The sequence below is a fragment of the Ornithodoros turicata genome, chromosome 7 (assembly GCF_037126465.1).
Source record: "Ornithodoros turicata isolate Travis chromosome 7, ASM3712646v1, whole genome shotgun sequence".
NCBI lineage: Eukaryota > Metazoa > Arthropoda > Arachnida > Ixodida > Argasidae > Ornithodoros > Ornithodoros turicata.
Window position 1 is genome coordinate 166,684 of NC_088207.1, and position 72,089 is coordinate 238,772.

A 72,089-nucleotide genomic window follows, 5' to 3' on the forward strand; every position below is an offset into this window, starting at 1 on the left:
ACGCTGACTGTATGGCGAACTTCGGTTTCTGGAAATCGGACAAAAACGTCACACGCATATGTCCAACCAAGGAATGCCCTCTGGCGACCGGGAGGCAGGCGGACGTCTGCATGTCGCAGAGAGTCTGTGATCATGGGCCCTGTCTTCAACTTGCAGTTAGCGCGTTAAATCTGTGGCAGCCTAATCGTCATCGACGCTCCTTGTTGCGCCGCGCTCTTCGTGCGCCTGACCCGGCGCGCGAAATATACATTCTTATTGTTCTTTTTGCCTATGAAGGTTCCTGCCTCAGTTCCTTCATCTTGGTGACCCGAACTTTCGAACCGGATCAGCTCCTGCCTTCCTCCCACGGCTTAGGTCCCTGCACACAGCGCGCGTCCTCCTTCGCAAGCCGCCTGCCAAAGGATTCGTACGACGGATGTAGTTCTGCATCGGGACCATTAAGTTTTTGTAAAGAAAAATGAATAGAAAAACCCTTTTGCGTAAAAGAGGAACTACTTAGTAACGAAATTCACCATGACACTTGACCATCATCACTGGCTCTGAGGCAGAGATCGGGTGCTGGGCACTTCGGTGATACCTTCATCAAGGCATTGATTTCTTTAAGCACGTTCTGGTAGTGGTCCAGCATGACATTCTGAATGATAGATCAGGATAGCTTTCATTCACTCACAGTTTCAAACAAATTAACATACCATGCGTCGATCACAGTACGCAAACGGATTAAAGCTGAATGATTAATTCACTTCGGAGGTTCCTTTTTTCTTTTCTTTTTATTTAGAATGACTACAAATACGAACCTTGAGCTGAAGACCTCCAGCATTCTAGTTTTGTACGCACGCAGGAGATGGAAAGCACAGCTGCAGCACTAGGTCGTCCTGAGAAATTGTTATATTCCGTTTGATGTCAAATACACAATACATAGGATTCCACACTTTACTGAACCATACTTTCACCGAAACGGAGTCCATTATCCTAAAAGCAACGCATAAACCACAATGTATCACTGAAATCGAAACTATGCGATGCTGCGATACTAAGTTTCGAGAGAAGCCTTCTAGAACGGTGTCACTCATGTTGAAAAATGAGTAACGTTTATCAATGCGAGGACTACCACAAAAAGAAATAGCACTTAACACTCGATGAATCGCTTAAAAATGTTGGAATTCCTCGAAAGTTTCGGGAGCACGGCCGGATACATTCGTTAATCGAGAGCGACGGGGACTCCGACAGTGCAAACACGGCTGGATGATCCGTAATATCATTGGCCAGATTCGAAACTGTCGGTTACGTGATTGCATCACTCGGCGCCTGACAGTCTGGGAAGAGAAATCCGTTGCTGCACCCCGGTCATGAGACTGATTATCGTGAAGTGATCAGATCAGCATCGGGGAGCAATCCTATATTTTGGTCACATGACCATGGTCAGTCCAGAACGGGAAATGATCAGATCAGCGTCGGGGAGCGATCCTGTATTATTATTTACATGAACAAAAGGAGATCGGAGCGGGAAATGATCAGGGCACCGTCGGGGGACTACCTTATCTTCTCTTATGTTCTACCCCCTTGGTTCCCACACCGCTGGGAACCAGTCGGGCACTATCGCCCGTTCAGGAACAGAAGCCCCCCATTGCTTTCCCATTCTTTTCCCGAGGGTTTGTCCTGCCTGGGGTGTTATACTACACAAGTCACCAAATTCTACCATCGTCGTCGGTGCGCTTGGCCCGAACAAGGCTGCGGAGGTTCGTGACGTCATCACCGTCCCTCCGGTGCACAACCCGTAAGACGTCCTGAAAACTGCCCAGGTGAAAATCTGAACTGGAATCTGAAGTGGATCCATTTGCATGCCAAAGTGGTTTAAAGAGGAACAAATTGTTTCCGGTTTAGAGTGAAGTGGTTCCACTTGATTGCCAAGTGGTTTCCAACTGGCTTTACCCAGTCTCCAGTTGAACTGGATCTGCCTGCCATCTGGTTCCACTTGACTGCCAAATGGTTTCCAACTGGTATCATTCAGGCTCCAGCTGAACTGGATGTGCTTCCATCTGGTTCCACTTGACTGCCAAGTGGTTTCTAACTTGCCTGCCATCTAGTTCTAGAGTGCGAAGTGGATGTTGTATTCCACTTCGCTGGCAAGTGAACTTATCCCTGCTGGTCCACTGTAATTTTGACACCTGCCCTAGAAATATTTGCAAACCTTCATCGGGGTGAATTGAAGACGCTCTGCATTCCTTTCAGGTGCATACAGCAGATACGTGCACCGGGTCCATCGGGCGTGTTTGCAACATAAATGATAATCTCCATTTACATTCTATAATATATCAATTGTTTATGGCCCTACCGCAATTCGCCCGAGTTACTTTTTGTCGGTAAATATACCAGAAACATTCTCGCAGAGTACCGAAATCGAACTTTGGCGTAATTTTCACTTTAGTTTGAAACCGAAACTTTAACGGCCTCGTTGTCGACAAGTGGAGCAGACTGAGCGCCATCTACATCAGTACGTGTTTTGAAATGTCGCGAGCGGTAGATGGGTGGTAGCAGTTCCCGTCTTTCAACTCTTCAAGACGGGCAAAAAACGTGAATGTCTTTGAATCTCTACAGTCAAGTGCTGCATTTTGCATAGTTTCTTTGTCTCTACAAATTCTGCACCAGCTAAATCACGAAAAACTACGAGCGACGCATGCGACTGCAATTACGATGGTGAGTAGTTTATGATTTGATATTTATGCACGTTTATCTGAATGTGTAGATCTACTCACTGTTATATTTATACTGTTATTTAAAATAGCGCAAGTGCACGCTAGCTAGTGGGGGAACTCCAAGAGCCCCTGCGCATGCTTGTAACTGACTTTGTTATGTGTCTTGTCTTTTAGCTGGCAGTTCGTCATAAAAATGGAGGACGCTTGCAAGATACTATGAATCGTGCGGAATAAGGGCCAGCGCGACTGAAGTGAGAAACGCTGCGTGAGTGTTGCAGCAAAACATTTACAATTTTATGCATGGCATTAGGTGTACTTTTGCAACATGTTTTTCTACGGGTTTTTTCAATGAAACTGAATTGTTATTATTATTGTTGTTGTTGTCTTTATTTATACTCATGCAGAAATACATGAATACTGGGGGCCTGGCAAAAATCAGCAAAGCTGCTACACAGTTCCCACAGAATTCCCAGTTCACTCACAATTGGGTATGGACAGAAGCACTTTTTACTGGCTATCAGGCGGGTATAATGTTGTGAAGTGCACAAAATAGGATTGTAGATACTAAAGTAGGAATGTGGGGAACTTGGAGTTGACTATTCATCTCGGACAGAGGACACGGACGACAAGTGAAAAAGCAGCACTCCTATTCACTCATTGTTTCTGTCTTGTGTTGCAGCTTTGGGATGGACAGGATTGCTGACAGTTGGTGAGTCTAAGTCATCTTCAGGTGAAGTAGCATTGATATCTATTAGTACCAATTCGTGACATGTATTTCTTTGAGATGCCAAAAAATCGGTTCAGTGCAGTCTACAGAATGCAAAAAAGAACGCCGCCGAAGCCCATGGGGCACCAAGAACTGATGTAAATTCGTCCATATTTTATATGCTCACGGTATATTTACGTTTGTTCATTTTGCATCTAGGTGGGAAGAAAAAGACACCACGACAGCGAAGACTTCTCCGAGTCAGACGTTTCGGACTCTGAATGTACTGTGTCAGCTGCTGAAGTAAAGAAGGCTAATGAACAGGCCACATACTGGCAGCAGCTTTGTGAAAAGAAAGAGGAGGAAATATCACATCTTCCTTCCTGGCTTCTGTACATATTCCAGGCTAGCAGCACAGGCTGGCTCTCCTGCAGAGCCGCAACAGCAGTTCGGAATAGAAACTGATGCTGAAACCTGGCTCGGCTTCAATAAACTACTTGCAAGTGGGTTCCGAAGGAACCTCGGAATCGATTCCTGGTTCCATAACCGCCTTGCAAGTGGATCCATTTGAAAATGGAAACGTGTTTCCAGCTGGAAAGCAATTCCTAGCTGGAATTCATTCCTAGCTGGAAATACATTCCAAGCTAGCAATCAATTCCTGGTTCCATAACCGACTTGCAAGCGGATCCACTTAGGGAATTTTTTCACCTAGGTGTCCAGACCAGATCCACTACTGCGTCGGAACATGAGCGGTTCCGTCAGCTCCTTGACCGCTGAGGTCCTCTGCGACCATAAGCTCACATCTCCTCCGGAGTATGCAACAGCTATACTGGGCGAGCGTGCTATACTTCCCTCGACGAGTCAATACTCCTGGAATAGACATTTTCAGAAAAACAAGCGCCACCTGTGGCACGCAAGGGAACTTCGAGCGCCTGGAAGTTTTACGAGACGGTTCGAGGCGGAAGTACAGGAAGAACAACAACATTCCTGGTGTGCGCACAAGCAGTGTCGCCCGGGGTAAACAATTACCGAAGCACACGACAGAGCAGTGTCCCTCAATGTTCCCATGTTGCTTTCCGCCTCGCGCTTGGTAGCGCGCGCATCTTTTTAAAATCGTCTATTGTTCCCTTAACGCCTGCCCAGTGCGGTGCGCATGATACAGAACACGTCCACCAGGTTTCCCGTGAAGCCTTAGCTGAGACGGCAGACAAGATTACCGACGCAGACGTGTACCGAAGGGCGCGTAAGAGTCCTGCCATGAATAGCAATAACGAGGAATGCGAACAGGCAGCCTAAGACGTTGGAATCAGCACACAAAGCTGGACATCATAGATACATTTCCCATTGTGTACTTTGTTCTGTACTTTAAGTACTGTTGTCTAATACTTTCCCATCAAGTACTCAAGTACCTAACTGGAAGTCAAGAGAGAAAAATGGAAAATATCTCAGTTTTGTGTCTAGTGGCATTTTTGTACGAGAGGGCGGAGTTCTCTCCTCTTTTTTTCACAGTATACCGAGAGATGCAAGAAGAAATTAATCAGGAATAAAAATATGTTCCACTAGCACAGCTGGTTGCCTGGGCAAATGCATGTTAACGGAAATTGTGCAGTCTGTTACATTTAATACCCATGGGCAAGCAGTACCTAGATAGGCTTCGGAACTGGCATTTACAAAATAATGCTTACATTAGCCGTTGTAAGCAACATATTCACAAACACAAATTCGGAACACACACTCTTCCTTAGTCCAGTTGTTTGCAGGTACTCTGTACTTTCCTTTTACAACTTTGGGTACATTGCCCATCAATGCAGATAACACATACAAACACTAAAGGATTTGGCAAGGTGGAATTGTCACTCGCCAACACACTAACGTCGGTATTTTCAGGTACAGCCGAAATATTGCCCAATAATTATTTCGGAGCCATGATGGCAAACGTGTAGAAGCACAATACTGCAGCCGCGGTTACATGGACTTGACAAAAACGGGTCGAGTTGATTTATCGCATCTCCTCACATCAGTCCTCCCTAAGCGTGGTTGACACGGCTTCATGGGAGAGGATTTGGTGCGATAAACCAACTCGACCCGGTCCGATCAAGTTCATGTAAACGCGGCTAATATAGGCTTTAACCGCATCGACCAGTCAAATTCGCCGTTAGATATCCCATCAACCGTATAATGGAGCCGTGATGTATTTGTGAGATACCAGGGCGCTCTCTATCTTCCTCGACAGCACTCTACTCGATGAATCGTGAAACATGGTTACGCCTGTTTGAAGACGGTGGTGAGAAAACAGGCGTGTCTGGAACATGCTGCGCACACGAACACGTCAATTGACAACACCTGCGGAAAATATCTCCACTTGTGTCTTGGACAGCGTTAGAGCAGATTGCCTTTCACGTTTTCTCAGTAACGACGATCGGACAGTCTCGAGATGAAGTCTTTTGCATTCGTTACCTTTCTGGTGATCTTGCAAGTCATTCTCTCTCAAGAGCCATGGGAGAAGTTCACTACATCTGCCAGGTTCATCGACTACATGAACAAGCATTTCGGCGGCGACAGTCTCGGTATCTTAATGACTCCCAAATGTGCAGCTCAGCACAGCTGGGTCTTCTCGCGTCTCACGCAGTTCCTTCGTCACCAGATCGTCATCACTGTCCAGGACCACTTCAAGAGTGACGAGTTCCGGAACAATGTTTCGCGAGCACTAAAAGTGATTTGTAGCATAGACGATTTCAGGAGGCTAGAAAGACCTGATCAAACGATATTACCACGCACGCCGTCAATAGCTCTGTACGCGGACAACGTCGTATCGAGTGCATATTTTCACACTCCCACCTTCATAGGAACATTTTCGCACATATTTCTAATCAATAGTACAGCGTTCCTAGCACCGGATTTTAGTCCGTATTACTTTTGGAAGCTTCCTTTGTCACGGCTACCGAAGGCTGAGTTTGCCAGAAAATTTACCGAGCCTGCCTCATTAGAACTCAACGGAGGGACACTTAGAGTAGACTGCGTCCATGGTCCTGTATGTGGATACACAAACTCTATTACTCTCTTTGAACACCTCCGTCACAAGAACTGCAGCGTCGATCCACACGCAACCCTCTCAGAGACACGACTGAATCCAACCAACGACAACCAGACATTTATACCGGATTACTTGCAGTTTGATAATTTTCTGTTAAATGCAACGGACATGTTACTGAACCCGTACAACTACAATTACTGGACATTTAGCACCACTACCGCGTACTTTGGACCCTGTTATTTCGTACTCTTCGGAAAGCCTCGGACGCCACAGGCAAAAGAAGTGGTCATTCTCTTGCCATTTAGCTACAGAGTCTGGATGTGCGTATTTTGTGCGGTGCTGTTTTGTTCTACCATGACATTCCTCGTCTTCAAAACAGCTACTGGAAGATCACCCACCTTTTATAGATTATCGTGCTTCTACACAACGTCACTTTTTTCGACGGCCAGTCCGGGGCTGCTGCCATCTCATCACCAGGGATTGACGTCTATTCGAATTATCCTTGTGTCGTGGCTGTTTTTTGTGCTGACGCTGTCCACTGTCTACAAGGGATCTCTAACGTCTCTACTCCGAAATGTCCCACTAGAAGATGGAATTTATGACACGGCGTCGCTGTTTCGACACAGCGGTAACAACAGTGTGTGTATATGTATTTACCACACAGCCCACCATATCTGGAGAAAGTTTATTTTGAAGGGCGTAGATGTTGGCTATGTACCAAGATGTTTCTGTCCTCTTGCAAGACATTTAGTTTATCTGACAAAAGCTGACGACTTGAGCGAGTGGAGCAAGGTTGCTCCAAAAGACACTGTCCGCTTTGAAGAGGTCATTGACGGTGAGACGCCTTCTGGACCTGTCGTACAACGCAGGTCACCTTACAAGGCAGCCCTCAAGAAATTGATAACACAAGGATTCGAGGCAGGACTGTACGAGAGAGCAAGGTCTTTGGACGACTTCAAGAGTTCTTATAAAAGAAACAGCGAAACAACTAATCAAGATGATCAGGGGGTCACTCCCTTCACGGTGGGCGATTTGAGGCCCGCTTTCGTCGTACTCATTGGTGGATTACTCGTCAGTTTGCTAGCATACCTCGGTGAGAGACTGGTAGCTTGGCTTGCAAAGCACCAGAGCCTATGTAGAAAGAAGTGCAAGGAAGTGAAGAGCGTGTTGGATGAATAACCCCTGTCCGTCCGCGTCGTTCTTGCGTTGTTCGTCATGGAGAAAGAAATGCAGGATTCGAAAAATTGGTTCCTTGAACCCTTGAGGGAAGAAGTTAACCGTGCTGAGGTAAAATGTGTTAGTGTAAGAGTGCTAGTACCTTTTTCTTATTCAAGTAGCAGAAAGGTACCACTTGCTTTTCTATTATCGGTTCCTTTAAAGATAATTTCTGGACACGTTAGTAGTAAGTAAAGCCTCATTTAGAGACACTGAAAGCGGGGATTCGTACGGTTGCTAGGGCGGACAATGGAGAAGATGTGCTCTATATGTGTTATAGTAATAGTATAGTAATACTGCTTGAAGCTGTCTTTGTTACTGTCCCCTTGACCATAAACGGTCATTTGCGCCACTATCAATCAGTAGTTGCAATAATATATTTTCGATGGAAGCCTTTCTGAATATGTAGTCCATGCCATTCTGAATCTGTTTCCCATACGAATTCATGTGAATGCACTTGACGCAAAAGGCATCCAGAGCAACCCAAGAGTATATGCGGGTACACTCTGGCGGGTTCAGGTGTCTGTCCCGCACAGCGCTGGCAATTGTTACTGCGTCTAACTGTTTTGCGTAACCTGTTGAGTGTCTTCGGTGTTGTTTGTAGTTACTCTATTTGGCTGATGAATTTTGAAGAACCCTGTAGGCCTATAGTCAAATAAATAACCAAGAAACGACGTGTCAGCGTCTATTTACCATTACTTGAGTTCCGAGCTACCTCTTGGAAACACAGTAAAGCAGCATAAAGCTGTAATATAAGAAAATTTATCTGCTCGATATCCTGAGCCCTCATTACTCTAACGTCCCGATTTTCGTCCTAGCTGCGGTTATAGTTTTTTTTTAGAAAATTAAAAATGAAGACGTCGGACAACGCTGTGTCGCAGTCACCACCAACTGCGGTGTCGGTCGTCAACTACGGCGCAAAAACTACATTGGATGCGCGCAACACTGAGTCTAAAACAAACGAAGTCGGGTACGCAGTCATCACGAGCAGCAGAAGATAGTCGGGCAGATATGACACCGTTGCTTGACAGCTTAGGGATTATTTTCCAGCAGATGTCGTCCCGAGACATTTTACCGCGATTTTACTCGCAAATTAAATCTATTTAGCGTTCCCTGTCACATAAAGCTCGCATAGCTCGGTGTACAAGCAAGATTTTAAAGCAAGCAGTGCGACTCCGCCACAAAATCGTCACAAAGATGGTTGTATATGTGTAACCTCTCAGCAGTCAGGAACATGTACAAAATATCTCCCTCCAGGAAATTGCGCAGTCAGTCAAGTGGGAGTTCTTCAGGAACAAATAGTACACAGAGAGAGAGAGAGACAGACAGGCAGACAAAGGCTCAGACAGATACACAGACGATGATGAGATGGGGGCAATGCCGGCCAGCAGGCCGGGCGCTGCGTAGGGTAAAAGGGCGACGGACGTCTGCATGCATCCCGCGCTCCAAGATCTCGCGTTCCAACTGGTGGACGGGACAGTTCATAAGGAAGTAGCGGAGGTCAGCACGCACATTGCATGTCGCGGTAAGGTCGGACAGAACACGGCCGAGGCGCTGCCTAATAACTGCATGGGGTAAACGGAACGTTCAGCTGCACGCGGTGAAGAAGGGATGCGTAATGTCGCGGAAGGCCAGGTGGAAAGAACAGTGAGAGAGACGGGTCTAGGGCTCCACAATAACATACCACACTGCTCGTATTTTTTGTGTATATCTTATTGGGCATTTCATGGTAATTACCTCATTCTTCTTTGTGTGGCCCTCCATGAATGGTGTCGTCTAAGGTCAGGGGCCTCTGCTTTATATCTCTATTACTTGTTGTTACTTGGATACCAGGACGGCTACAATGGATATCACTGTGCGGAACTCAGTCGCTGGGTGCACACACGCACATGGCTTCAATAAGACGCACTTCCACTTCAGAAGCCATCTCTTCAGACACAATATAATTCAAGTGGGGTGAGATATTCTGTCTGTAGCCTAGTGAATAAACATTGATCCTCATGTAATGTAACCTCACGCATCCAAAACGAAATAAGCGAGTGCACCTTCCTAATGTACTTCCTGAACCTCTAGGATCTCTACATAGTAAATAGCCATAAAATACATATATAACTCGCGGATGATAAAATCAGTGGTTCCCCGTTTTTGTTATTTTACCAATCAATGAATCGATCAATAAGAGCATTCAGCGCGTGCTCAAACATCGGCCACTCGCATTCGTATTGCGCCTCTGCCCGTTTAGCGAGCCCCTTGAAGCTGAAACTGTTCTTTAAAGGGACTGCCACATCCGTTCAGGTTGAATCCGAAACTATAACGCCGTATTTTTTTGATTCCTCGACAGTAACGTGAAAAGTTCGACGCCAAAGAGCGTAGTAGTTTCCGTGCGATTTGATGCAATGCAAGAGCAGGCGTTGAGAATATGCTGACTTTGTGCTATCTGGACATCACACAAAAACGTCACACGCCAGGGCGGTAGGCAGAAAGTGTTTCGGGGAGGGGGGGGGGGGGTGTCTATGGGGACTTTACAAGGAGGATGAGGATTTCCCCCGTGTTTCCCTCTCCCAATTGCACAACGAAAGGTACAATTCCGGGGAGGGTTTGAACCCCCTAAACCACTCCCTGGCTAATCCTCGGGCTAATCTCTGGGGGCGCCCTCTGGCGACCGGCGGGCGGGAGGACGACTGCAAGTCCCGAAGACACTGTGATCATGTCATGAATGTCACTGCGCCGGACGTGCTAACACCATGGCAGAATTGATACTCATAAGCCATTGGCGGCATATTTATCGAGCACTTTTCACTGGGCGCACATTGCGGAATTGGGATTGCGGTGTGAACGTGAAGCAGGTGAACTCGGCGACCACGGAAGAAGGAAAACTAAGGAGGGAGCGCTGCCGTTTGTTTCCCAATCACGAACGTGTAGTAGAAGTGACGACATATAGTGCACGTCATGTGGAGCCGACGAATCTGCGGTGAGACGTCACTACACCTGGGAGTGCGGGACAAACCCGAAGGGTCACACGTAGAGCGGCATAATTACGAGATATTACCAGTGGCGTAGCCAGCCTTCCAAGGTAGGGGGGGGGGGGGCTCGATATGAAAACTCGCCCTATTACCCCCCCCCCCCCCCCGCTGATCCTGGGTGCGACAACACACACATACTTGTGCACAGCGCAAAATGCGGATGAAACAAACAAAAAATGTTCTTCGAACGTTCAGAATACGATTACATGTAGGCTGTCATGACCAATGAGGCGGTGACACAAGATTGGAAGTAGTTTGAAAAGCTCACACTTTGAAAACACTTTGCAAACTTTGCAAACACTTTGAGTGTTGCTTAGATACACGCGCCATGAACTGCAAGAACTTTCGCGATCGTCACACTGGTCCGCCCCCCCTCCATATAATATTTGCTTGTCGCATTTGCACGATTTGCGTGGGTCGGTCCGTGGCAAGTAGGGGGAGCACGAGCCCTCCTAGCCCCCCCCCCCCTTCCGTGGCTACGCCACTGGGTACTACCGACGGACAAGTGATGCGATAAATGTCGTAGCAGTGTCGCTGCACGCTATGAACTTTTAGGAGAAGCAATTAAGCTTCAGTTAAGCTACTATTAAAGTACACGATTAAGATCTTCGGCGAACTGCGGCTTATTTTCACTTCTTATTTTCTTTTCGTTCTGGTTGAGACAATCTTCTGCCCCGCGCCCCCACTGGTGTACCTGGCCTACGTCATCATGGTGTTACTGTCGGTGGGGCTTCATTAGCTGCAGAGAGTACAAAATTTTAAATCTGGTTTATTTAACATGAAAGCTGCTTTCCGAAGATAAATTTAGCCAGGTTCGACGACTTACACCGGTCGTCTACAGTGTTATCGCAGCATAAAACTCTGCCGAAATAGAAGGTAACAACATCATCATCCATTGGATCCCAGGGCACTGCAGTATCAGTGGAAATGAGAAGGTGGACCAGGTTGCTCGAATTGCTCACCATAAAAAAATTACGCATAAAATCTACTTCACGCAAACCTGATGCAAAGTACTTGCTTGCCTCCTTACGTTATCGCCTCTCTAATTCCATGTGGACAGGTGACGTCATGAATCAATCTTTCCTGCAAATACTGCCTTTCGCCGTTAGGGTATGTCACCCGTCGCCTGCTGCTCAACGTCCTGTACGCAGCAGCATTCCTTCATAAGATAGGTGTCGTTGGATCGTCGAACGTCGTGATGGTCACCTGCCGACGCATCTACTCTAGTCGACGAACACTGAAGAACGCCCTTGCGAAACTTGACAACCGACCGTTTAGTGATGAGAAGGTACTGGGGAGCTGGCAAAGGCAGCACCAGCAACCTGCGCTGTGTGCACTGACGAACTGCCTCAAGGACGTACGTCCTGAAATAATCTTTTGGATTATTCAGTGCTTGCTTTCACACGTTAAGCGTCCTGGAACAGCTGGTCGCACCAGTGCGCCATACGTTTCCATATTTTTTTTTTCTTTTCTACTTCTATTCTATTCTATTATCCAGGTAGACTATGAGGCTGTGTCAGATATTACCGTATCGGTCTCATATACACTTGTTTCCGGATGTGATGGTTTCTTTAACGGAGAGTCTTTCACCTCCACGATATGACGAAAAGAATAATGCAAAAAATGTCTCAGTAAATGACATCTCGATGAATTGCCATTTCTAGTCTAGGTGTAGCCCCAAGAAGCTTCGTACACTGAATGGAAATTGGCCCCTATATTACTTGATCGTTATCAACATCATTCGGGTTTCCTGAACGCCAGCTAACATCCACAGGATCTTAGGCATCTCGAGTACCTCTTGCAGTACTGACAATTTATTCGCCTATAAATCACTGTCAGAAAGCAGGAGTTACCCAAAGCGACACTCGTTTTCATAGTACAGAACACTACGTGACAAGGTGATGAGGAGCAAACTTTCCACATCATGATAGCGTTATTACTTCTGATTTGTGGAAAGTGCAGTGAACGCACCCTTTTGTGACATTTAGCAGAAGTGCGTGAGTGTCACAAAACGGCGTACGCGCCTCCCGTTTTCGACAAATCAAGAGGGAGAACTTTGTCACTGCGGTTATGAGATGTAATCCAGCACGTTGTCGCCCGATTGATAGTGAAGACCTCGGCCGCGTGAGCTGGCCGGGTCAAGTTCGGGAGCGCACGGAGCTCGGTGCTTTTTACTACGCGGGATGCGTATTTAGATCTGCTAAAGAGCACAGCGCAGGGAGGAAAAGGGCGCTGCTGATTGGTGGAGAGTGAGGAGGTAGACGCCGAACGGAGCGGCTCTGTTTCTCTGCCGGGCCTGTGTCGCTGTGCGGGCGACCGCCGGTCGCCTTGTATACTTTGCTTGCTTGCTTTGGAAGCCCCATCAACACGAAATTAATTACGCTGGGACCTGTGGAGTGTGTATAGGAGCAGTATGCGGACGCCCATATGGTTTTACGAGCCGAATCCGTAGCGAATGGAATACGCAGTAGTGAGGAAATGACATATGTCGTCGTGTACAGCGCAGCGCGCCTTTGTTTACTTTTGTCGCCGTCCGTGAAAGTCAGCCATCAAAGAACCTCGATAACTCTCAGAATATCACCAGCATCTGGTATTGATACAGGTACACAGCAAACTTCATGACCAAAAGCTAGCTTCGAGATATCACGAAATTTTATGGCAAAGCATGCACCTCTTAACGTGAGTTAACGCAAGGGAAACCTGCTGCGATAATACGCCTGGCCGCGATACGCGATTTGTAGCCTGCGCGAGGGACTGAGCGTATCTTCTTCCTTGTCCTTGAGGGGTTTGAATATTCTCCGTTCGGAGGTCGCACATAGCTAAGAAGGAAAGAGAGAAGTACTGCATGTCGAGGTACTTTCCGCCTTTCGCGCGCTGGCAATAGCTTTGCTGGCATAAAAAGTGTTCGCTGTTTTAACTGAAATATTGTTACTTGCCTCAACTGAAGCAGCGTGAAGAACGGAATCGGCGTCTGTTGGGAATGCGTTGAACACGAAACGTACCCTCTTTGCAGGTTGGCTGCCTCTTGATCGAAAGACAACATATATATATATATATATATCTTGAAAAGTTGGAGTTGGATCGGACGGCTACGTAATTATAGTTGAAATAAATGGGAGACAGAAGACGAAAGTAGGGGAAGTAACAAAAAAGGGGTTTATTAAAACTTAAAAATCATAAAAGTTAGGGAGATTTATGGGGGATATTTTATGATTTTTAAGTTTTAATAAACCCCTTTTTTGTTACTTCCCCTACTTTCGTCTTCTGTCTCCCATTTATTTCAACTATATATATATATATATATATATATATAGATAGGGGAGAAAAGACACCAGAGACTGAAGTAGGGAGTAGGGGAAGTTATTTATTAAGCTGGCATTTAAACTAAGGGTCTGGGGAAGTCTACGTTTCGGCGGAAGCTCCGCCTTCTTCGGGACTGAGACGAAAATCTATGTACAAGGTCTTTTAAAAGGTTACAAAAGTGTCGTCACAGTTGGTACAATTCCACTGCGAGGCAGTCGTCAGTGAGTCATGTTCTGGAAGATTCCGGAAGGTTCCTGGGTCATCGGCCGGGGAGATTACGTGTCAGAGTCTTGGGTCGCGCTCGTTGAAAACCTGTTGTCCGGGGTGTTCTTAGAGTCATTGTGTCCAACTGTAAAGAAAAGAAGAAAAGAGGCAGCGGGCACTCCGAGGACATACAGAAAAAAAGTTATCCGGATATATATATATATATATATATATATATATGTTTGTAAGTCAAACGTCGCCATGCCAGTACTGGACAGCTGTTTCGGCCTTCTTGGGCCTCATCAGCAGTACGCAGGCAGGCAACGTTTGATCGGATGGCGTCAGAAGGTCACGTGGCACGTGATGCCTCCCGTCAGGGTGTCATAGGACACCTCTGAAAGCCCAGTGCAAAGCCAGTCAAATGTATAAGGGGGAAAAAAATTAGCAGGAGCTCTTTGGCTGCACGTATAGCATATGTTTGTAAGTCAAACGTCGCCATGCCAGTACTGGACAGCTGTTTCGGCCTTCTTGGGCCTCATCAGCAGTACGCAGGCAGGCAACGTTTGATCGGATGGCGTCAGAAGGTCACGTGGCACGTGATGCCTCCCGTCAGGGTGTCATAGGACACCTCTGAAAGCCCAGTGCAAAGCCAGTCAAATGTATAAGGGGGAAAAAAATTAGCAGGAGCTCTTTGGCTGCACGTATAGCATATGTTTGTAAGTCAAACGTCGCCATGCCAGTACTGGACAGCTGTTTCGGCCTTCTTGGGCCTCATCAGCAGTACGCAGGCAGGCAACGTTTGATCGGATGGCGTCAGAAGGTCACGTGGCACGTGATGCCTCCCGTCAGGGTGTCATAGGACACCTCTGAAAGCCCAGTGCAAAGCCAGTCAAATGTATAAGGGGGAAAAAAATTAGCAGGAGCTCTTTGGCTGCACGTATAGCATATGTTTGTAAGTCAAACGTCGCCATGCCAGTACTGGACAGCTGTTTCGGCCTTCTTGGGCCTCATCAGCAGTACGCAGGCAGGCAACGTTTGATCGGATGGCGTCAGAAGGTCACGTGGCACGTGATGCCTCCCGTCAGGGTGTCATAGGACACCTCTGAAAGCCCAGTGCAAAGCCAGTCAAATGTATAAGGGGGAAAAAAATTAGCAGGAGCTCTTTGGCTGCACGTATAGCATATGTTTGTAAGTCAAACGTCGCCATGCCAGTACTGGACAGCTGTTTCGGCCTTCTTGGGCCTCATCAGCAGTACGCAGGCAGGCAACGTTTGATCGGATGGCGTCAGAAGGTCACGTGGCACGTGATGCCTCCCGTCAGGGTGTCATAGGACACCTCTGAAAGCCCAGTGCAAAGCCAGTCAAATGTATAAGGGGGAAAAAAATTAGCAGGAGCTCTTTGGCTGCACGTATAGCATATGTTTGTAAGTCAAACGTCGCCATGCCAGTACTGGACAGCTGTTTCGGCCTTCTTGGGCCTCATCAGCAGTACGCAGGCAGGCAACGTTTGATCGGATGGCGTCAGAAGGTCACGTGGCACGTGATGCCTCCCGTCAGGGTGTCATAGGACACCTCTGAAAGCCCAGTGCAAAGCCAGTCAAATGTATAAGGGGGAAAAAAATTAGCAGGAGCTCTTTGGCTGCACGTATAGCATATGTTTGTAAGTCAAACGTCGCCATGCCAGTACTGGACAGCTGTTTCGGCCTTCTTGGGCCTCATCAGCAGTACGCAGGCAGGCAACGTTTGATCGGATGGCGTCAGAAGGTCACGTGGCACGTGATGCCTCCCGTCAGGGTGTCATAGGACACCTCTGAAAGCCCAGTGCAAAGCCAGTCAAATGTATAAGGGGGGAAAAAATTAGCAGGAGCTCTTTGGCTGCACGTATAGCATATGTTTGTAAGTCAAACGTCGCCATGCCAGTACTGGACAGCTGTTTCGGCCTTCTTGGGCCTCATCAGCAGTACGCAGGCAGGCAACGTTTGATCGGATGGCGTCAGAAGGTCACGTGGCACGTGATGCCTCCCGTCAGGGTGTCATAGGACACCTCTGAAAGCCCAGTGCAAAGCCAGTCAAATGTATAAGGGGGAAAAAAATTAGCAGGAGCTCTTTGGCTGCACGTATAGCATATGTTTGTAAGTCAAACGTCGCCATGCCAGTACTGGACAGCTGTTTCGGCCTTCTTGGGCCTCATCAGCAGTACGCAGGCAGGCAACGTTTGATCGGATGGCGTCAGAAGGTCACGTGGCACGTGATGCCTCCCGTCAGGGTGTCATAGGACACCTCTGAAAGCCCAGTGCAAAGCCAGTCAAATGTATAAGGGGGAAAAAAATTAGCAGGAGCTCTTTGGCTGCACGTATAGCATATGTTTGTAAGTCAAACGTCGCCATGCCAGTACTGGACAGCTGTTTCGGCCTTCTTGGGCCTCATCAGCAGTACGCAGGCAGGCAACGTTTGATCGGATGGCGTCAGAAGGTCACGTGGCACGTGATGCCTCCCGTCAGGGTGTCATAGGACACCTCTGAAAGCCCAGTGCAAAGCCAGTCAAATGTATAAGGGGGAAAAAAATTAGCAGGAGCTCTTTGGCTGCACGTATAGCATATGTTTGTAAGTCAAACGTCGCCATGCCAGTACTGGACAGCTGTTTCGGCCTTCTTGGGCCTCATCAGCAGTACGCAGGCAGGCAACGTTTGATCGGATGGCGTCAGAAGGTGCCTGCGTACTGCTGATGAGGCCCAAGAAGGCCGAAACAGCTGTCCAGTACTGGCATGGCGACGTTTGACTTACAAACATATGCTATACGTGCAGCCAAAGAGCTCCTGCTAATTTTTTTCCCCCTTATACATTTGACTGGCTTTGCACTGGGCTTTCAGAGGTGTCCTATGACACCCTGACGGGAGGCATCACGTGCCACGTGACCTTCTGACGCCATCCGATCAAACGTTGCCTGCCTGCGTACTGCTGATGAGGCCCAAGAAGGCCGAAACAGCTGTCCAGTACTGGCATGGCGACGTTTGACTTACAAACATATGCTATACGTGCAGCCAAAGAGCTCCTGCTAATTTTTTTCCCCCTTATACATTTGACTGGCTTTGCACTGGGCTTTCAGAGGTGTCCTATGACACCCTGACGGGAGGCATCACGTGCCACGTGACCTTCTGACGCCATCCGATCAAACGTTGCCTGCCTGCGTACTGCTGATGAGGCCCAAGAAGGCCGAAACAGCTGTCCAGTACTGGCATGGCGACGTTTGACTTACAAACATATGCTATACGTGCAGCCAAAGAGCTCCTGCTAATTTTTTTCCCCCTTATACATTTGACTGGCTTTGCACTGGGCTTTCAGAGGTGTCCTATGACACCCTGACGGGAGGCATCACGTGCCACGTGACCTTCTGACGCCATCCGATCAAACGTTGCCTGCCTGCGTACTGCTGATGAGGCCCAAGAAGGCCGAAACAGCTGTCCAGTACTGGCATGGCGACGTTTGACTTACAAACATATGCTATACGTGCAGCCAAAGAGCTCCTGCTAATTTTTTTCCCCCTTATACATTTGACTGGCTTTGCACTGGGCTTTCAGAGGTGTCCTATGACACCCTGAAGGGAGGCATCACGTGCCACGTGACCTTCTGACGCCATCCGATCAAACGTTGCCTGCCTGCGTACTGCTGATGAGGCCCAAGAAGGCCGAAACAGCTGTCCAGTACTGGCATGGCGACGTTTGACTTACAAACATATGCTATACGTGCAGCCAAAGAGCTCCTGCTAATTTTTTTCCCCCTTATACATTTGACTGGCTTTGCACTGGGCTTTCAGAGGTGTCCTATGACACCCTGACGGGAGGCATCACGTGCCACGTGACCTTCTGACGCCATCCGATCAAACGTTGCCTGCCTGCGTACTGCTGATGAGGCCCAAGAAGGCCGAAACAGCTGTCCAGTACTGGCATGGCGACGTTTGACTTACAAACATATGCTATACGTGCAGCCAAAGAGCTCCTGCTAATTTTTTTCCCCCTTATACATTTGACTGGCTTTGCACTGGGCTTTCAGAGGTGTCCTATGACACCCTGACGGGAGGCATCACGTGCCACGTGACCTTCTGACGCCATCCGATCAAACGTTGCCTGCCTGCGTACTGCTGATGAGGCCCAAGAAGGCCGAAACAGCTGTCCAGTACTGGCATGGCGACGTTTGACTTACAAACATATGCTATACGTGCAGCCAAAGAGCTCCTGCTAATTTTTTTCCCCCTTATACATTTGACTGGCTTTGCACTGGGCTTTCAGAGGTGTCCTATGACACCCTGACGGGAGGCATCACGTGCCACGTGACCTTCTGACGCCATCCGATCAAACGTTGCCTGCCTGCGTACTGCTGATGAGGCCCAAGAAGGCCGAAACAGCTGTCCAGTACTGGCATGGCGACGTTTGACTTACAAACATATGCTATACGTGCAGCCAAAGAGCTCCTGCTAATTTTTTTCCCCTTATACATTTGACTGGCTTTGCACTGGGCTTTCAGAGGTGTCCTATGACACCCTGACGGGAGGCATCACGTGCCACGTGACCTTCTGACGCCATCCGATCAAACGTTGCCTGCCTGCGTACTGCTGATGAGGCCCAAGAAGGCCGAAACAGCTGTCCAGTACTGGCATGGCGACGTTTGACTTACAAACATATGCTATACGTGCAGCCAAAGAGCTCCTGCTAATTTTTTTCCCCCTTATACATTTGACTGGCTTTGCACTGGGCTTTCAGAGGTGTCCTATGACACCCTGACGGGAGGCATCACGTGCCACGTGACCTTCTGACGCCATCCGATCAAACGTTGCCTGCCTGCGTACTGCTGATGAGGCCCAAGAAGGCCGAAACAGCTGTCCAGTACTGGCATGGCGACGTTTGACTTACAAACATATGCTATACGTGCAGCCAAAGAGCTCCTGCTAATTTTTTTCCCCCTTATACATTTGACTGGCTTTGCACTGGGCTTTCAGAGGTGTCCTATGACACCCTGACGGGAGGCATCACGTGCCACGTGACCTTCTGACGCCATCCGATCAAACGTTGCCTGCCTGCGTACTGCTGATGAGGCCCAAGAAGGCCGAAACAGCTGTCCAGTACTGGCATGGCGACGTTTGACTTACAAACATATGCTATACGTGCAGCCAAAGAGCTCCTGCTAATTTTTTTCCCCCTTATACATTTGACTGGCTTTGCACTGGGCTTTCAGAGGTGTCCTATGACACCCTGACGGGAGGCATCACGTGCCACGTGACCTTCTGACGCCATCCGATCAAACGTTGCCTGCCTGCGTACTGCTGATGAGGCCCAAGAAGGCCGAAACAGCTGTCCAGTACTGGCATGGCGACGTTTGACTTACAAACATATGCTATACGTGCAGCCAAAGAGCTCCTGCTAATTTTTTTCCCCCTTATACATTTGACTGGCTTTGCACTGGGCTTTCAGAGGTGTCCTATGACACCCTGACGGGAGGCATCACGTGCCACGTGACCTTCTGACGCCATCCGATCAAACGTTGCCTGCCTGCGTACTGCTGATGAGGCCCAAGAAGGCCGAAACAGCTGTCCAGTACTGGCATGGCGACGTTTGACTTACAAACATATGCTATACGTGCAGCCAAAGAGCTCCTGCTAATTTTTTTCCCCCTTATACATTTGACTGGCTTTGCACTGGGCTTTCAGAGGTGTCCTATGACACCCTGACGGGAGGCATCACGTGCCACGTGACCTTCTGACGCCATCCGATCAAACGTTGCCTGCCTGCGTACTGCTGATGAGGCCCAAGAAGGCCGAAACAGCTGTCCAGTACTGGCATGGCGACGTTTGACTTACAAACATATGCTATACGTGCAGCCAAAGAGCTCCTGCTAATTTTTTTCCCCCTTATACATTTGACTGGCTTTGCACTGGGCTTTCAGAGGTGTCCTATGACACCCTGACGGGAGGCATCACGTGCCACGTGACCTTCTGACGCCATCCGATCAAACGTTGCCTGCCTGCGTACTGCTGATGAGGCCCAAGAAGGCCGAAACAGCTGTCCAGTACTGGCATGGCGACGTTTGACTTACAAACATATGCTATACGTGCAGCCAAAGAGCTCCTGCTAATTTTTTTCCCCCTTATACATTTGACTGGCTTTGCACTGGGCTTTCAGAGGTGTCCTATGACACCCTGACGGGAGGCATCACGTGCCACGTGACCTTCTGACGCCATCCGATCAAACGTTGCCTGCCTGCGTACTGCTGATGAGGCCCAAGAAGGCCGAAACAGCTGTCCAGTACTGGCATGGCGACGTTTGACTTACAAACATATGCTATACGTGCAGCCAAAGAGCTCCTGCTAATTTTTTTCCCCCTTATACATTTGACTGGCTTTGCACTGGGCTTTCAGAGGTGTCCTATGACACCCTGACGGGAGGCATCACGTGCCACGTGACCTTCTGACGCCATCCGATCAAACGTTGCCTGCCTGCGTACTGCTGATGAGGCCCAAGAAGGCCGAAACAGCTGTCCAGTACTGGCATGGCGACGTTTGACTTACAAACATATGCTATACGTGCAGCCAAAGAGCTCCTGCTAATTTTTTTCCCCCTTATACATTTGACTGGCTTTGCACTGGGCTTTCAGAGGTGTCCTATGACACCCTGACGGGAGGCATCACGTGCCACGTGACCTTCTGACGCCATCCGATCAAACGTTGCCTGCCTGCGTACTGCTGATGAGGCCCAAGAAGGCCGAAACAGCTGTCCAGTACTGGCATGGCGACGTTTGACTTACAAACATATGCTATACGTGCAGCCAAAGAGCTCCTGCTAATTTTTTTCCCCCTTATACATTTGACTGGCTTTGCACTGGGCTTTCAGAGGTGTCCTATGACACCCTGACGGGAGGCATCACGTGCCACGTGACCTTCTGACGCCATCCGATCAAACGTTGCCTGCCTGCGTACTGCTGATGAGGCCCAAGAAGGCCGAAACAGCTGTCCAGTACTGGCATGGCGACGTTTGACTTACAAACATATGCTATACGTGCAGCCAAAGAGCTCCTGCTAATTTTTTTCCCCCTTATACATTTGACTGGCTTTGCACTGGGCTTTCAGAGGTGTCCTATGACACCCTGACGGGAGGCATCACGTGCCACGTGACCTTCTGACGCCATCCGATCAAACGTTGCCTGCCTGCGTACTGCTGATGAGGCCCAAGAAGGCCGAAACAGCTGTCCAGTACTGGCATGGCGACGTTTGACTTACAAACATATGCTATACGTGCAGCCAAAGAGCTCCTGCTAATTTTTTTCCCCCTTATACATTTGACTGGCTTTGCACTGGGCTTTCAGAGGTGTCCTATGACACCCTGACGGGAGGCATCACGTGCCACGTGACCTTCTGACGCCATCCGATCAAACGTTGCCTGCCTGCGTACTGCTGATGAGGCCCAAGAAGGCCGAAACAGCTGTCCAGTACTGGCATGGCGACGTTTGACTTACAAACATATGCTATACGTGCAGCCAAAGAGCTCCTGCTAATTTTTTTTCCCCCTTATACATTTGACTGGCTTTGCACTGGGCTTTCAGAGGTGTCCTATGACACCCTGACGGGAGGCATCACGTGCCACGTGACCTTCTGACGCCATCCGATCAAACGTTGCCTGCCTGCGTACTGCTGATGAGGCCCAAGAAGGCCGAAACAGCTGTCCAGTACTGGCATGGTGACGTTTGACTTACAAACATATGCTATACGTGCAGCCAAAGAGCTCCTGCTAATTTTTTTCCCCCTTATACATTTGACTGGCTTTGCACTGGGCTTTCAGAGGTGTCCTATGACACCCTGACGGGAGGCATCACGTGCCACGTGACCTTCTGACGCCATCCGATCAACGTTGCCTGCCTGCGTACTGCTGATGAGGCCCAAGAAGGCCGAAACAGCTGTCCAGTACTGGCATGGCGACGTTTGACTTACAAACATATGCTATACGTGCAGCCAAAGAGCTCCTGCTAATTTTTTTCCCCCTTATATATATATATATATATCTAAAGATACGCATTGATAACAACGAGTGTATTTCTCATCATATTGTATTGTAACCAAGTGCGTGGGTGGTTGGCTGAAGTGGGTGTAAGCTTTATCACCTTCTCTAGGCTGTGCACCAAGGGATGACGGTGACCTGTGTTATGTCTTCAGCGTAATCAATTTTGTGGCTGGCATTACCCCTTGATGCCCTGGTTTCTAGGTATATGCAGTGACAATTACAGATTTGTGAGCAAGGATCAATAGGTCTGCATCCTGGTGTTTTGCCTATTGATATCAATGATTCAACTACATACTAGTGGGCAGCAATCTCAATTAGATGCTGCTGCACCCACAATTTATGTTGCAGAGCGACAAGTAGCGAACACGTTGCAGATACCTTGCTATAGTAAGAAGAAATCACTGCAATGTTGAAGACAGGCACTGGCTTGCTCTGGGGCAGTATATCCTTAAGTATTCCCTTGTCACAAACCAATGGGCTCCGAGCACCACACTAATTCTGAACAGACCTTAAACTTACCACGAAAATTAAACTACGCCATCATCCCCAGCAAATATTCCACTCGATTTCCCAGGCTGGATTACTGGGCTGGTTCCTGGCCTCGGACGAGCCTGGATCTGGCCCAGATTCATAGCGGACCATTCTGGAAATAGGATAGCTGAATTTAACTCCTTTCTACAACCCAGACAGAACACGATCTCCTGCGGATGTCCAAAATAGATCCTAACGTCCAGGTCCTGAAATGGATATCAGGTGGACATCCCTCGGAGCTACATAAATAGACATCCCTAACCGTACATCCGCAGGATGTACCGTAAAGGCCGTTTGAAGAATTGCCCAAATAGGGTCCCTGACGGGATGTTACGTGGAGCATTATCGCAGGAGAGAGAGAAACATGGCAAGGTGCATCGCGACGTGAGTTCGACTTTCGAAGAACGAACTAAACGCCTTACAGCAAAAGGAGTAAGAAACACAAATGTTGCATCATAATGAGTTAATGCGCCAAGCAGTTCTTCAGTCCACTGTTATTGGTATACGCAATCACGTTAAAGTTGAACACCCCACCTTCTAGTTTGACTCGCAGGCAAACTGGACTCTCGAATTTGTGGAAGATCGCGAGACAAGCAATATATAGTATCTGTTTTCGCTTTGGAAAGGTATGCCACTGCCTTTCTAAGTGATCTTCATGGTTCTAAGAGGTTCTATATGTACGTCATTATTTTTGTTTTTTAAAACTTTGTGCTGATTGTCCGTAACGGAAATACGAGAAACAAACGAAAAGGAACCACGAAGCAGTGGCCGAACCCGAAACAAAATGGCTGGAAATAACGCCTACGGGCCTAGTAAGAATCTGTCCACTTACGCGGCAACTCAATAAAGCAGTATGAATAATAATGAGAAAATGCAGGGCCCTGAGCACGTACGCAAGTAATTCCGTGCAACGTCAGGGTATCTCCGTGTAACTTCCTGTGAGGACAAACGACGGATATTTGTGGGAAGTCCAAATCATGGCCACTCGGAGATGTGGGGGACGTCCGTCGGAAAAATGTCTGTCTCCCAGGGAGATCCGAATTTACGGGAAATGATATCCCCAGGAACACCATAGGAAGTTTTGTTCCGTTTGGGAAAGGGGGTGTGGAAGGCAATGAAATGAAGCACTGACTCAACTTCTGTCATTCCTGCTTTAGTGATTAGGGTTTGATGCTTCGGTCATGACGTGGTAGGCTAGACAAGTCATCCGTACATAATATGGGATAACTAGGCTTTAACAAGGCCAGCAACAGTTATTTCGAGCGAGTCAAACACAGGTGTGTCTTTGTCACCACCAGTGAAAGAGGAGCCTGTTCCAATATGTGGCGCCCCCATATATCTGCGCATCCGGAACAGCAGTGAACTTGGACAAGTCATGTTACAGTTCTGCAAACAAAGCTATCACAGCTATCACATCATTAAAGTGCAACTACACAGTCACGAAACCGATACTTAGTTTATGTCGTCAAATGAGAGAACGCAGGTCAGAGATTCCACACACAAATTATCACCACGTTCAGCAAAATCAGTGAAATTTTCCTCAGTTTTTTTTTTAAGTTGCCGCAATCACGTCATCACAAAAGGCCCAGTTCTCGAAGACGTCATGTAGGAAGGGGCTTCGTATGCATCAAGTCTTCAGTGTCTTAGCAACGACACAGGCGTCCCTTTCATTGTCACTTGACGCCACGCTTGGTGGGTTGGAAAGAGATTTTGAAGACTTTTTTCATTTAGATAGTGCCTTGACGCCTCCATATAATCTCTATTTCCAACCTAATACTGTAGGTACAGCATTTGACCACTGGCGGGTCAACCTCATCCGTAAACCGAGCGTCATCGTCAGACCTATACTGTACTTGTACGATTCCCTCGTGCACCGCCCAGGGCTGACAAAGTGGCCCGCATCTTGAACAGTTTTTCCGTGTTCCAGAAGCACCTTCACCCACTGATCACACATATTAGCTTCTCGCAGAATCCTCTGTGGCATGTTTATCGAGCTTGACTTTCGACAGTATGTGCACTTGTAAGCTCCCAAAGCTTTACAGGGCTCCGAATTACCTCAACAGAAAGCGATCAGCACAGATGACATCGTTGCCAACACAAGCAAGCAGCACTGAATTCCTTAGACTCGAAAGTATGACTGGAAGCCAGCTTTCTCCAGCAGCAATATTGCCAGGCAAAATCTCTTCAGCTTCCTGGCTCTCGCCATGACGTCACACCTCCGAAAATTAAAAAGAAGAAATTACTTTTTCACGAGTTCTGCATCAGGTAGAGACAAAATATTTAGTACGTTGCGGCATGTTTAAGCTGATGGCCTTGGCCATGTGACTTTGCTGGTGGCACGTTTGCTTGTATGGCGAGTCCTATTTTGTGTAGTCTTTTCTGCCTTTTGGACGGGAGCTCGCTCGGGGGACGGCCTGCTGGTATGCGTCTTGATCCTCTTGTTACGCCAGTACGGCGCCTGGAAATTGCCGTAGGCCGCACACGAATGCGGCCACAGAGACACCCATTCCTCCTTCTTGCTGAGGAAGGCCACCACTCTGGAGGTGTACCTATCGTGGGAGAGCTGTCTCAGATTGGCAATTGCCACCTCCAGCTTGTCTGTACAGTCTGCATAGAGGATCTGTAAAAAAGATTGAGTTACACTTATGATTAGTGGCTTCTGAACCTCGAATGTTATGTTCCAGACAGTTTTTTGCCGAATGCTTCGGCGGTGACCATAATTATTGCTGCGCAGTGCCACCCACAGTCGTAGTTGTTTCACATGGACATGAGATTAGCACAATTACCATAACTGCCACTTTTTCCGACCTGTAGCGCAAGGCCCCTTGCTTGTGGTGGTTCCCAGCACCCAAAGCTAGAGCATGCAAGCTTTAAGCTCACAGTGTCGCTCGCTTTGCAGGTGAGAGAAATTTGACGGTAACCTATGTGAGCAGGGCGCATCGGCATGGAAGAGTCCATCACCATCGAAGTGTGCCTAGCACACTAATTTCTATGGTGAATGGAAGCATTAGGACGTCATTGCCGCCATCTACATCACACCAACAGTTTGGTGCACTGCTCATAAGCTGGATGTGAAAATTAGGCAGCGCCATGCTAAGTTCACGTTTTCAACGGTGATCTCTGGCAGGCTGCCGCTGAATAAGGTGAGCCTTCTTACTATGTTAAATGTTGCTTTCTTGCTGGAAGACAGCACCAGGAGATCAGCATCAGCACCACCTCACGTGCAGCATGGAATGCATACCATGCTATTAATATGCTATCGTATAGCACACCTGGGGGAAGAAAAGCAATTTTGCATAGGGGAAGCTGTGTGCTTTGTTCTGTTTAATAGGTACTATTAGGTGTACTATTAACATTGAATAATAGGCATGTGCAAACTGTAACTTTCGTTTTCCAGTAGAATACGAACTAATAATGTCCAATGCGAATCAAATAGGTTTTGAATCGAATACGAATTGTCAGTACATACTTGTAAGATAATTTTTCTCATGTGGGTCACAATCATGAGACTCTGGTCAAGGAATGTTTCAAGCTAGTATTTCATGTCTGAAATTTGGAAATGCTTATGTACCATACCTATGTGACAAATAAAAGCAGAATATGAAATGCATAACTAGGTGTCTAACGAGTGTTCAAATTGGCACATGTGCCATCTGTACTTGGAAATTGCAGGCACATCCGCACTACCCGCAGTTACCCACAACTATTCTGAGGAGGTAATGGCAGCTCCATAACGGACATATTTCGTGAAATGCAGTGTCAAGGCATTGCCAACAGTGGGCTCATGACTAGACCTCAGATCTTTAGGTATATACCCATTTTTTTCATTGACAGTATATTGGCGCTTTTTCGATACTAGAGCACGATTTACGTGACAGGGAATGCCATAGTGATGATCTTCTTGTGCCTATAAAGGCACATTTCGACGTTCGCGTCTATTTTGGCGTCTATGTCTTGAATATCGATGTTCTGTTGTAAAATGCCCAAACCGCACATATTGCTCACAGGAGGTCCTGTGAACGACAGAGCTGTGTAAAAACTGCAACATGTCTTACAGAAAAGTCTGAGAGTTTCATTTTTGAGATTTGAAACTGTGGCTTCAGTAACTGCTGTACCAGCTGGAACTGAGTCAGCCATGCCAAACTAGAGTCAGCTTTTGTTTGGACATTCCAGCATTTAAGTTCACACTGGTACTCTCTCTGATGTTACCGTTGCGAACTTAAATGCTGGTCAATGAATGCGGAGTGCTCCTTTTTGATATTTACAAGCTCGCGCTTGACAAGTGCTGGAGCTTACGCCGGCACGTCTGAAAACTGTGCTTGTAACGTGCTGTTCCTACAGCAACGCGTGATCAACGTGTCTCTTTATGGTCTAGCTGTTCAGTGAACGTTTCCTACCTGAGCCGTACAGTCTCAGTTTGCACGTTGCCTTTAGGTGAATAATGTTCAAGTCGAATAAAGTTGAATACAATTCAGAAAGTCTGCACTGGAAAAGCAAATAACTAGAACTTTTCTGCAGTCGTCGGGCCAAATGCTGACTGAACTCTGTTGATCCTAAAATCGAACTTTAATGCCTAAATCGGTGTGCTTGCATCTCAAAAATTGTCAATGAGCTAACAAATTAGTACATTCAGAGGTACTCCTGTTTATATTAAGCCTGAGAAAGGACCGGTATTAACGATGGTGCAGGTAATGCAGGTATAGCCGCAGACGTTTGCTGGTGCACTCGCATTTCAACCACGACGCGCAGCGATGTCAACCTTCCACCCACGAATCGGAAAAATGTGTAGGTACCCCCCTGTTTTCTCGTACCCGCGTGCACCTCTGCATAACTGTAGAAATATTGTACACGTGGGGGAGTGCCCAACGGGCTTTTTCATGCTTTTTCAGCTTTTTTTCATGCAGAGAATATTCAGTTACACAGAAAACAAACATGTACCTGACATGTATCTGACACCTGACACATAACAAGCACTCCCCACAAAAGATAGTTTTCCCTTTTTTTCTGAACCAATGCATGCCAGTTGTAAAGTGGGCTTTCTGCAGTACACACATGGGTTAGGTGGAGCCTACTTTCCAGGTAGAACAGCTGGCGGATCATTTGAATAATTTTCGAAGTTCGAATCGAACATATCATTATTTCAACGAATATTCAAATATTCGCATGTGTCTACAGTGGTATATATGGAGACGATCATAATGCAATTTTCTTTCTCATCAACCACTTCATTGAACTTTGCTGAAAGTGTGGTTTTCCAGAGAAGAAGGCAGTGCGTAGAGTACTTTTGCTATAGTGCCACACTGCTGTTAATTTCCTGTCTAGCTCTATTGCACAAGCAAATCCAGTCTCGTTCAGTCTTGACAGAACGAAGCACTGCAGACAGGCAGCAGCAAGGAAAACTACCAACATACCACATCCTGGATGAGGCACCGAGCACAATCCCACATGCCTTCCAGGGCCCGCCCACTTTGACTGATTGGTTGATTGATTGATTGACTTTGTTCACCGCAGTGATGCACAATGGTACTTCCCGTGTAAGGTACTGATGCCGTGTTTACAACAAAGGGAATCACGACTCACAAACCTGCTTGAAAGACGACATCAGCTTCTGTCTGTCTTCCCGTGGCACCCCGTTCTTTGTGGATGTGAGCCACCTCCACTCCGCTTGCAAGATGTGGAAGTGACAGAGAAGCTGTGTTGCTTGGGGCCATAGCATGCGTAAAGCATCCTTCTCTGCTGACGAATTGTCAGTCATGAAGGCGTTCGGTGCCCAGCGGAATGGCATGTTATGTCTTTTACTTCATGTTCACTTTTTGTTATCTGACTGAGGACTGTAGGACTTTATCTATTTTCACGTTTCGCCGGGCTGAACTTTGTTATCGTTGTTGGTTGTTATCATTATTGGCTGGCATTATCTACTGTTGTGGCTGCGGAAGTGTTGTAGGGGGGCGTGGTCGTTCATATTTAAGCAAGCGTTTTCCCGTGCGGAAGGGTCTTCGGGTGGTTGCCGGTTGTTACGGCGGTTGCGGGTCGAACTGCTGTGTAAAGGTATGGAATAAATCCTTGCTTGTTGTTTGAACCTTTTCGTTTGCTGTGTCTTCCTTGGCGACGGAACGGACGGACTGACGCCCCGAGGTTGTGGAAACACGGGTTTCCACAGGACTTATATCTAAGATCTTATCTGACAAATCAAAGTGAAGGACTATTGGCAATGAAATATGGAAAATTGAAAGATTGAGAGAAGCACCATATTCCAAGCACATCCATCAACAGTGACACCAAGTGCATTTGTAACTGCAACTACTCAGAATTCAGCAACAGGCACAGAAAACTTGATGAAACTGAGACATAAAATTTGACAGGAGTGTCTGCTCTTCCCATCAGTTGGAGAGAGGCAAGGTGAAGGGGATGGATGTTACTGTCCGTGAAAGTGATGTCTAAGAACCTTAGTTAGATTCATGTTTTATCCTGTGTGTGACAGTATATTACCTCTTGACCACCAAAGTAGTGTGGGTATGCCCCCTTCAGTAGGCGGAATGCAATCTGGTAGCCTTTTGTGGTCCGGGAGTTGTGCAGGAGGACAGCAATGGGTATGGCCCCAGCATTGGTTGCAGCCAGTAGCAACGTGACAGTAGTGTGCATCCCATCGCACCATGAGGTAGAGTCGATGAAGATGATCTCTCTTGATGTCATCAGTTGCTGTGTTCGTCTCATGATTGGAGTCACTATCAGAGCTGCCCACATGCTGTTGTCTGCAGACCTTGAGAGTGTCCCGTTGTGGTATCGTTGGAAGTACGCATCCACCATCCGTTTCTCATTCCACACTTTATTCACTCTTTCCCCATGACGATGAGGCTGTCCCAAAACTCACGTGCACAGTATATCACATATCCCCCCCTGTTAAGAAAAATAGTTCCCGCTGTAGGGAAAAATTAGTGCACTCTGTCGTCGGCAGTGTCATGTGGTGCGTCGTTCTCGTTTGCCGGGTAACGGACAGGAGCGGAACGTTGTCGTGTACTTCTGCGTAGAGGCGGCTCCTGCTGTTCGAGAGGTGGCAGCGGATGTACTCTTGCGCCTTTGTGCGGAGCTTGGTTTTGAGGGGAGACATATGCACTGTCCGAAACAGGTGCGTTATGATCAATAGGCCACCAAGAGTAGACGAAAGAGGACGGTTCGTCCGGTTGTACTTGGCCTTCTGGTGGCCTCAGCTCACCATAAAATGGTGTAAACTTCGACGAATGCCATATCCTGCCGTCTTCCAGTAAAAAAGATAGTGGTCCCCGGGAAGCGATTATTCTCAAAGGCGTAGAAAAATTTGGCCGTCGTTTCTTTCGGCGACCTGATAGGCGCACTCGAACATAGTCTCCCGGCGTGAATTGGCGGAACCTTGCAGATCGCTTGTCGTCGGTGTAGACCTTCTGCTTACTCTGTTTTGACGACACACGTGCCTTAATTCTCGACATGTCGGGTGTTGCTGAGGGCTTTTGAAGTCCTACCACGTTGACGCGCGTTCGAAAGTTCCGACCGTGCAGAAGCACTGCTGGCGAGACACCTGTTGTAGCGTGCGGTGTGCTTCTGTATACCGCGAGATGCTCAAGGATTGCGAGTTTGATATCTTTGCGCTGTAGTGTTGCAACTTCTATGGTGTCCTTGAACACTCTGTTGAAACGTTCAACTTGACCGTTGGCTTGTGGATAGTAGACGGATACTGTCGTGTGCTGAATACCTCGTTCTCGCAGGAAGGATTTGAAGTGTGTGGACGCAAATTGCGGGACATTGTCTGTGACTGTCTCGTTGGGGTAGCCTGCGCGACTGAATACGTAGTAGAATACGACTGTAGACGTTGTAACAGCGGGCGCAAATGAAATTTCTGGCCACTTGCTATGGTAATCCATAAGCGTTATGGCGTAACGGCACGAAGGAGGAGAGTCTTCGAACGGTCCAACTATGTCCATTCCCAGTTTTGACCAGGGTGTAGCTGAAAATACAACTGGGTGCAAAAGTGCAGATGCAACCTTGGCAGATTTGTCAGCAGACTGACAGATAGAGAAATCGTGCACCATCTTTTCCACTTGGGAATCCATCCCGGGCCACCAGTAGAAATCCCTGAGTCGCTGCTTTGTACGCACAATTCCAGGGTGCGTCTCGTGTGCCATCTCAAGCAGCCTGGAATTTAATGTACGTGGGACCACTAAACGTTCGCCACGATGCAGAAGTCCATTCACAACTGAAAGTTCACGTCCGCAGCGATGGTACGAACCCATTGCGGGAGCTCTGTGAGCATGTCGCGACTAAGTTCCTTGTTCAAGTGCACTGATGACCTCGCTGATTTCTGGATCGAGTAACGTAGCCTCTTGTAATTCTTCTTTTGAAATGGGGCTGGAGATGGTGCAGACAATTTCTTCATCAACATCATGCTACTGTAGCGGTAACCTTGATAGGGCATCCGCGATATAATTCTCGGCTCCCTTCTTGTACTCGACAGTGAAATTGTAGTACAGCAATCTGGCGGACCATCTTGATATACGAAGAGGGCGATGTCCAGAGCCTTGTGTGCCAAGCAAGGTTACTAACGCTTGATGGTCAGTACCAGGTCCCCCAAGGTCGCCATTTTCCCGTGTATTTGTTCCTATCCCGATGCGTGCAATGCCGGAGGCCGCCCTTAGATACCCCATTGTTACCAGACGTTGGCTTGCGTTTGATTGTAGCGCGCTAAAGATCCAGCTGAAGCACAATTCAAGCCAGGCCAAGTCAGCGAATAAATGGACGACTGCGCCTGCGGCGCCCGCTGGCGGCGCCTGGTACGACAGGTACGCTATGTGATGCACGCAGCCGTGCACTAGATCCTTCCGATTGCTCAACACGTTTAAAAACGGGACCAAAAAGTGAAACACGTCACAGAAAGTTGTTATACGCGTTTTATTTGGACATATAAAGACTAGATTCATTCGCAGAAACAACAAAAACATTTTGCCGCTAAACTTAGCGCGCTGAAGTCATCCGGAACGGCAACAGTGGGGTATCTAGTGGCGGCCTTCTTCGTTGCACGCTTTTCCGAGGTGAGTTTGGGGGACCTGGTCAGTACGTAGAGTAAAGGGGCGTCCCCACAAGTAGACATGCCAATGCTCGCATGCCCACGTGCAGGCAAGCGCTTCGCGCTCACCAACCGAGTACTTTCTCTCCACCGAAGATAACGTACGGGAAGCAAAAGCGACTGTGCGAACTTCGTTCCCTTTAATTTGTTCCAGAACGGCACCCAAACCGTATGATGAAGCGTCTGTGGTCACGACCACTGGGAGCTGTACATCGAACATGTGTAGAACCGGGCAGGAGCTGAGTGTAGCTTTCACCTTGTTAAAAGTTTGATCCGCCATGGAAGTCCACTCAAAAGTTTTTCGGTCTCGGAGGAGTTCACGCATCGGTTCCACCAGCTCGGCGAAGTGATGGATAAACTTGGAGTAGTACCCAAGTAATCCCAGGAAAGAACGAAGTGACTTTAAATCCGTAGGTGGAGGGGCCCTTTGTAGCGCTTGAATTGCAGACGTTTGAGGTAACAGTCCATGGGCATTTACGACATGTCCGAGGAAAGTAAGCTCGACGACGTCAAACACGCACTTGTGATTCCATTTCAACCCTTCCGCAGACAAACGCTGGAGTACGTGACGAAGGTTGTTGTCGTGTTCTTCTTGCGAACGTCCGTAAACGATGATGTCGTCTATGTAGAAGAGAACTCCTTTGCAGCCTTGGAGTATGAGGGACATCATTTGTTGAAATGCTGAAGGAGCGGAAGCAAGTCCGAAGCATAGGCGCTTAAAACGGAAGAGTCCCTCGTGAGTAATAAATGCGGTTAAGTCCCTGCTATCTGGGTATAGGGGAACTTGATGATAAGCGGATGCCAGATCCAGTTTCGATAATTTCATGGCGCCTGCTAAGGCGTTAAAGTGCAGCTCCGCTGCTGTTCCGAAAGTATGAAGACGTTGTGATATTCAGAACCGTGGTCCCAACTTCATTCATAAACGCACATTGCTTTCCAAATTTCCATACTCCTTCGTGAGAAATTTGAGAAAAACTATCGGGCGGCGGTTCCACTTGTGACGTCATACTTGGAACTGCGCGGATTGGATAGCCACGCCTAGCCAGCTCTGCATGGCAACCAGTTTGTGTTTACACTCCGTCATGGCCGCTGTATCGTGCTGAAATAGCTGTCACGAGCTATCGGGGACCACCGCACCGTTTTATCATGTTTCTTATAAGGAATACTTCGTCTTCGAGCACGTTCTCGTTCTCAATAGATTTGGCGGTGCTTTCTGCACGCCCAGCAAGTCCGCGCATAGTGCGCTGCCAAAGCTATTGAGAATGCGTAAGTGTACGTCACACGTTAGGTGTTAGGTCTTGTTGGTAGCATGAAGCACAGTGCGGGCACAGAATGTCCGCTCACGACGGCCGTCGTTGCACAACGAGGCCATCCTGTAAGGCTTGTTAAAGAAGACCGGCAAAACTATCTTTGAGGCTATTAACGACAGCAATTATCACGGAACACACCCAAAACATTCACCTTCGCCCATAGATCTCCGCCACCGCATCGACGATTTGGTGTTAGCTAAGCCACGAGCGCGGCTAAGCCAGGACGAAGCCGGGATTGGTCAGGGTTTGCCGATCTCAGGACCGCCGTGCCAGGAAAGTTTAAAAAATTGTTTTCTTAAAAACTACAAACAAATGGGTGAAAATTTTTCACATGTATGCTCCCTGTGCGGAAACGAACGCACAGCCCAAGCATGGCTCCATTCTGTCGCAGTCGAAAATCGGCGGAGCTGAGCTTTAAGCAGTTCCTCAGTATGTGGTAGTGGGAAACAGTCCGCAATGACGGCTTTGTTGGGTTCGCGTAGGTCGACGCATAAGCGGATGGAGCCATCTTTTTTCTTTATCACTACGATTGGAGAGACCCACTCTGAAGCTGTGACCTTTTCGATTACGTCCTGTTTTTCCAGACGACGTAGTTTCTTGAGAAACTTGTTCTCGTACTGTTAACGGTAAACGGCGTAACTTGCCTGTAACGGGCTTGATGTCGGAACGTATCTTCACCTTGTGAATGTAATGTTTAGACAGACCCAGAGTTCCATCGAAAAGGTGCCCGAAATCAGCTGAAATTGCTGGGGGTACGGTGACTGTCGACGCAGTCGTACTGAAGCAGGACAGACTCATGCCGTCAATGCATAACTCCAACGACGTGACAGCATCCATGCCAAGAAGTGTCGTGCCATTGGATACTACGTAGAAATTCAGACATGCTGAAGGATTTGCGTACTTGACCGGTGCCGAAAAACATCCCTGAATGGGAATTGACCGTTTGGAGAAATCGTACAGGCTCACAGATGTCGGCTTCAGAGGATGCAAGGATGCAAAATGCCCCTCGTAGACGGAAGAAGACATAATCGTTGCTGAAGATCCCGTGTCAATGAGAAAACCAATGTCCCTCTCTGAGACAGACAACGTAACGTAGATCCCAGTTTTCTTTGGAGCAGAAGTATCCAACTGTAAGGTAGTTTGTACTTCGGATTTCGTAAAGGAATCTTGTGACGGAAGTTCATCCGTAAGTTGACGTAGTTGTCCCAGAGAGCGGCAAACGGAACGGAAGTGCCCCATCTTGCTGCATGCGGAGCATCTCTGATTGCGGGCTTTACATGAAGAAGAATTCGCCAAGTAATCCCTAGAGCCACAGCGAAAACATTGAGTTTGCGTAGCAGAGCGTTTGCTCGAGCGATCGCCCTGTCGCTTCTGCATAGGTTTCCTTGCAGGCTGTCTTGTGACTTGTTGAACTTCTTCGTGCTCGCTCCCAACAGCAAATTCTCTTGATTCCTTTTGTGACTGTTGAAACTGCCGTGCAAGCATAATTGTACGAGCCAACGTAAGCGTACTGCCTTCTAGGAGGAGGCGTTCACGAAGATGAGGTATGTTGGTGGATTCGACAATTTGATCGCGGATCATGGAATCAAGCGTTGCCCCGAAGTCACAGGTACTGGCAAGTTCTCGAAGAGCCAGGACGTAGTCATCAATTGACTCACCAAGCTGCTGACGGCGCTGACGAAATTTGTGTCGCTCAGCGATAGGATTAACGGTAGTAGTGTAGTGAGTATCCAAGGTCTTGAGAGCAATTTCTATCTCATCTGCGGCGGTCTCGGATGGTGACTCCGTGGATTCCGTTGTAGTTGCAACTGAGTTGGTAGCGGACGTTTGAGAAGGTGGTAGCAGATCAAAAATCCTTTGCCTTTCAGCACCAAGGCAGTGATACAATATAGCCTTACGGCGGGTTGTTGACTCTTTGTCTAGGTCAGATGCAACCAAGTAATTCTGAAATGCCTTCTTCAACGATGGCCACGTCATCGTAGGCTTGCCGGGCTTCGGTAGAAAAAACGGTGGTGGGGGTAATCCCGACATTGTAGACGGTGAACGGAGAAGGTGCAGGAGAATTGAAGCCGAAAGTCAGTATCCAGGGAAGATTTCCAATCGTCGCCAAATTAGGTAGCCTGTGGTATCGTTGGAAGTACGCATCCACCACCTGTTCCTCATTCCACACTTTATTGTCTTTTTTGCCCCATGACGATGAGGCTGTCCCAAAACTCACGTGCACAGTATATCACACACGTCAGTGCCTATCAGGACGTGAATAAGACTAGATGGACAATCAGTAACTACGACTATAGGAGCTTCTCATTTCAGTGCCAATATATTGGGACTGCATTAGCCAGTATGACACAAAATGATGAAATATTTTCAACCTTGATATACAACCTCTAACCCGTCTTCCTCTGGGAGATTGCTGCTTCTTTTGAACTATATGGTATGCTGCTGTGTATTGGCTGCCTAAAATTTCCCTGGAGATATGCAACTACAACGTTTTTATTACAACATGTTTCCCAAGTTTGTTTCACCTCGGAGGAAAGCCTATACTTTTGCTGGCAGCACACTCTAAATCGTTTTACACCTTAAAATGTGTGAATCAAAATGTTCATGGCGCACACCTTTTAAGGTGTATTTTGACACCCTCATGGCAGTTGGGGTGTAAAGGGTGTAACGCCGAATAAAACTGCTGGGTTCGTGGCAATGTGCTCGTAACTGTGTATTCACAATTACCAGCATATTGCATATAATCACATTGAGGTCCATATATGTATGCACAACAAGGTGATTAAATATGTGTGTAAACATGCACAGCCGACAAGTAGACAACCATGTATGGCATGGCAATGAAGCATGGCAGCTGTATATAGCCTTTCGTGAAATTGTAGACCTTCTCATGAGCAGGCACCTCCCTCATATGCATGTTCATTACTTAGAACGTTGCATTTATTCGTTTCTTCAAGGTTTTGCAGTGTTGTACCCACAAATATCTAACCCCTGTTAAATGCATTACATTGTTCATCATCCGCAACTCATCAGGGTGTCTAGTCCTCTCCTAGCTGTATGGTGTACGCGTTTCGAAGGGAAACACTCGCATTTTAAAGATGTTGCTAGAAACACTCGAAATTCTAAGAACATAACCCTTTCATTAGCAAGAAGACATCAGTTTTATCAAATGTATGCGTGGTCGCAGTTCTTCAGAAATTCCACATCTACTGATGGTTCCTAGGAGATACTACTTCAACATGCCCCAGAAGCAATTCAGAGTTACATTCATGACCGTGATATTCACGCAGAATCTATAGTCTATGTGAGAAGTGCAGTTGATAATGATAACACATTTGCTGTTGGCTGTGTTGTTGCCAAAGAATCTTCCGAGGAGGACTTACCCGTGTTCGTTGAGATTGCAGGCATATATGTTATTAACACTGATACCATTTTTCTCATACAACATTAACTGCAGTTGAGTATGATGAGCTCTATCATGTATCTGTTCTATCTTGCAATGAGGAGCAACGCGTTTTAAGAAATTTAAGCACTATCTCAACAGATCTTCTAAATCTGCATACATTATCAGGTAGTAGACTTGTTGTAAATCCACGCCATGCACTTTTCTAATGTAACTTCCCGTTCCCCGTTGTTGTATATATTTACTTTTGTTCATGCGAGCGAAAATAAACATACTCCCTTTATACACCCATGCAACACACGTATTACCATATTTCACCTGAAGGTGTAGTGCACCATTGTTACACCCTCAGGAACTTCTAAAACAAAGTTGTAGGGTGTGAAAGGGGTGTGATCTTAGTACACCTATTTTACACCTTTAAAGGTGTGAAACGATTTAGAGTGCACTATTTCAGTGAAAATTGCAAGAAAGAGGTTGATAAGAATAGACTGGATGAGCAGAAAAACGCTTTACAACTGAAAGTTTGCAGATACACACGAGAAGCGAAAAGCTGATGACAAAACACAGTCCAGCCTCAGCTTCGTACTGCCCACTTCAAGGATCTGCTAGTTAAAATGTGGTGCCACGTGCTCTTCACCTTGTTCTTTGTAGAGTGAAATTTTCTCCTCCAGCTTGGATAGGGAGCCCACTACAGGACCAAAGTTTTCTGCGCGCCAAATGTTGTGCCACTGGTACACAGTAGCAGGGATTGTGTTCAGTGCACCATTTGCCAATGCTGTGACAGCATCTTCGAAGTTTGAAGGCCTCCGTTGGGGTCATGCCATCACCAAAACACTTCAGAAAGTTGGACTCAGCCGTGGTGGCAGCACCTCCAGACAGTATGAAACATCCTGTGGAAAAACAGTAGGCAGTTCGTATCGAACTAAAAATAAAATAAAAAACAAAACACGTGGATGTAGCGTCAGGTAAGGTACTCAAATGGTGTCGGTATGCATAACTTGTTAATTAAACTTTTCACAGTGAAGAAGGGTATCGCATAAGCGCTTAAACTGAAATGCTTCTGCTTCATTTCTGGACCTCTCAACACTATGCTCAATGGGGTATTTCTTTGAGCAAAACAGGGGAGAACTGTATGTAAACTGCAACAATATGTGAGGCAGTGATTATACAAGGAAAGGAGAACAGAAACGCGGCGCTGAACTTTTTGGCATGTGCTTTACATTTGGGAACAGTGATGTATGCAGCGAAAAAGAACTGTCTCACCTTTCACGGTACTGCAGATCCACTCAACACTCAACGAAGTGTTTTATTTTGGCTCTGCATTGTCGCAATCATGAGGTCAGCGCGGAGAGCTTCGATCCAGTTCTGAGGTTTGCTATGCCGTGATGTCAGCATGAATGGACGCAGATTTCGGTCCAACAGCATTGAAACTCAAATTAACGTTTACAAGTACAGAGGTGAACATAGGTTTCAATACTGTGTCGATGCACGTTTGCTCACCGTGGAGTCGTCTGCACTCCCTCCTAGGTCCAATGTTGACGTCGCGACACAATCCGATACTCCCGTGGCATTGTGATCGCCTGGTACTTGCGCGCTTACGCTGGGCGTCTTCGTGTCTTTCTCACAGGTGAAAGCTGTTTGGATCCTCTGCTCCACCTTTCCTCCTCGCAAAGCGCGCGTCTGCAGCTCGCGCGCTTTGCGAGGAGGAAGCGCGCGCCGCCCGCACCAGCGTCTGTTTCACCACCACAGAGTTTTGGCGCTTTAAATTGTTAGAGTTTTCGACCTAGAACGCAGTACGTAGCTTCAGTGCTTTCGGTTAGACATCGTGTAGCGGTTTGGTACATTTTCGGAAGATGTCTGGCGAAAGGACTTTCACCTGTGTGAAAGACACACAGGCATCAACCTCAGACCTCGAAGTTCTTCGCGCTGATCTCATGACTGCTGCCGATGTTGTGTCGTCTGTTTTTCGTCTTTTTCCCAGTCTCGGGTTTTCGTCATGGATCTTAGGCACCGAATGGTTGCGACAATACAGAGCCAAAACAAACACTTCGTGGATTGTTGACTGGAGTGTGCAGGACTGCGAAAGGTGAGTCAGTTCTTTACAGCTGCTTTTCCGCAACTGAAACTCAATTGTTCAAACGCCCTATCGCATGGACGTTTAGTGTCTTTCGTATTCTCCTTTCCTTTATCAATGCCTCATCTGTTCCTGGGTTTTGCAGCTCTACCCTCTTTTTTTCTGAAGGAATTAAGTTATGCTGAACTGTCCTGTCAGCGATAATCTCGTAGCGGAAAAGACTCCCGTGTCAACATATCTCGATATGATGCTGTAGTACCGCAATCCTAAACTATGGGCGAGGCGCGAAGCAAATTCATCTGAATAAGTTCTGCTGCATACGCTTCTGCCGACTTCGAAATTTCGTGAAATGCGGCGCCACAACGTACATACCAATTTTTGAGTCAACTGTGCCCCTTTTTTCACTTCGAGAAGTTTGAAAACTTTCGCATACCGACGCCATATATTTGGACACCCTTCCTCACACAACCACTACATGGGCATTTTTAGTTTTTAGTTTTTAGTGTGTTTTTGCTTTCATTCAAACTGCCTACAATAATTTATCTGCAGGATGGTGTTTCATACCGTCTGGAGGTGCCGTCACCACAGTCGAAATAAAACCACACAGCGTCTCTCAACAGGCTGTCAGGCAAGGGTCGACATAAAAGTAAAGAAGCTGAACAGGCACACCAAGAGGAGAGACCCATATCTTCGTGGAGACCCCCCTCTGCCTGGAATTATAAAGATCGAAGCAGGCCACAACCACAGTACACAGTGTGCTGATGCTCTGAGATTGCTTCGTTTTGAGCCTGAAACGAAGGCCAAATTTCTGAAGTATTTTGATGATGGCATCACACCAGCTGAAGCCATCAAACTTCATGAGAGCAACCTCTTAATCGAAGGTGGTGTCACAGCATTGGCAAATGGTGGACTGAACCCAATCCCTGCTACTGTGTACCACTGGCACAACATTTGGCACGCAGAAAACTTTGGTCCTGTAGTGGACCCCCTATCCAAGCTGGAGGAGAAAATTCCACTCCACAAAGAACAAGGTGAAGAGCACGTGGCATCACATTTTAACTAGCAGATTCTTGAAGTGTGCAGTACGAAGCTAAGGCTGGACTGTGTTTTGTCATCAGCTTTTCGCTTCTCGTGTGTATCTGCAAACTTTCAGTTGCAAAGCATTTTTCTGTTCATCCAGTCTGTTCTCATCAACCTCTTTCTTGCAATTTTCACTGAAATAGTGCTGCCAGCAAAAGTATAGGCTTTCCTCCGAGGTCAAACAAACTTGGGAAACGTGTTGTAATAAAAACGTTCTAGTTGCATATCTCCAGGGAAATTTTAGGCAGCCAATACACAGCAGCATACCATATAGTTCAAAAGAAGGTGCAATCTCCCAGAGGGAGACGGGTTAGAGGTTGTATATCACGGTTGCAAATATTTCATCATTTTGGTGTCATACTGGCTAATGCAGTCGCAATATATTGGCACTGAAATGAGAAGGTCCTATAGTCGTAGTTACTGATTGTCCATCTAATCTTATTCACGTCCTGATAGGCACTGACGTGACACCCCTCAAGATCTGCAGACAGCAGCATGTGGGCAGCTCAGATAGTGACTCCAATCATGAGACGAACACAGCAACTGATGACATCAAGAGAGATCATCTTCATCGACTCTACCTCATCGTGCGATGGGATGCACACTACTGCCACGTTGCTACTGGCTGCAACCAATGCTGGGGCCATACCCATTGCTGTCCTCCTGCACAACTCCCAGACCACAAAAGGCTACAAGATTGCATGCGGCCTACTCAAGGGGGCCTACCCACACTGCTTTGGTGGTCAAGAGGTAATATAGTGTCACACACAGGATAAAACATGGGTTCTTAGACGTCAGTTTCACGGACAGTAACATCCATCCCCTTCACCTTGCCTCTCTCCAACTGATGGGGAGAGCAGACGCTCCTATCAAATTTTACGTCTCAGTTTCATCAAGTTTTCTGTGCCTGTTGCTGAATTCTGAGTAGTTGCAGTTACAAATGCACTTGGTGTCACTGTTGATGGATGTGCTTGGAATATGGTGCTTCTCTCAATCTTTCAATTTTCCATATTTCATTGCCAATAGTCCTTCACTTTGATTTGTCAGACAAGATCTTAGATATAAGTCATCAGTCAGATAACAAAAAGTGAACATGAAGTAAAAGACATAACATGGCTTTCCGCTAGGCACCAAACGCCTTCATGACTGACAATTCGTCAGCAGAGAAGGATGCTTTACGCATGGTATGGCCCCAAGCAACACGTCTTCTCTGTCACTTCCACGTCTTGCAAGCGGAGTGGAGGTGGCTCACATCCACAAAGAACGGGGTGCCACGGGAAGACAGACAGAAGCTGATGTCGTCTTTCAAGCAGGTTTGTGAGACGTGATTCCCTTTGTTGTAGACACTGCATCAGTACCTTACACGGGAAGTACCATTGTGCATCACTGCGGTAAACAAAGTCAATCAATCAATCAACCAATCAGTCAAAGTGGGCGGGCCCTGGAAGGCATGTGGGATTGTGCTCGGTGCCTCATCCAGGATGTGGTATGTTGGTAGTTTTCCTTGCTGCTGCCAGTCTGCAGTGCTTCGTTCTGTCAAGACTGAACGAGACTGGATATGCTTGTGCAATAGAGCTAGACAGGAAATTAACAGCAGTGTGGCACTATAGCAAAAGTACTCTGCGCACTGCCTTCTTCTCTGGAAAACCACACTTTCAGCAAAGTTCAATGAAGTGGTTGATGAGAAAGAAAATTGCATTATGATCGTCTCCGTATATACCACTGTAGACACATGCGAATATTTGAATATTCGTTGAAGTAATGATATGTTCGATTTGAACTTCGAAAATTGTTCAATGGATCCGTCAGCTGTTCTACCTAGAAAGTAGGCTCCACTTAACCCATGTGTGTACTGCAGAAAGCCCACTTTACAACTGGCATGCATTGGTTCAGAAAAAAAGGGAAAACTATCATTTGTGGGGAGTGTTTGTTCTGTGTCAGGTGTCAGATACATGTCAGGTACATGTTTGTTTTCTGTGTAACTGAATATTCTCTGCATGAAAAAAAGCTGTCATTTCCAAAGCCCGTTGGGCACTCCCCCACTTCTACAATATTTCTACAGTTATGCAGAGGTGCACGCAGGTACGAGAAAACAGGGGGGTACCTACACATTTTTCCGATTTGTGGGTGGAAGGTTGACATCGCCGCGGGTGAAATGCGAGTGCACCAGCAAACGTCTGCGGCTATACCTGCATTACCTGCACATTGTTAATACCGGTCCTTTCTCAGGCTTAATATAAACAGGAATACCTCTAAATGTATTAATTTGTTACCTCATTGACAAATTTGAGATGCAAGTACACCGATTTAGGCATTAAAGTTCGATTTTAGGCTCAACAGAGTTTAGTCAGCATTTGGCCCGACGACTGCAGAAAAGTTTGTTTTTCTTTTGTATTTGCTTTATGCATTGTATTTGCTTTGTATGCATTGTATTTGCATGTATTTGCTTTATTTGTTTTTGCAGTATTTGCTTTTCCAGTGCAGACTTTCTGAATTGTATTCGACTTTATTCGACTTGAACATTATTCACCTAAAGGCAACGTGCAAACTGAGACTGTACGGCTCAGGTAGGAAACGTTCACTGAACAGCTAGACCATAAAGAGACACGTTGATCACGCGTTGCTGTCGGAACAGCACGTTACAAGCACAGTTTTCAGACGTGCCGGCGTAAGCTCCAGCACTTGTCAAGCGCGAGCTTGTAAGTAACAAAAAGGAGCACTCCGCATTCATTGACCAGCATTTAAGTTCGCAACGGTAACATCAGAGAGAGCACCAGTGTGAACTTAAATGCTGGAATGTCCAAACAAAAGCTGACTCTAGTTTGGCACGGCTGACTCAGTTCCAGCTGGTACAGCAGTTACTGAAGCCACAGTTTCAAATCTCAAAAATGAAACTGTCAGACTTTTCTGTAAGACATGTTGCAGTTTTTACGCAGCTGTGTCGTTCAGAGGACCTCCTGTGAGCAGTATGTGCGGTTTGGGCATTTTACAACAGAACATCGATATTCAAGACATAGACTCCAAAATAGACGCTAATGTCGAAATGTGCCTTTATAGGCACAAGAAGATCATCATTATGGCATTCCCTATCACGTAAATCGTGCTCTAGTATCGAAAAGGCGCCAATATACTGTCAATGGAAAAAATGGGTATATACCTAAAGATCTGAGGTCTAGTCATGAGCCCACTGTTGGTAATGCCTTGACACTGCATTTCACGAAATATGTCCGTTATGGAGCTGCCATTACCTCCTCAGAATAGTTGTGGATAACTGCGGATAGTGCGGGTGTGCCTCCAATTTCCAAGTACAGATGGCACATGTGCCAATTTGAACACTCGTTACACACCTAGTTATGCATTTCATATTCTGCTTTTATTTGTCACATAGGTATGGTACATAAGCATTTCCAAATTTCAGACATGAAATACTAGCTTGAAACATTCCCTGACCAGAGTCTCATGATTGTGACCCACATGAGAAAAATTATCTTACAAGTATGTATTGACAATTCGTATTCGATTCAAAACCTATTTGATTCGCATTGGACATTATTAGTTCGTATTCTACTGGAAAACAAAAGTTACAGTTTGCACATGTCTATTATTCAATCTTAGTAGTACAACTATCGTCGTCAGTATTCCTATTAAACAGAACAAAGCACACAGCTTCCCCTATGCAAAATTGCTATTCTTCCCCCAGGTGTACTATACGATAGCATATTAATAGCATGGTATGCACTCCATGCTGCACGTGAGGTGGTGCTGATGCTGATCTCCTGGTGCTGTCTTCCAGCAAGAAAGCAACATTTAACATAGTAAGAGGGCTCACCTTATTCAGCGGCAGCCTGCCAGACATCACCGTTGAAAACGTGAACTTAGCATGGCACTGCCTAATTTTCACATCCAGCTTATGAGCAGTGCACCAAACTGTTGGTGTGATGTAGACGGCGACAATGACGTCCTAATACTTCCATTCGCCATAGAAATTAGTGTGCTAGGCACACTTCGATGGTGATGGACTCTTCCATGCCGATGCGCCCTGCTCACTTAGGTTACCGTCAAATTTCTCACACCTGCAAAACGAGCGACACTGTGAGCTTAAAGCTTGCATGCTCTAGCTTTGGGTGCTGGGAACCACAACAAGCAAGGGGCCTTGCGCTACAGGTCGGAAAAAGTGGCAGTTATGGTAATTGTGCTAATCTCATGTCCATGTGAAACAACTACGACCGTGGGTGGCACTGCGCAGCAATAATTATGGTCACCGCCGAAGCATTCGGCAAAAAACGGTCTGGAACTTAACATTCGAGGTTCAGAAGCCACTAATGATAAGTGTAATTCAATCTTTTTTACAGATCCTCTATGCAGATTGTACAGACAAGCTGGAGGTGGCAATTGTCAATCTGGGACAGCTCTCCCACGATAGGTACACCTCCAGAGTGGTGGCCTTCCTCAGCAAGAAGCAGGAGTGGGTGTCTCTGTTCGGGGAAGGAGTCTTGACACGAGGCATCAAACAAACAACTTTGCGGAGGCATCGATCCGCATACTGAAGGATATAGTCCTCTGCCGGACGAAAGCGTTCAATGCAGTTGCACTGGCAGAGTTTGTTGCAGTGTGGGAAAAGTATTTTCAGGTGCGGATACTGAAACACGCCCACAACCGGGTTGCATCCCACAGCTTGTTGTACGACAAGCAGCCCCAAAGGCTTCCAGATGAGGCTGCAGCATCAGTTGTGCAGCTTGGGCACAACATTTACAGTGTTCCAGGCAAAGCTGGCAGTGGGAGGACATATGAGGCGTGTGCTGAGCTGGGTACATGCACTTGCTACAGCGGCATCCAGGGCGCATTCTGTAAGCACCAGGCGCTCGTGTACAAGGTGTATGGCGGAAGCTTCCCGAACGCTCCGGTGTTAACTGCTGCAGACCGCCGCAGACTTGGAGAACTGGCCCTAGGAGAGGAATGTCCACCAGCATCGTTCTTCTCGGAGTTCCGTGGCACAGAGGATGACACCGACAGCCAAACAGACCTTCACAGCACAGCCCTCTTCGAGGGTCACACATTGGAGCCCGGAACAGGAGACAACACCCTATCTGATGACATACAGTCATGTACCTCAGGACACAGCCAGATTGCGGAGGTGTGTATTATACTTATAAACTAGATTGAGAATGGAAAGGGGAGGGGGGTAAACATGCCACTGGTTCCAGACATGTATGCTTTCCTTCCTATCTTTGCAGGTGCAAAATGATGGCCTGGCGACTTTCAGGAGAGAACTGGACCGCTTAATAGACCTGGCTGCAATAGATCCAATGTTGTCAGAGAGGTTTCAAAGGACGGGCGAGCAGGTTCAGCGTATTACGACACAAGGTGGTGCAGCAGAGCTGTTGTTCAAGATACGTGCTATCGTGGCAGGTAGCACAAGAAGGGGTGGCCGCATTCGGGTGCAGCCTACGGCAATTTCCAGGCGCCGTACTGGCGTAACAAGAGGATCAAGACGCATACCAGCAGGCCGTCCCCTGAGCGAGATCCCGTCCAAAAGGCAGAAAAGACTACAGAAAATAGGACTCGCCATACAAGCAAACGTGCCGCCAGCAAAGTCACATGGCCAAGGCCATTAGCTTAAACATGCTGCAACGTACTAAAGATTTTGTCTCTACCTGATGCAGAAGTCGCAAAAAGTAATTTCTTCTTTTTAATTTTGGGAGGTGTGACGTCATGGTGAGAGCCAGGAAGCTGAAGGGATTTTGCCTGGCAATATTGCTGCTGGAGAAAGCTGGCTTCCGGGCATACTTTCGAGTCTAAAGAATTCGGTGCTGCTTGCTTGTGTTGGCAACGATGTCATCTGTGCTCATCGCTTTCTGTTGTGGTCATTGGGAGCCCTGTAAAGCTTTGGGAACTTAGAAGTGCACATACTGTTGAAAGTCAAGCTCGATAAACATGTCACAGATGATTCTGCGAGAAGCTAATCTGTGTGATCAGTGGGTGAAGGTGCTTCTGGAACACGGAAAAACTGTTCAAGATGCGGGCCCCTTTGTCAGCCCTGGGCGGTTCACGAGGGAATCGTACAAGTACATTGTAGGTCTGACGGTGACGCTCGGTTTACGGATGAGGTTGACCCGCCTGTGGTCAAATGCTGTACCTACAGCATTAGGTTGGAAATAGAGATTATATGGAGGCGTTAAGGCACTATCCAGATGAAAAAAGTCTTCAAAATCTCTTTCCAACCCACCAAGCGTTGCGTCAAGTGACAGTGAAAGGGACGCTTGTGTCGTTGCTAGGACACTGAAGACTTGATGCATACGAAGCCCCTTCCTACATGACGTCTTCGAGAACTGGGCCTTTTGTGATGACGTGATTGTGACAACTTAAAAAAAACTGAGGAAAATTTCACTGATTTTGCTGAACGTGGTGATAATTTGTGTGTGGAATCTCTGACCTGCGTTCTCTCATTTCACGACATAAACTAAGTATTGGTTTCGTGACTGTGTAGTGGCACTTTAATGCTGTGATAGCTTTGTTTGCAGAACTGTAACATGACTTGTCCAAGTTCACTGCTGTTCCGGATGCGCAGATATATGGGGGCGCCACATATTGGAACAGGCTCCTCTTTCACTGGTGGTGACAAAGACACACCTGTGTTTGACTCGCTCCAAATTACTGTTGCTGGCCTTGTTAAAGCCTAGTTATCCCATATTATGTACAGATGACTTGTCTAGCGTACCACGTCATGACCGAAGCAACAAACCCTAATCACTAAAGCAGGAATGACAGAAGTTGAGTCTGTGCTTCATTTCTTTGCCTTCCACACCCCCTTTGTAGAGAGGAGTTAAGTTCAGCTATCCTATTTCCAGAATGGTCCGCTATGAATCTGGGCCAGATACAGGCTCGTCCGAGGCCAGGAACCAGCCCAGTAATCCAGCCTGGGAAATGGGGTGGAATATTTGCTGGGGATGATGGCGTAGTTTAATTTTCGTGCTCAACTTTGCAGCCAAATTTACAAGATAAACCATTACTTACTGCCAATGCCATCTCCTTTCCAGTAATAGCGAAGTAAGGGCCTGCACGCATTAAAGGTCTGTTCAGAATTAGTGTGGTGCTCGGAGACCATTGATTTGTGACAAGGGAATACTTAACGATACACGGCCCCAGAGCAAGCCAGTGCCTGTCTTCAACATTGCAGTGATTTCTTCTTACTGTAGCAAGCAATCTGCAACGTGTTCGCTACTTGTCGCTCTGCAACATAAATTGTGGGTGCAGCAGCATCTAATTGAGATTGCTGCCAAGTAGTGTATAGTTGAATCATTGTATCAATAGGCAAAACACCAGGAGGCAGACCTATTGATCCTTGCTCACAAATCTGTAATTGTCATTGCATATACCCAGAAACCAGGGCATCGAGGGGTAATGCCAGCCACGAAATTGATTACGCTGGAGACATAACACAGGTCACCGTCATCCCTTGGTGCACAGCCTAGAAAAGGTGATAAAGCTTACACCCACTTCAACCAGCCACCCACGCACTTGGTTACAATATAATGTGATGAGAAATATACTCGTTGTTATCAATGCGTATCTTTAAAAAAAAAAAATATATATATATATATATGTTGTCTCCCGATCAAGAGGCAGCCAACCTGCAAAGAGGGTACGTTTCGTGTTCAATCCATTCCCAACAGACGCCGGTTCTGTTCTTCACGCTGCTTCAGTTGAAGCAAGTAACAATATTTCAGTTGAAACAGCGAACACTTTTTTATGCCAGCAAAGCTATTGCCAGCGCGCGAAAGGCGAAAAGCACCTCGACATGCCTGTACTTTTCACTTTCCTTCTAAGCTATGTGCGACCTCCGAACGGAGAATATTCAAACCCCCCAAGGACAAGGAAGAAGATACTCAGTCCCTCGCGCAGGCCACAAATCGCGTATCGCGGCCAGGCGTATTATCGCAGCAGGTTTCCCTTGCGTTAACTCACGTTAAGAGGTGCATGCTTTGCCATAAAATTTCGTGATATCTCGAAGCTAGCTTTTGGTGATGAAGTTTGCTGTGTACCTGTATCAATACCAGATGCTGGTGATATTCTGAGAGTTATCGAGGTTCTTTGATGGCTATAATCTTCACGGACGGCGACAAAAGTAAACAAAGGCGCGCTGCGCTGTACACGACGACATATGTCATTTCCTCACTACTGCGTATTCCATTCGCTACCGATTCGGCACGTAGAACCATATGGGCGTCCGCATACTGCTCCTATACACACTCCACAAGTCCCCTGCGTAATTAATTTCGTGTTGATGGGGCTTCCAAAGCAAGCAAGCAAAGCATACAAGGCGACCGGCGGTCTCCCGCACAGCGACACAGGCCCGGCAGAGAAACAGAGCCGCTCCGTTCGCGTCTACCTCCTCACTCTCCACCAATCAGCAGCGCCCTTTTCCTCCCTGCGCCCTGCACTTTAGCAGATCTAAATACGCATACGGCGTATCTCCTTTTGCGCAGTGTGCCGCTCCCGCGCTCCCCACAAGTCGGAGTGCTCCTTGCGCTCTCCACCCTCCTCTCCGGTTGCACCCGCCTGCACCTTAATGACTCTTTTTAAAGTTACAGGCACCCGGATGGGAACACGGCAGTATACCGGAAGATAAGATTCAGTGACAGCCAGAGGCCCTCGTTATTATGACCATGGTCGTTCCCGAAAATTTTGGTCATAATGCGGAATTTTCATATTAACGGGGGGGATTTGCAGAGGTTTCACTGCATTGTCCCCCAGGAGTATGGTCGTAAAGCGCGTATGTCAGATTATCGGGGGTCATATTAACGAGGGTTCACTGTATTCAGTTACATTCCACACGCAACGTGCATGCGTCTTGTGCACTCCCAAAGCTCTCTTAGTAGAGGCTCCGGAACGAGTCGGACAGAGTGCACGGAGCACACTCTGCAGAGCCGCTACTTAACGCGCCCCTCTTGTTTATCCAGTCGAGTACCGAAAGCCCCGTAAATGTCCCGCAAACAGCAATGTCGAGGAATGCGAACAGACAGCATATCACGTTGGAATCAGCAGACAAAGTTGAGCATCACATATACATTTCCAACTGTGTACTTTGTACGGTACTTTAAGTACTTTTGTCTCGTACTTTCCCATCAGGTACTAAAGTAGCTAGCTGGAAGTCAAGACATAAAAATGGAAACCATCCGTAAGTTTTGTGTCTAGCGGCAGTATTTTTGAACGAGAGTGTGGAGTGCTCTCCTCTTCTTTCGTAGTATACCGAGAGATGCAAGGAGAAATAAATCAGGAAATAAAAATATTTCCACTAGCACAGCTGGTTGCCTGAGCAACTATAAGCGGAAATTGTGTAGTCTGTTAGAGATCATAATCATGGACAAGCACTACTTAGCTAGGCTCAGGAACTGGCATTTAAAAAAAAAACATGCTTACCTTGGCATTTAGCCGATGTAAGCAACGCTTGGTAAGCACATATTCGCAGCACAAACTCTTCCTTAGTCCCGTTGTTTCCACGCACATACATTCCAAGTTTTTCCTCTTCAAGATGTATACCAACTTGCTCACATTGCTGCCTTAACTACAACCGGGATTATGAATATTGAATGACTCGCGGAATGTGTGCTGCGAGTGCCCCAGCGATTCCCACATTTTACACTCACTTGGTCGAAACTTTTGAGCTACATATTGAACTCCATCATCATCTCTGTTCATCATCTCATCATTTGTTTCTACTTTCTGTGTGTAACCGTACTACTGTAGCAACTACGACGTCGTCGAAACTCATATCCCTATTTTTTTTCTTTACTACGTCAATATCACTGCCTTCACTCAGTTGCGACGTACTTGGCGAGTACTTTAAGGCACAATTCCCAGTACCTTATTGTTGTAACTTAGCCCAAGTACAGTCAATAACCATGCAGGACACGTTCAAAGACGACTGTGTGCGTCTTTATTCCCTTGAAAAACAGAACACAATGACCACGCGCTCCAGCATCGTGTTCGTCGTTCACGTTGCCCAGAAACACGATGGTACAGAATATATTTGACGTTACAACATTTCCACCCCCTTAAGAAAACCCTTTACACTCAAACTAACTTAATAACGATAACGTCCAACTGGCTTGCGTACTCTACTTGATCGACGCACTGGCAATGCACTTTGAACAGTTCGCTCTTCACCATTTGGTACGGACGGGCGATGTCGTTGGCCTCCATCCTTGCTTCCGGCTTGCTGTTCCAGTGGTCCTGGATCTGGTTGATGTGCGGCATCTTCGTCGTTTGTTGGGTGTCTGCTGCGTAGCTGGTCAGCATGTCGACGAACCGTTTCTGAAGGCGTCTGCACAGTCACCATTCTAGCTCCAGAGGTCGATTTCACGATACCCGGCACCCACGTGTCTCCGGTGCCATAGTTACGCGCAAACACGCTGTCCCCAAGAGAGAACTCATTCTTGCCTTCAGGTACTGCAACGCTGATGGGAGGAAAACTGAGATCCAGTGGAGAACGTAGTTGATACCCGAGCAAGAGCTCTGATGGTGATTTTCCCGAGCTTCTCGATGTTCTTCTATAGCTGAACAAAATACGTGCTAGAGTGGTGTCGAGGTCACTACCTCCAGCCTTCTTCAATGCATCCTTGATGGTGCGCACAGCCCGTTCTGCCAAGCCATTTGATTGCGGGTGAAACGGTGCAGACCGTAAATGTGTTATGCAATTCCTGCGCACGAATTCAGCGAACTCTTTGCTCGTGAATGGTGTACCGTTATCGGTGACCAGAGTGCGTGGAATGCCAAAACGGCTGAATACTGCACGCAAGCTTGTGACCGTAGATTCCGACGTTGCATGTCGTAACGGAATGGCTTCAATCCACTTGCTGTGTGAATCCACGATTACCAGGATCATCCTGCCTTGCACTGGTCCGGCGTAATCCAGATGAATTCTAGACCAGTTCTCACCAGTTGTTGGCCAATCGACTGGTTCACGTGTCCTTGGCATTGGTGCAGCTTGAATGCACGATTGGCACGTCTGTGTGATGCGCTCGATATCCTTATCGAGGCCTGGCCACCAGAACCGCGATCTTGCCAGCGCTTTCATTGCTGCTGTTCCTTGATGTGTCTCGTGGAGCATGAACAGCAATCTTTTTCGTGCCTTCTGTGGCACAATTACACGATGACCCCAGTAGATCAATCCATATGCCACAGACAACTCAAGCTTCCTGTCGTAGAAAGGGTGCAGGTCCTCTTCCACTGTTTTCCTGCTTCTGGGCCAACCATCCAAGATGTACTTCTTTATCTGGCTCAGTTGAGGATCCGCAGCAGTGGTAGCTTGCAGTTCAGTTTGACTGACTGGTCCTTCGTCCAGATGTTCTAATGCTAGAATATACTCCGGCAACTCGTTCTGTGAGTCATCGTCTTCCTTCATGTATAGGGGAAGTCGACTAAGTGCATCTGCAGTGAGTAAGGTCTTGCCGGGTCTGTACTCCAGCTTGTAGCGATACCCGCCTAAGAGCAGTGACCAGCGTTGGATGCGTGCTGCTGCCATGACCGGTGTTGGACGATCCGATCGAAGCAAACCTACCAAGGGTTGGTGGTCAGTGACCAATGTAAACTCCCTACCAAGCAAGTAATCCCGAAAGCGATTGACTCCGAAGACTAGCGCCAGCGCTTCGCGCTCCAATTGAGAGTAATTCTTCTCAGCTGATGTTAGCGTTCTAGAGCGGAATCCGATTGGTCTGTCACTCCCATGCACTCTGTGAAAGAGTACCGCTCCCAATCCGTAAGATGAAGCATCGCATTCCAGACGAAGCTCCTTGGTCGGGTCGAAATGCGTCAACACCTTGGCATTCACCAACGCCGTCTTCGCTCTATTGAACGCTTCGCCTTGCTCATGTCCCCAATGCCATGCCACTTTCTTTTCCAATAGGTGGTAGAGTGGTGCTAGCATGGTGGTCATGTTTGGCAGGAATCTACTGTAAAAGGTTAACATTCCTAGAAAGGAACGTAACTCGCTGATGTTCTTCGGAAGAGGCGCATCTTTGATGGCCTGAAGATTCTTCTCCATGGGGTGAATCCCCTCTCCATCTATACGGTGTCCGAGGTACTCCACCGACGTCTTCTTAAAGCAGCATTTTTGCTTGTTTAGCTTCACGCCATGTTCCCGGAACCGTTGTAGGACCGCTTCGAGGACCTTGTCGTCGTGTCCCCTCTCTGCGAGAAGGACGTCATCTAGGTACGCTTGTACTCCTGGGATGCCATGAAGAATGCGTTCTATGGTCCTCTGAAATATTGCCGGTGCCGATGAAACTCCGAAGGGCAATCTGTTGAAGCAGTAGAGTCCACGATGAGTGTTTATGACTGTCAATTTCCGCGATTCTTCATCCAGCGGAATTTGGTTGTACGCGTCACGGAGATCTAAAGTCGTGAAAAACTGTCCTCCGTTGAGCGACGCGAACAAGTCCTCGAGCACAGGTAGTGGGTACTTCTCGACGGCGCAGGCGGGGTTCAGCGTCACTTTAAAGTCTCCACACAAGCGAACGCTGCCATCCTTCTTCAATACCGGGACGACGGGTGTGGCCCAATCTGAATGCGTTACTGGTGATATAACCCCTGCTTCTACAAGCCTGTCCAACTGTGTTGATACTTTATTACGCAGCGCGTATGGCAATGGTCTCGCCTTGCAGAACTTAGGCACTGCACCTTCCTTCAGGTAAAGATGCGCAGGGGGTCCCTTTATCAGTCCCAGACCCGGTGTAAACAAGTCTCCGAACTCTCGCAGAAACGCTTGTAACCCTTGAGCCTGCTGACTTGTACTCTCTCTCAATCCTGAGAGACTTAAAACAGGAATCCCTTGTAGATTTAGCTTCTGAATGAGATCTCTGCCGCACAAGCTTGGGCCCTCGCCGTCTAATACTGTCACTGCCGCCTCCACTGTTTCTCCACGGTATGAGACCTTCATTGGTATCTCTCCTAGGACTGGCAGTTTTCCAAGGTAGCAACTAAGCTTAACCCGGGCTTTCTGAATCCGTGGCCAAAACTGAGAATGTTTCTCGTACACTCCTCTTGGAACAACGCAAACAGGTGAACCTGTGTCTATTTCCATGATCAATTCAACTCCTTCCCAGCTGAACTTTCGCCTTACCGCTTCCACTAAACCTTCCTCGGACTGGACTTTAAGCGTCCATATCTGTGACGTCAGACTGTCTGTGGAATTCTCGGTATCTTCGGATACCTCACCAGTTACTGCCAGAGTCCTTCCTTTACCCCTCTGCGGCTTTTTTCCACGCTGTCTCTGTCGGGACCTGCATTTCTTTGCTAAGTGGCCTTCCTAACCACACTTATAGCACGTGGCGTCACGAAATTTGCAGTTATCTTCGGAATGATCCGAGCTACCGCAACGTCTACATTCCCTTGCTTTGCCCAACTTCTTACTTGAGCCGGCGTCTCTTTTGCCTTTAAGCCTATGCAGTCCATCAGGTGGCTGTTCTCGCGACAAGTTCTTTGCGTCATTATCCGCTGCCTCAGCTGCAAATGCAATTGCTTCTGCCTGTTGCAGTGTGAGGTCCTTATGAGCTAGAAGCTCCTTTTGAACGTTCTTCGACCTAACTCCACAGACTATCCTGTCTCGGAGCATCCGATCCAGCATTGTCGAGAAATTGCAATTATCTGCAAGCCTTCTGATCTCAACAAGAAATGTCTGAATGGGCTCTCCCTCCAACTGAGAACGGTTGAAAAACCTGAAGCTTTCCGAAAGTTCATTCGGCGTCGGATTGTAGTAGGCGTACAGAGCGTTCACCACCTCGCTATACGAAAGTGTGTTCGGCTTCCTAGGTGCTACTCTTCCGCTCAAAACTTCAATAGCCCGTGTGCCTAACGCAGACACTAGCAACGCTCCCTTCTGTGACTCACCTGTCACATTATTTCCCTCAAAGTAGGCCTCTACTCGAACCAGATAAGCGTTCCACTTATCTTTCTCGTCTTCGAACGTCGGCAGTTGGTAACTCATTCTGATACTGCGTGTTTCCGTTGCTTGTACGGAATCTCCTGTACTCAGTGCTGAAGTCTCTCCGTCTCCGAACATCAGTATCCCATGCTCGGTCGCCACTGTTGTAACTTAGCCCAAGTACAGTCAATAACCATGCAGGACACGTTCAAAGACGACTGTGTGCGTCTTTATTCCCTTGAAAAACAGAACACAATGACCACGCGCTCCAGCATCGTCTTCGTCGTTCACGTTGCCCAGAAACACGATGGTACAGAATATATTTGACGTTACAACACTTATGTACTTTACTTTAAGTATTCTATATATTTAAAATTTGGTGCTTTGTGCTGTACTTCAAGTATCACTGACGCCCAGGTAATATACTATCATTCTGTGTCTTGATTTGTCAACACAGGGGGAGGCGCCTATCTGGGACAAGATAATCTGTCCCAGATAGGCGCCTCCTGCCATTTTGAACAAATCAATACACATAATGATATCATTCGGAATGATGGTTGGCTATGAGTGTGCTATGTGGTGAAGTTCTCTTTTAACAGTGCACCACTGTAGATACGGCTGTGTTTTCAGGAACGGCCAGAGTACTGCCCAATAATTCTTTCAGAGCCATGGTGGCGGAAGTTTTTTTTTCTTTATTCTTTACTCTTTATTCCAGATGTACTCTACATAGCCCGAAGGCGTATAGTAGGGGGTTACAAACTTGCAACACCCAAATCAATATTTGCAGAGCACACTTGCGACTGCGACAACCGATTCCACTGCGCCATGGTTCTAACGAAAAAATAATTTGCATATATATTGGTTCTGGCATGGATATCCCTAATTTTAAAGTTATGGTCTAGTCGCCGCGATAGATAATGTGGTCTCTGTAAATAAGTATCTTTATTAATTCCCGTTTTATCATTCATTATTAAATATAACAATTTCAAACGAAGTTTTTTTTTGAGCGGGAATCGAGTGACACCCAATTTAATATCGTTTTCATTCCCGTGCAACTGTCTCGTCGGCCGTAGCGACCCAACACGAATCTGGCTGCCCTATTTTGAATTTTTTCTAGTTTATTGCTCGGTATTATTTGGGAAGGGTCCCATACTGCACAAGCATATTCCAAGATGGGCCTCATACAACTCAGGTACGCTGTTTCTTTTAAGGATTGTCGCGAACACCTTAATTTACGCTGTACAAGACTTAGTGCCCTTCCCGCCTTGGACACCACATTATCAATGTGCGCGTTCCAGGAATAATCACTTGTAATCGTAACACCTAAATATTTAGCAGAGTTATTTATGTCAATGGCCTCACCGTTTATAAAATACTGCGTTCTGATTGTTTTTTTCTTGTGTGTAACTGGAACGTGAACACACTTTTTAGGATTCATAGTCATCATCCAGTAATTACACCACTTCTGGACACGTTCTATGTCGTTTTGTAATTGGACACTATCGTTTAAATGATCAATCCGACGGTACAATCATACAGTCATCCGCGAGCAAGCGAACACAGGAAAAAGTATCACTCACAATGTCATTAATATAAACTAAAAACAAAAGCGGGCCCAGGACAGATCCCTGCGGAACGCCAGATGTCACATTTACATAGGAAGAACTTTTGCTATTCAATACAACGCAATGTGAACGATCGAATAGGTAGTTCTCAATCCATTTTATAACAAACACATCTATGTTTAGCATTTTAAGTTTATACAACAAATGCGGATAAGATACGGTGTCGAATGCTTTCCGAAAATCTAAAAAAAATACAATCTACTTGTCCTCCACTATCCACTTCTCTTGCAATATCATGATAGAATTCAACAAGTTGTATGACACACGATACGCCCTTACGAAATCCATGTTGTTGTCTGGTCAGTAAATTAGTCTCCGTCAGGTGCTCCATTATCGCTTCGTACAGAACGTGCTCGATAATTTTGCATGACATAGCCGTTAATGAAATTGGCCGGTAATTTGTGACTTCCCTCCGGGAACCTCCCTTATGTATGGGAACAACGCACGCCTTCTTCCAGACATCGGGTAAAATACCCGTAGAAAGTGATCTTTCATACAACAAGTAAAGGTATAACGATATAGGTCGCGCACAACGACGAAGCACCCTCGGAGATATACGATCCGGACCACATGCTTTTGTTTCATCTATCGTTTCGAGTAGTGCCTCGATTCCAGCTACGCTCAACTGGACCGGTTGCATTAAAGGTCAGCTACGCCAATTTCCCGATGTGTTGAAAGGGTTGTGATATTCAGAACGAGCACATCCTACTGCCCCCGAAACGCACCTTCGTTTCTCAATTTTGTCTTCCTATTACGAAAATTAATTCATCAAAGAAACCAAAACAAGCCATGGGCGCAGCCATTTTTGTGACGTAGATGGGATAAACCTGCTCCATCTACGTAGATAGAGAATCGTGCGTCTGATTGGATGAAAGCTGAGGCTCTCTCTGACTTCCCTGGCGTCTTCTCCCGTTTGCGAGGAAATCCAGTTATGGCCACCGGCTACGATGAGCGTTTCGTCCGAGGTAATCCCGAGAACTATTGAACGATGGAAACAACAACCGGGAATTCACCTCAACATCATTTTCGGCGTGAAATTGTGATTATGTGCTCGAGAACTTCGCAGTTCAACCGTTTACCTGCCATTCACGTCAACCCGTTTGCTGGTTTTACTACAAGTGCAGGAATGGGAGCGATTGAACAACAACGTGAGACTTGGTGATTGTTTGAGCATATACCTGCAGAGGACTGGTCTTCAAAGAAAGAAGGCGGTATTTCTGCCCGTGCACATCGTGCGATTGCCAGGCTTGTTGCACGAGATCCATATATTGTGCAGCATCATAGCGCGACTCCAATGAACGACGTAGGAATGTATCGTGACCACTCGAACTGCATTCGTTGAACCGTTCGTCGGTTATATGAAAGTGCTCATTAGAGTTGCCCCGCACAAAAAGTGTTGGATGTAGTTTTGTAGTGTGTTGTTTATCTCGTAGAGCGCATCGCGGCATGTAGGTCGAGAGACCTTATACGTATTTTTTGCATGTTTACACACATGTTTGCATGCGCACACTTGAGTGTGCGCATTGTTCTATACCACACAGGCCATATTTCATTCATAATAGTTTCGCAAATAAAGACGTACGGGTCGATCTCATATTGCTTTTGAGTTAGGCATAGTGTCTTCAGATCAGGGTATGTGTATCCTGTTTGCTGGGCCCAACAGATGTTATTAAGGGTAGTGCAACATGTCCCACCTCTTGAACCATGCTAACATTGCCAGAATAAGGAACATTACACTGTGCTGTGTATTCCACACTCAGTTGTCTCGCGACGTAAACCCCCAATTATTATATTGGGTACTCCACATGTTCAACCAGTCAGCACTTCCCATATCCTATTTTTTTTAAACATGTGCTTAAAATTGCACAACTGCCACTCAAGTAACTTTGCCACTAAATTAGTCAGTGACAAAAGGTATATGTACTTTATCACAAATTTGATAACCTTGGTGGAAATGGTTGATGGTGTCCCCTGCCTTGTATGGTGCACTTCATAGCAAAATACACAATAGTCCAAATGTTTTCCTTGTCCACAAATGCCCTGTCAAAGCTGAAAGACTCTTATCAAAATGGGGAAGCGGGCTTGCCTGTCCAGAGAAACAAATATGAAACTGCAGTGCTCAACGTAAATAACTGCATGCTCAGCAACTAAGGCTGGTGATGCCGAAGACCTAATATTTCTAGGTTAAAAGAAACAAAGGAGAAAAGACCACTGTGGCATATTAATGTTGCTTCAAAAGTATAACACCACAAAATTTGTGAGAGTCAGTTGGTGTATTTAGTTATGTTGGTCACCTCCTGCACAAATTTTTAATAAGATTTAAATGCGCTGCTACCAACCAGGACCTAAGCCTGACCTGTGATCTAATAATAATAATAGTATCTATCTATGACCTATATGGACCTTCACCACTAGTTTGGTCTAGGTTTCACACGTGGCTTCTAGTGAAATTCGAAGCTGCTATGTAGAGCTGACAGGAGACTTGCAGAGTAGAGTATTTTTATTTTTATTTTCCAAAGAACATGTAAAAAACAATGTGCTGTACCAACTGTATTCAAAGAAATACAAATATACTTTGTTTTAGGTATGTGCATATTAGCAGATTACAGGTGACCGATGACACACAATGGGCGTCAAGGGTGGGAACACAAGAATACCACTGCAGGCACTGTCCTGAAATTCTAAGTCACCATTTGTCAGAAAGCAGTGACCACGCACAGCCTAAGGATCATATTGATCTCCTTCTATTATTCTTTTTATTGACAGCATGTTGGCTGCCACCCAGTCCAGGGAAGTGACCCTTATCGTTGAAAGACCGGTTCAACAGCAAGCGAGCTGGTGATAGTGTCCATGATGGCGAGACCTGAAGAGGAGGTACAAGAAGGGACATAAACACGCTATGTTGAGACATTGTGTATGTCCCTTCCTATCCCTCGTCTCAGGATTTTTCGCTATGGACCTTCATGATGTTTCCCTCGGCAAACTTTACATATTTTTATGCAGAATTGTGAAAGTACAGCCAGGCGCTGTTAGCAAATCACACAGTACTTTTCTTGAATCAAGAATCTATAGAAGGTACACAGTCTTCTTCAGCATTCCACATCTATGGGACATGTTAATCACTTTGGAATGTCACAGACATGTCATGGAGGCCGGCACATGATTAGTGGTGCTGAACAGACAACTATTTGTCATAGTTTAGGCATAAAAAGCAGTTTTGTCACCTGCATGTTGAGACAGATGTATCTCTATATACTTTGCCATGACACAAATATATGGAGCAACAACTGTACCCTCTACTTTATTATGGTTATTAGTCAACACTGCCAAGAATGTGGGAACACAGTCTTGTACCACCTACACTCTTCAAAATGACCTTCACACACAACACATTGTAGGTCAAGGAGACTCCAGAATGATGTCCTCTCCCTCCCCATTAGCTGAAAACATTTTTCTACAACCTTGCATAAGGGGAAGTTAGCACAAGAAACACACACATTCCTTTTTTGAGCAAATCAGTATTTAGAGCGTTACCATACTGTGGTAGGCCTGCAGTGCATTACGTGGTACAGCACACACTGTAAAAAATTTCACCGTTGAATATGTCCCCCATTCTAATGACAGTCTTCTCCAGTTTTTCAAACTGCCATTTCCCATAGTGCTTTATGGTATGACACAGTATTTCTAAATCTTTACTGTAGTTTACTGGTTGTAGCAGAAAAAAGACACCACTGTTTCCGATCACAGGACGCAAGCCATAAGTGTTATACGGAAACAGTACATGCTGCTCACAAGCAGTTGTTCGTGTTTGGAGATGGTATGGTGCATGCAGGGTAAACTCCATGGTTAAAATATCCAAACGTGAACAACTGTTAGATTACAACATGTAGAATGCTCTATAGTACAGTAAAACCTCCAAAGCCTCCCTACAGTAAAACCCCCCTAATTCGGACAACTCCCCATGATTTCATTGCACGGGCAGGCTCCCATTGAAACTACATGGGGACGAAACTCTCTATGTCGGACACCTCCCTATCTTGGAAGTAGGATAGGGTTTTCCCCGCAAAGTCGGACAAAACCCTGGCCAAATTACCTCAATATCGGCCCACCTTTGCACCAAAAAGACCCAAAATGAGCCAGTGGCCTTGACTTTTGCCCCTTTTTTCCCCTATACTGGTCTCAGCATTTTGTTGCTTTAGTTTTTAGAGTCGAAAAACAAGTGCTGTCAGTCTATATTGTAATTCTTTATGTGAGCACTTGTCTTCGGTTTGTCTAGAGCCTCTCAACGAGCACTGCACCAAAGCTATGAGAAGTGGGCTGACGCTTCAGAGAAAAGTCCTTGCTGCTCGAAAAGCTCCAGAGGTAATGCCATTGAGTAGAATCTGAACGGAATTGTATTTATGTTCCGTGTCATGTGACCACAAACAAGATATGCTTTTGCTCATGCTGCACAGCACAGGCGAATTGAGCTGCATGTGAGGATAATAACATGAAACCCGAGGCGCGGAGGAAAAGGCATGACTTTACAGTCTCTGTGTCAGTTGTTTCATGTTGTAATTGCGTACCAGCTGGCCTGTACCTGAGAATAGGTTTGATGCATTGTACACGCACGATAGACATGCAGTATGTGGTGTGTTGTGATAGTAATGCCACTGCCAATTGAAGTATAATGCTCCAGGTGGATTGTTTCGGTACAATCTTGAACTATGCATACCAAGGGGTAGGGCATCTGCGTGACAGGTTTACTTGGAAGTAAGAATGTAAATGTTAGCTGAAGTCATAGAATAATTAACATTATCAATATACTGCTGCAGATGATACAAACAATAGCACACAAGATGCTCCGATATGTTCTGCAGGAATGTCTCTGCACTCACAATAGGGACCGTGCGACACCTAAAGGGGGCGCGCTGCTCCGTCGCGACAGCGCCGCCAGTGGCGGTCTTGGACGTATCCGACGTGATACCAGGCCACCCGTTCTATGCATTCTCAACTGAAACCGTAGCTTGCGTGGCGACCGCCGTAAGTAGAAGGGCTAATTTTCGAAGTGCAAATAATGTGGAACCTTTCTGTGGCGCGAACGAAGTGAATGGAGACAAACTGCACAGAAGCAACCACCGTATTTATAATGCATCTAACAGTACGGAAGGAGAACAGCCACTCGCGTATGTCCGGTCAAAACACCTGTAAGTGATACGTCGAGAGGATGGTTATTTGACTCCTCACAAAATCCTGGCTTGATAGCGAAGGCTATATACGTGTATTCCTCTGACTCCAGCCATTTGTAATATCATGTTTTTGACTGAGTCTTGTTCTTGTATTCCTTTCGTCGTCTTTGCACACACATAGCTTCGTCACTGAAATTTACATCGTCCGTTCGTTTTATCTATACAAATAAACACGTGGGGTCACAACTTATTGCCTGAACTTGTACTGCAGTTTTTCCAGTATCTTCAGATACAATAGCGCTAAAGAGATCCTCAAAGAAGAAAGTATATGAGTTTTTACCTCGGCTACCGCCGTAGGCTTGCGGGACGACAGCTGTGAAATGGTCGTTGAGTAAATACTAAACCTTTTGGACAACGTAGAACTTCTGTTCTCATTGTGAGACTCGTCATACCGAGAGCAATATCGGCTCTGGGCACTGACGATGAAACACCTCAATCATTATCTCGAAATAGGTTGCCGTTTGGTCGGTGCATTTGACGGTGATATCCAGCGGCGTTTCACCGTCACGAAAGTGGCAACTGTAAATCATTGATCATTTTGCAGGTCCTCATTCAGTTTCACTGAAACTAGAACAAAAGAAATAGAATATATTCGCGCATGTTGTGCACACCTCATGCAATGGCCGAACGCGCGTCACAAACGCTATTCGCTGCGAGTCCTCGGTGGTATTGGTAGCGTAGAAATCACGAGAAATGAAGCATCTGGTCCCTAATGAAGAGTTCTTTTAGGTGCTGGCACAGTTAACGATGCTGTGGCAAAAAAAGATTCCCGCACTTCACATGTAAACAAAGCTGGATACCCGGCGGCTATCACGCAAGGTACTTTCTCCGGAGGCCGCATCGCGGCGCCACCAGTTTGTCGCACAGTCCCTATATTAGTACAGCAGCTACAGAAAGGCATAAAACAAGTTTTTGTATACATGATACCACTTGAATGCAACAAAAGCTTCTGCTGCACTGGCAGAACACCACGGCGGACAGATTTACCTTACTTCACCTGAGAAAAAGTATGTACTGTTGCACACATGATGCTGTTTGAATGTCTTGAAAAACATAATTTATGACCGAAAGACATCAACTGGAAGATTTCGATTTACCTTAGTCAAAACTGAGAAAAAGTATGTGCTGTTGTACACATGAAACTGCTTGAACTGCCCTTGAGCACTCTGGAAGAACACCTTATTTGTGACCAAAATACAACAGCTGAGCCAACATTGAATTTATACCTTACTCAAAATACACAAGATGTGGTGCCGTGCATATGATACGATGATACTGCTTAAATGTACTCTGAAAGCGCTGACACCTCAGGCATGGTTGCTCTAACTTGCGCTAGCGAGCAACAGCAAGGGTATACGAACAGAAGAAGTCGAGCACAAGTGATGGAATGCAGTTGATTAATCAGAAAATGAAATGTCTCAGTACCAGGTGTTACTGTTCCGTCAACAAAAATAGATGAACTTTGAAGGGGCGACTGGTTGGCACTGGTGACAGCCTTCAGATTGAAACCCAGACGGTGATAGTTGAGACGTGGAGTGCAAGCTTTTCGGTGGTGCCAGAATGCCTGCGAAATCATTTAACAAATAAGGGAATTCCAAATCTGTACTGAGAATACACCCGCTGGGGCGTAATCTCTAAAGGATGAAGCAGTAACTGACAGATAGCGTATTTTTTCTCTTCTACGTGATGCAATTTGCACCGCATGACTGACTTGTCTAACATTACGCGTCTTACCTTTATCTGCTGCCTAATCCTGCCCCTGCAATCTCCTGCTGCAGAAAAGGTTGGCACAGCATCCCGGACGAGACATCTTCGGCTTCTTGTGAAACAAGTTGCGCATTGCTTCCGTAACATTCGTACGAGCCAGATGAACAGATCAAATCGCTGTTTCGAAGGTGGCACCCAGTCGGAGTTGTAACCGATTGTTGCAGTCAATAGATTTCTCTTTCGCCTTTCGGAAAATTGTGGTTTCAAACATTGGAACTGCATGCTGAAGTGTTCTTGCAGACGGGAGCAAAACGCTCACGCATTCTCGGCACGCAGCACAGAACACGAATCACACCAGGAAGACTGTACTGGCCTAGCAAATGCTTTGCAGTCGAAGGAAGCAAAACTCACGTTCCTCGCGGGTTTAGTGAAGTCCAGAAATATACTGGCGCTCTAATAGCGAACTGTTTATCACTTCCCCAATGTGAATCTGCGCAGCAGACGGCTCGGCAGAAGAAACTGGCCGGCTTGGCGGAAGAAACCAAGCCAAAAGTCATGCCAAGCCGGAGCGCGGGCAGACCACCAATGTGTCGTCGGCACAGGGTTTGCGGGCCACAAGACGGAATGTCAGTGAAACTAAAAATTCACTTTTTCGGAAAACCGCAAGGAGTTTGGGATAACTATTTTGCATACATAATCAGTGTTCCCTTATGAACACATCGTGTGAGTACCATTCCATTCTGTAACACTCGAAAATCGGCGTAGCTGAGCTTTAACGGAATGTGACAAGAGGGTAAGTCAAAACGACAAGAAGTCTCCGCTAGAAAGACAGAACGGAAGTAATTATTCAAACACGTAGCCATTTGAACGTCGTCTGTAATGGCGACATCTTCATGAGTAATTTCACTTATTCCAATATGATCCTTCCTACAACTTTGTATGTACTTCCAAATATTGTTAGAAATTGTTTTCATCTGCTCGTCTAACTTATTAAAATGTTGTTCCTTCGCTATTTTAATTTTTGACCTATATTCTCTCGTAACATCGCGAAAAGTTTGGAGATCTTCATTTCGTCCAGTTTTTTTGAAAACAAGATAGGCCTTTCTTCTTCGCTTAACAATATTTAATACGTCTTTATTAGCGCAAGACTTCTTGCGTTTACTGAGTTTAGATGAATCCACATTCGGTATATGCTGGTTTACCAGTGCTAGTAGTTTTCTCTTAAATAACTTCCATAGCTCGTGAATGTTATATTCTTCGGACAAGCACTCAAACACCGGCAGGTAGTCAAAAAAAATTTCTGATATACTAGCGTAGTCCCTGTTATCAAAAAAGTAGCTTCTTCTGGACGTCGCTACCTTATTACGTACACTCTGACTATTCAAAGTAACCGCAACAGCTTCGTGATCACTAATGCCAGGAATAACATTAACGTATTTAAGAGTATTTGGACCACTGCTAAGAAAAAGATCGAGTATATGGTCTTCACGGGTAGGTACATTCACATATTGAACTAAACCAAAAGTGTCAACAATGCATTTCATTTCATTATTTACATGACGACCAACCCTTGCAAGACACGAAGAACCCTGCCAGTACAAGCCACGCAAATTGAAATCACCTGCTAACATGATAGTACTATTAAGAATCCCGGATATATTATCAAAGAGCGAGTGCCAGAGTCCAGCATCCGATCCTGGCGGGTGATAGAAAACGCAGTTCCTGCGGTGTTACAACCAACATCGAGCTCTGATGACCTTAAGGAAGCGTGAACTAAAATAAAAACACCTCCGCCTCGGCTGGTCCTGTCTTTTTGATAAACATTGAAGTCTTCAGGAAACACCTCCTCGTTTTGAATACATGAATTTAACCATGATTCTGTTCCAAATACTATGTCAGCTTTTACGGACTCAATCAGATCTGCTAGGTCTTCAATTTTATTTACAACGCTCCTGCAGTTTATTACAAGTGCAACTATTTCACGAGGCAGAGGAATTGTTTTGGTTCGTCGTCGTCACTGTGTTTTCGAACTGGGAACAACTTCGCCTTTTTCTGTATCCCACACAAAAGTTGTTCCGTCAACGACCAGCCTATCGTGTTTAAGATTTACACGGCTGTATTCCCGGGCTCTCACTGCTTTCGCATATTCCCAAAGTTTCTTTCTAGTGCGTCGCGTTTCAGTTGAATAATCCTGGTCGACGCTGTATGCCGTTCCCTTGAAGTTTCTTCCTTTAGACATAACTTCCTGTTTTTCCTTGTAAGAGGCAAAGTTCACAACGACTGGTCGCTTAAACTGTTCTTTATAACGACCGACTGTATGCGCTCTCTCGGTGGTTTTTAAATCTATCCCCAAGTTTGCTTTACAAATCTATTTTATTGGTGATTCATTCTGATCCCATGTTATTCTCTTCAATGCCATAAAAAAGTAGATTCTGTCTTCTACTTCTATCTTCAAGGTCAACATTTTTATACTGTAGTTCCTTAACTTGGTGATGAAGCTTTCCAAGATCGTTTGCCTGATGCGCTACCACTTTCTTCAAGGTTTCAATCTGCTCTTCTGCTCTACTCAGCTTACTGCTAATGTCCGTTAACATCGTTTCATGCGCCGCTATCTTAGAATCGATATTATCTAATTTAGCCATAATACGTGTGTGAGCACACTACAATAGCCGCGGTTACATGAACCCGACTGAAACGGTTCGAGTTGCCATACCATACTTGCTCACGTGAATCCTCCTTACCCTCTCAGAACAGACCCTCACAGCATAGTTCCTTGTGCGCCAACCACTGCAACAATGATAGGGTTATCGCTTCTGATTTGAAGAGAGGGAGAGAGGGGCGTACGCCTTGACTGTAGTCGTGAGGACACCCACTTCTGTGTGGCCAACAACGACTAGCCGATCCTACCATTACCCCCCTCCTGTAGCAAGCATCATATATCTAAATTACTACAAAAAGGCGAACGCCCCCACGCTCTTCGAATCAGAAGCGATAACCCTATAATTCGTCGCAGTGCTATGTGATTGATGTTCTCTTCTTGAAAAGTTCAGAAGATTGGATGATTCTGCTTGATGGAAGAGGATTGGCTGCGATAAATCAAGAGTTCGCGTAAAAGCGGCTAATACATGCTTACCCCATGTACGATCGACCAGTCGCATTGGCCGTTAGAAATCAACCATATAATCTCGATGGAGCAGTGATATATTTGTCAGATACCAGGCCTCTGTTTCCTCTACGACAGCACTCTACTCGATGAATCGTGAAACATGGTTACGCCTGTTTGAAGAGGGTGTTGAGTGGCTTCGAAAACAGGCGTGTCTAGAGCATGCTGCGCTCACGAACACATCACGAACGTATCAGGAACGCCTGCGGTTTATATGTCAATTTCTGTCCTGGGGCCCTATTTGTCAAACTAATCGACCTCGATTACTTTGCGTCATTGCCTCTCATTGGTCGTTACGTGAAGGAGGCGTGACCATCAAGGCGTGATGACCAATGACAGGCAAGACACAAAGTAAACGAGGTCGATTACTTTGACGAGAATAGAGCCTTGGACAGCGTTACAGCAGAATGCCTTTCACATTCTCTCAATAACGACGGTCTCGAAATGCGTTCGTTCGCATTCGTTACCTTTCTGGTGATGTTGCAAGTTATTCTCTCGCAAGAGCCATGGGAGAAGTTCACTACATCTGTCAGTTTCATCGACTACATGAACAAGCATTTCGGCGGCCGCAGCCTCGGGATCTTAATGACTCCCAAATGCGCAGCTCAGCACAGCTGGGTCTTCTCCCGTCTCACGCAATCCCTTCGTCACCAGATCGTCATCACTGTCCAGGACCACTTCAAGAGTGACTATTTCCGGTACAAGGTTTCGCGAGCACTAAAAGTGGTTTGTAGCTTAGACGATTTCAGGAGGTTACAAATGAAGGGCTTCAGATCGGAAGGGCCACGCACGCCGTCAATTACTCTGTACGCGGACAACGTCGTATCGAGCGAATATTTTCACACTCCCAGCTTCATAGGAACATTTTCGCACATATTTCTAATCAATAGTACAGCGTTCCTAGCACCAGATTTTACTCCGGATTGGTTTTTTGTGTATCGTTTGTCACATCTGCCGAAGGCTGAATTTGCGAGGAAACTTACGGAGCCTGCCTCAGTAGAACTCAATGGAAGGACACTTCGAGTCGACTGCGTCCATGGCCCTGTATGTGGATACACAAACTCTATTACTCTTTTTGAACACCTCCGTCACAAGAACTGCAGCGTCGATCAACATGCAACCCTCCCAGAGACAAGACTGAATCCAGAAAACTCCACCGCGCCACATATGGCGGATCTGTTGCAGTTTTATAATTTTCTGTTAAATGCAACGGACGTATTACTGGACCCGTACGACATATATTACCGGACATTTAGCACCAATACCGCGTACTGGGGACCCACTCATTTCGTACTCTTCGGAAAGGCTCGGAAGCCACAGGCAAAAGAAGTGGTCATTCTCTTGCCATTTAGCTACAGCGTCTGGACGTGCGTATTTTGTGCGGTGCTGTTTTGTTCTACCATGACATTCCTCGTCTTCAAAACAGCTGCTGGAAGATCACCCACCTTTTACAGATTGTCGTGCTTCTACACAACGTCACTTTTTTCGACGGCCAGTCCGGGGCTGCTGTCATCTGACCATCAGAGATTGACTTCTATTCGAATTATCCTTGTGTCGTGGCTGTTCTTTGTGCTGACGCTGTCCACTGTCTACAAGGGATCTCTAACGTCTCTTCTCCGAAGTGTCCCACTAGAAGATGGAATTTATGACATGGCATCGCTGTTACGACACAACAGTAACAGGATGGTGTGTTTATGCATTTACCGCACACCCCATATCTGGCGAAGGATGCTTTACACAGGCGTGGATCTTGCCTTCACACCACGATGCGACTGCTATTATGTCCCTCTTGGAGGACCTCTAGTTTATATAGCAAAAGTTGAGGACTTGAACGAGTGCATAGAGGTTCTCCCAAATGATACTTTTGGCTTTCAAGAGATCATTGACGGTGAGAAGCCTTCTGGACCTATCGTACACTTCGGGTCACCTTACAGGGAAGCCCTCAAGAAATTGATAACACAAGGGTTCGAGGCAGGACTGTACGAGAGGGCAAGGTCCTTGGATGACTTCAAGAGTTCTTATAAAAGAAACAGCGAAACAACTAATCAAGATGATCAGGGGGTCACTCCCTTCACGGTGGGCGATTTGAGGCCCGCTTTCGTCGTACTCATTGGTGGATTACTCGTCAGTTTCCTAGCATACCTCGGTGAGAGACTGGTAGCTTGGCTTGCAGAGCACCAGAGCCTATGGAGAAAGAAGTCCCAGGAAATGAAGAGCGTGTTGGATGAATAACCCCTGTCCGTCCGCGTCGTTCTTGCGTTGTTCATCATGGAGAAAGAAATGCAGGATTCGAAGAATTGGTTCCTTGAGCCCGTGAGGGAAGAAGTTAACCGTGCTGAGGTGAAACGTGTTAGTGTAAGAGTGTTAATGTCTGTCTCGTCGGCTTGAAAGGATTCCTTGAAGTGTGGTTATATCAGCCATCAGTATACGCTATATCCTTTATACGCAATGCTACTCATATATACGCTACGGTATCAGCTGGTATATCAGCCACGGAGTGTTCCTCTGTATCGCCCAGGAACTTGACGTACGTGTTTGCGAGCTGGAGGGACGTCCTGTCTAGGCCATAATAAGCTCTAGAAAGCCTAATTTGGTTATACAGGGTATTTGCTCTAACTTGTGCAGAAACTTTATTTAAGGCGATCGAGAAAAGAGAAACGACCGCTACTTTTCATCTACCTGACTAAGAAACACGTGCTACCAGTGAAGCAGTACCTTTTTCTTACTCAAGTAGCGAAAAGCACCGCTTGCTTTTATACTATTGCCCCCTTTAAAGACAATTTCTCGACGCGTCAGTGCAAACACCCTGTATAGTAAAGCCTCATTAAACAAAGGCAATACGACTGGGGGGAATGTTCAACAAAAGCGGAAATATCACAAATCCAATGACAGTAGCCTAGAACGTGCACGGAAGCAACGCTGGAGCCTCGAGAAGTATGCGAGACCCTAGGAAGTGGTGCCAGTGTGGCATAATGGGAAGCTCACGTGACAAGCAATGAAGAGGAGTTGGTTGGAATACTGCCGCTATCTGGATCTCCCGAAGACTGCCATATTTCAATCACGAAAACAGCTGCTTTCTTGTGGTGCACGTAATGAGCGATAAGATAAGGTTTTATTAGGCAGTTTCAGAAGAGGACACCGCATTGGACTATCAAGGAAGTCGTCACAGCGCAGTGCTTTACGCAATGCGCAGTGACGATTCCTTCTTGCTTTGGGAGTGTCTGGGAACCATTACCGTACCGTCACCTATGTACTTTCGAACGATGGCGCAAAGAAGAAAGCACGTCAGGTGACAAGTTCAACCTCTCCGTATTATTTTTAGTCCGTCCAACTCCAACTCCAAGAAAGCACGTGGTGTCAATGACGTGTCGAATCTACGTGGCTTCCCGTTAAAAAAAATACACCGACGTCGCTAAAGGGCAGCCTATGCGAACATTGTGCGCTATACGTTTTTAGTGTCCTTATGATGTGCTAAACATTACTCATATTTAATTGCTATCGGAAACTCTGGTCAGAAGACCGAGGTCACCGTGCTTTCTACAGCGACGACTGTTACCATATACAATAGTTTTTTAGTTGACTATATCATTCGGCCTAGCTCTACGTCGGCTGAACAGTGTTGCGGGAACGAAGAGCGGTTGCACAATTTACGTCGTCAATGACGTAGTGGTATTCTGATTCTTGTCGCCGATGATACTGCTTCAAACATGGAGGAAGGAAACAGAGGAGCGGCCGTTTCGAACAGATTTCCATGGGACCCCTCTGGAGGTCGCTCCTTTCAAAACCGCCATTACTTCCTGTCCACCACGTGATCCTCTGTAACGTTTCGGTTTAGCAACGCTTTGAAGCTCGAGCTGCTTTCCGTGCTTTTCCAAAGTCATTTACTCTTAAAATGTGAGCACCATTGCGGAAGCAACGTTTTGGTAACGTGTTCTTACCGCGGTGGCGGCTGTCGTTCAACAGAAAGCAGCTCTGTCACGGGAATGACGTTTCATTCGTAAGTACGTACTTGATCGGTTGTTTCGTACTCCTGTCTGTGAGAGAGTCATCTTGAATCCTTTGTTTGCAAGCTGGTGCTGTGCTACAGTTGCAGATTCAACTGATTTCCTTCATGATTGTACAAATTTGATTACTGGCATGCTTTGACCACTTCAGCAACAAACACAAAACGTGGCCACGCCGTCACCCAAACGTCGCTGCCACGAATGAGGTTTGTAGTCCTGCATGCTTGTCCTGCAGATCCTGACCGGTCTTGTGACACAAGGGTAAACCAAGAGTAAACCTCCGAACATACACAAATAAAACTGGACGCGCGGCGTCCATCACAATGCAGATACCTGAGCTGCATTCATGACTCCCGTCGTCTGGTTAGGGAGCCGGCCTGCGCATGCTCTTGAGGTCAGGTGAGCGATCACATGGTAGACAGGAGCATCCCAGAATGCAATGCGAAGCTGGCACGCTGGTCCCCATGGCAAACACTTGGAAGGGCCGCTCCTGTGTTTCCTTCCTCCATGTCTCCAAAGGATTGGCCATGGCGCGTTTCTACCCTGTCCCGGAAGAGGCCGGAATTCTCAAAAGTTTTCGTGTCGTTCGGGTTCGCAACGCGTGGAATTGGTTACAACTCTAGTCAAGCCAATTATCGTTAAACTCTACGTAATGATCGGCTTTTGAGTGTATTCTCGCAAACAACAACAACAAGTTTCATCAAGAGTTTCATCGGCGAGCGACGATACTCTACCCCATTGCTGACTGTATTGTCCTATACGGTGGCTAGAAGCTCTAAAAGTGGTTTCAGGGCACAGCGTTGGTGGACCGGATTTGGCTTCGGTCCAAGTCAGTTTGACAAACTGGAAGGCGAGAGCCTATAACTGATTTAGAGACACTGAAAGCGTGGATTCGTACGGTTGCTACTGCGGACAATGGAGAAGATGTGCTCGAGATGTGTTATAGTAATAGTATAGTAATGCTGTTTAAAGCTGTCTTTGTTACTGTCCTCTTCACCATAAACGGTCATTTTCGCCACTATCGATGAGTAGGTGCAATAATATCTTTTCGATGGAAGCCTTTCTGAATATGTAGGCCCATACTCGACCACGTGAATCCACTTGACGCAAAAGTCATCCAGAGCAACCCAAGAGTCTATGCGGGTACACTCTGGCGGGCTCAGGTGTCTGTCCCGAACATCGTTTGCAATTGTTGTTGAGTGTAACTGTTTTGCGTAACCTATTGAGTGTATTCGGTGTTGTTTGTAGTCACTCTATTTGGCTGATGGATTTTGCAGCACCCTGTAGGCCTATAGGCAAATAAATAACCAAGAAACTACGTGACAGCGTCTATTTACCATTACTTGGGTTCCGAGCTATTGCTTCGAAACACTGTAAAGCAGCATAAAGCTTTTAATATAAGAAAATTTATCTGTTCGATATCGTGAGCGCTCCTTACTCTAACGTCCCAATTTTCGTCCTAACTGCGGTTATAATTTTTTTAGAAAATTTAAATTGAAGACGTCAGGCAACACTGTGTCGCAGTCACCACCAACTGCTTGTCGGTCGTTAACTACAGCACAAAAACTACGTTGGATCCGCGCAACACTGAGTCTAAAACAAACGAAGTCTACTACGCAGTCATCATGAGCAGAACAAGATAGTCTGCACATATGACACCATTGCTTCACAGCTTACGGATTATTTCACACCAGACGTCGCCCCGAGACATTTTACCGCGATTTTACTCGCAAATTAAACCTACTTAGCGTTCCCTGTCACATGTACCTCGAATAGCTCGGTGTACAAGCAAGATGTTAAAGCAAGCAGTGCGACTCCGCCACAAAATCGTCACAAGGGTGGCTGTATACAGGGTGTCCCAGAAAACGTGTCATTGAATTATAATAAAAAAAAAAAACTACACCACCTAGAGTCCTGCGGTCAATAGCGTTTGTTCTTACTGGGTTTTTGCCACCTCCTCCTGTGAATGTCGAGCAACGTAAGTTTAATTATGTAACTTTTTGCGAGCTCAAGTCGGAAATTTGCCTAGTAAAGGTCACTTTTTTACCCCACCAATGTGAAGAGCGTGTCCAATTTAGTCAATTTAATGATAATTGACAGGGATATTCAGGAGCTATCCCATTGGAAAAAATAGCCGAACATCATGCTCTACGGAGGTCGCACAGAATAGCGCACGATGAATTTTTCAGCGCAATCTTTGTCAGTCAGACGAAAGGAGGTTGGAAATCCAGTCCTTTCCGACATCGCAGAAAGAGATAAAACGGGCACGGCTTATCACTTTCGCTGGAATAATTAACGCTTTCCGTCTCCCAATTTTAGGAACTGTTACTTTTTCTACTATCACTCTGTGGGCTGGCTTCGTAACCTCCTTTCGTCGCACTGAGAGCGATTGCGCTCAAAAAGTCATCGCGCGCCATGGTCCGGTGCTCCGAAAAGCATGATATTCGGCTATTTTTTCCGATGGGATACCTCGTGAACATCACTGTGAATTATCATGAATGTGGGTGAATTCGGCACGCTCTTCATATTGGTGGGGTAAAAAAGTGACCTTTACTTGGCAAATTTCCGAGTTTAATTTGCAAATATTTACATAATTAATCTTGGAGTACATGACATTCACATTAGGAGGTGGCAAAAGCTAATAAGAACAAATGCTGCTGACCGCATGATTATAGGTGGCGTAGTTTTTTTTATTATAATTCAATGACACGTTTTCTGGGACA

The 72,089-nt window shown here is 46.6% G+C and overlaps 3 protein-coding genes and 1 long non-coding RNA gene across 4 annotated transcripts; 1 reads left to right on the forward strand and 3 right to left on the reverse strand.

Moving 5' to 3' along the window:
* The first annotated feature begins 2,529 nt into the window (after window positions 1-2,529).
* Window positions 2,530-3,685, forward strand: LOC135399427 (uncharacterized). The gene is made up of 6 exons (XR_010424253.1): window positions 2,530-2,697; window positions 2,871-2,961; window positions 3,101-3,184; window positions 3,376-3,405; window positions 3,481-3,560; window positions 3,622-3,685. It is a non-coding gene; the product is annotated as an uncharacterized LOC135399427 (long non-coding RNA).
* A 26,004-nt stretch (window positions 3,686-29,689) lies between these two features.
* LOC135399742 (uncharacterized protein K02A2.6-like) lies at window positions 29,690-31,021 on the reverse strand. The gene has a single exon (XM_064631473.1). It carries the CDS (start codon window positions 31,019-31,021, stop codon window positions 29,690-29,692), a length of 1,332 nt encoding a protein of 443 aa, XP_064487543.1.
* An 18,617-nt stretch (window positions 31,022-49,638) lies between these two features.
* On the reverse strand, window positions 49,639-52,799 carry LOC135399745 (uncharacterized protein K02A2.6-like). Its single transcript, XM_064631477.1, has one exon. The coding sequence runs from the start codon at window positions 52,797-52,799 to the stop codon at window positions 49,803-49,805; it is 2,997 nt and encodes a 998-aa protein (XP_064487547.1). The 3' UTR covers window positions 49,639-49,802.
* Window positions 52,800-53,024: 225 nt separating this feature from the next.
* On the reverse strand, window positions 53,025-53,702 carry LOC135399746 (uncharacterized). The gene has a single exon (XM_064631478.1). The coding sequence runs from the start codon at window positions 53,700-53,702 to the stop codon at window positions 53,025-53,027; it is 678 nt and encodes a 225-aa protein (XP_064487548.1).
* Between the last annotated feature and the right edge of the window lie 18,387 nt (window positions 53,703-72,089).

Excerpts from the sequence above, each read along its gene's own strand:
- LOC135399742 (XM_064631473.1), bottom strand. The coding sequence starts at position 31,021 with ATGGGTTCGTACCATCGCTGCGGACGTGAACTTTCAGTTGTGAATGGA.
- LOC135399745 (XM_064631477.1), bottom strand. The coding sequence starts at position 52,799 with ATGGAAATAGACACAGGTTCACCTGTTTGCGTTGTTCCAAGAGGAGTG.
- LOC135399746 (XM_064631478.1), bottom strand. The coding sequence starts at position 53,702 with ATGAGTTACCAACTGCCGACGTTCGAAGACGAGAAAGATAAGTGGAAC.